This window comes from Oncorhynchus gorbuscha, unplaced genomic scaffold, assembly GCF_021184085.1.
Source record: "Oncorhynchus gorbuscha isolate QuinsamMale2020 ecotype Even-year unplaced genomic scaffold, OgorEven_v1.0 Un_scaffold_141:::fragment_3, whole genome shotgun sequence".
NCBI lineage: Eukaryota > Metazoa > Chordata > Actinopteri > Salmoniformes > Salmonidae > Oncorhynchus > Oncorhynchus gorbuscha.
The window spans coordinates 441,110-512,564 of NW_025744684.1; the positions used below are offsets into that span (position 1 = coordinate 441,110).

At 43.3% G+C, this 71,455-nt stretch overlaps 4 protein-coding genes across 7 annotated transcripts in view; all 4 read right to left on the reverse strand.

The window, feature by feature from the left end:
• Window positions 1-5,369: 5,369 nt before the first annotated feature.
• On the reverse strand, window positions 5,370-25,588 carry LOC124017060 (extracellular matrix protein 1-like). The gene is made up of 6 exons (XM_046332438.1): window positions 25,249-25,588; window positions 24,409-24,474; window positions 23,877-24,193; window positions 23,344-23,531; window positions 6,104-6,389; window positions 5,370-6,021 (listed from the first exon to the last, which is right to left on the reverse strand). The coding sequence occupies exons 1-6, from the start codon at window positions 25,307-25,309 to the stop codon at window positions 5,803-5,805; spliced, it is 1,137 nt and encodes a 378-aa protein (XP_046188394.1). The 5' UTR covers window positions 25,310-25,588; the 3' UTR covers window positions 5,370-5,802.
• Window positions 25,589-28,935: 3,347 nt separating this feature from the next.
• Window positions 28,936-55,159, reverse strand: LOC124017062 (nuclear receptor ROR-gamma-like). 3 transcript variants are annotated; one of them, XM_046332439.1, is made up of 12 exons: window positions 54,560-55,158; window positions 50,942-50,971; window positions 47,717-47,746; window positions 36,146-36,231; window positions 35,881-36,022; window positions 35,394-35,720; window positions 35,054-35,289; window positions 34,363-34,495; window positions 33,365-33,472; window positions 32,600-32,710; window positions 31,903-32,012; window positions 28,936-30,062 (listed from the first exon to the last, which is right to left on the reverse strand). In XM_046332439.1, exons 1-12 carry the CDS (start codon window positions 54,618-54,620, stop codon window positions 29,904-29,906), a joined length of 1,533 nt encoding a protein of 510 aa, XP_046188395.1. In that variant the 5' UTR covers window positions 54,621-55,158; the 3' UTR covers window positions 28,936-29,903. The 3 variants fall into 3 exon arrangements, with proteins under 3 accessions (XP_046188395.1, XP_046188396.1, XP_046188397.1); XM_046332440.1 differs by lacking the exon at window positions 47,717-47,746 and having other exon boundaries at window positions 54,560-55,159; XM_046332441.1 differs by lacking the exons at window positions 50,942-50,971; window positions 54,560-55,158 and adding an exon at window positions 49,711-49,886.
• A 5,199-nt stretch (window positions 55,160-60,358) lies between these two features.
• On the reverse strand, window positions 60,359-63,947 carry LOC124017014 (acyl-coenzyme A thioesterase THEM4-like). Its single transcript, XM_046332347.1, has 7 exons — window positions 63,853-63,947; window positions 63,433-63,581; window positions 62,898-63,087; window positions 62,377-62,539; window positions 62,106-62,216; window positions 61,804-61,928; window positions 60,359-61,468 (listed from the first exon to the last, which is right to left on the reverse strand). Exons 1-7 carry the CDS (start codon window positions 63,881-63,883, stop codon window positions 61,425-61,427), a joined length of 813 nt encoding a protein of 270 aa, XP_046188303.1. The 5' UTR covers window positions 63,884-63,947; the 3' UTR covers window positions 60,359-61,424.
• Window positions 63,948-68,686: 4,739 nt separating this feature from the next.
• Window positions 68,687-71,455, reverse strand: part of LOC124017016 (restin homolog) — an 11,342-nt gene continuing 8,573 nt past the window's right edge. Inside the window, exons 3-5 of one of the 2 annotated variants that reach the window (XM_046332350.1) lie at window positions 71,033-71,087; window positions 70,486-70,603; window positions 68,687-70,293 (exon numbers count right to left, since the gene is read on the reverse strand). In XM_046332350.1, the coding sequence (XP_046188306.1) occupies window positions 70,260-70,293; window positions 70,486-70,603; window positions 71,033-71,087 (207 nt within the window). In that variant the 3' untranslated portion in view covers window positions 68,687-70,259. The remainder of the gene's footprint in view (window positions 70,294-70,485; window positions 70,604-71,032; window positions 71,088-71,455) is intronic. The other variant, XM_046332351.1, reaches the window with a different exon arrangement.

Sequence of the window (71,455 nt, forward strand, 5' to 3'; positions counted from 1 at the left end):
ACACTAGACTATATTATTATGGTGGGAGATTTTAATACGGTCTCAAATATCTCTATGGGACCGGAAAGGAAATCACACCACAAACTATCACCCTCAGGCACTTAAGGAAATCATGAATGTCATGGATATATTGGAATTAGTGGATATATGGACACTTAAATACCCTGACCTAGTGAGATATACATGGCGGAGGCTTAATCAAGCTAGTCGCCTTGACTACTTTCTTATACCATTCTCTCTGGCACCAAAGGTTTAAAAAGTGTTGATAGGGGACAGAATGTGGTCGGATCATCACATAATTGCCATATATATTACTCTTACTTAATTTACACGTGGGCGAGGATATTGGAAATTTAATCAAAGCCTACTAGATTATAAATTGTTTAGAACTAGGACAGAAGAATTTAAAACTGAATTTCAGACATAACATAGGTACAGCAGATCTCCTTATTGTATGGGACACTTTCAAATGTGCCTTTAGAGGCCATGCAATTCAGTATTCATCTATAAAACAAAAGTTGTTTAGATCAAAAGAGTCTATATTAACAAAGGAAATTGAAGGACTAACAGTACAGTTAGATAGCAATAAAAACGGTACCATAGAGTCACAGAATAAGTTAGAGGAAAAACAAAAATAAATGGAGGAACTTATTCAAGAAAGATCCTGTCACGCCCTGGTCTAAGTAGTTTGTGTTTTTCTTCATGTATTGGGTCAGGCCAGGGTGTGGCATGGAGTTTTTGTATTGTGGTGTGTTTTGTCTTGGGGTTTTGGTGTGTATGTATTTGGGATTGTAGCTAGTGGGGTTATCTAGCAAAGTCTATGGCTGTCTGGAGTGGTTCTCAATCAGAGGCAGGTGCTTATCGTTGTGTCAGATTGGGAACCATATTTAGGCAGCCATATTCTTTGGTTGTATTGTGGGTGATTGTCCTGAGTGTCTTGATGCCCTTAGTATGTGTTAGTTTGCACCAGTTAAGGCTGTTTCGGTTTTCACTACGTTTATTGTTTTGAGAGTTTGTGTTTATTCGTGTTTACGTTGTTTAAATAAACATGAATCGCAATCGACACGCTGCAGTTTGGTCCGAATCTCTTTCACCATATGAAAACCGTTACAGAATCACCCAACACCAACGGACCAAGCAGCGTGTTAACAGGCAGGAGCCACAGGAGATGCAGCAGCAGCAGGAGCAGCAGCAGCTGCAGTGGGAGAGGCTGCACCACCTGGAGAAATGGACATGGGAGGAAGAACTGGAAGGTAAAGGACCCTGGGCTCAGCCTGGAGAATATCGCCGCCCCAAGGAAGAACTGGAGGCGTCGAAAGCTGAGAGGCGCAGATATGAGGAGGCAGCACGGCGTAGCGGATAGAAGCCTGAGAATCAGCCCCAAAAATGTATTGGGGGGGGGGGGGGGGGGGCTCAGGGAGAGTGTGGCAGAGTCAGGAGTCAGACCTGAGCCAACTCTCCCTGTTTATTGTGAGGAGCCAAGGAGGAGACCAGAACCAGAGCCGGTGTTGGAGGTGAGCGAAACAGAGAGTGTGAAGGAGTTAATGGGGAAATTGGAGGAGAGAGAAATGAGGAAGTTGCTGTGTTGGTGCTTTTTGCATGGAATTCGCCCGACGGAACGTGTTGGGGATTTGATGGTACCTGAGTTAGCGCTCCATACTCAACCTGAGGTGCGTGTTAGTCGGCTGGTGAAGTTGGTGCCAGCCTCACGCACCAGGCCTCCTGTGCCCATCCCTAGCCTTGCACGTCCTGTGCCAACACTGCTCTCAAGATCTCCAGTACGCCTTCACGGTCTAGCCCATCCTGTGCCACCTCCACACACCAGCCCTCCGGTAGCAGCTCCCCGCACCAGGCTTCCTGTGCGTGTCCTCGATCCAGTACCACCAGTTCCAGCACCACGCACCAGGCCTTCAGTGTGCCTTGCTTGTTCAGCGCAGCCAGCGTTTTTCTCCTCTCCTGCGCTGCTGGAGTCTCCCGCCTGTTTAGAGCAGCCAGAGCCTTCCTCCTCTACAGTGCTGCCGGAGTCTCCCGTCTGCCCAGCGCCGCCAGTCTGCCCAGCGCCGCCAGTCTGCCCAGCGCCGCCAGTCTGCCCAGCGCCGCCAGTCTGCCCAGCGCCGCCAGTCTGCCCAGCGTCGCCAGTCTGTCAGGATCAGTTAGATCCACCAGTCAGCCAGGATCCACCAGTCTGGCAGGATCCGCCAAAAGTGCCAGTCAGCCAGGATCCGCCAGAAGTGTCAGTCGGCCAGGATCCGCCAGTCGGCCAGGATCCGCCAGTCGGCCAGGATCCGCCAGTCGGCCAGGATCCGCCAGTCGACCAGGATCCGCCAGTCGGCCAGGATCCGCCAGTCAGCCAGGAACCGCCAGTCAGCCAGGATCTGCCAGATCTGCTAGTCAGCCAGGATCCGCCAGTCAGCCAGGATCTGCCGGATCTGCTAGTTAGCCAGGATCCGCCAGTCAGCCAGGATCTGCCGGAACCACCAGACAGCCAGGATCTGGTAGATCCATCAACCTGCCTGAGCTTTCTCTCACTCCTGAGCTTTCTCTCACTCCTGAGCTTTCTTTTCTCTCACTCCTGAGCTTTCTTTTCTCTCACTCCTGAGCTTTCTTTTCTCTCACTCCTGAGCTTTCTTTTCTCTCACTCCTGAGCTTTCTTTTCTCTCACTCCTGAGCTTTCTTTTCTCTCACTCCTGAGCTTTCTTTTCTCTCACTCCTGAGCTTTCTTTTCTCTCACTCCTGAGCTTTCTTTTCTCTCACTCCTGAGCTTTCTTTTCTCTCACTCCTGAGCTTTCTTTTCTCTCACTCCTGAGCTTTCTCTCACTCTCGAGCTTTCTCTCACTCTCGAGCTTCCCTTCAGTCCTGAGCTGCCTTCAGTCCCGAGCTGTCCTTCAGTCCCGATCTGCTCCTCAGTCCAGTGGGGTTCTGTGTGAGGACTACTAGGCCATGGTCGGCGGCGAGGGTGGTCTATCCAGGGACGCGAGGAGAGGGGACTAAGACATTGACTGAGTGGGTTCCACGTCCCGCACCGGAGCCGCCACCATGGATAGTTGCCCACCCGGACCCTCCCTATTGTTTTGAGGTGCGTTCGGGAGTCCGCACCTTAGGGGGGGGGTTCTGTCACGCCCTGGTCTAAGTAGTTTGTGTTTTTCTTCATGTATTGGGTCAGGCCAGGGTGTGGCATGGAGTTTTTGTATTGTGGTGTGTTTTGTCTTGGGGTTTTGGTGTGTATGTATTTGGGATTGTAGCTAGTGGGGTTATCTAGCAAAGTCTATGGCTGTCTGGAGTGGTTCTCAATCAGAGGCAGGTGCTTATCGTTGTGTCAGATTGGGAACCATATTTAGGCAGCCATATTCTTTGGTTGTATTGTGGGTGATTGTCCTGAGTGTCTTGATGTCCTTAGTATGTGTTAGTTTGCACCAGTTAAGGCTGTTTCGGTTTTCACTACGTTTATTGTTTTGTAGAGTTTGTGTCTATTCGTGTTTACGTTGTTTAAATAAACATGAATCGCAATCGACACGCTGCAGTTTGGTCCGACTCTCCTTCACCATATGAAAACCGTTACAGATCCAGTGTAATATATTATGTGGTCCTTCTGTAGCTCAGTTGGTAGAGCATGGCGCTTGTAACGCCAGGGTAGTGGGTTCGATTCCCGGGACCACCCATACGTAGAATGTATGCACACATGACTGTAAGTCGCTTTGGATAAAAGCGTCTGCTAAATGACATGTATTATTATAAAAAAATAAAGCGAACTGGGTGGAATATGTGGAAAAATGCACCAAATACTTTTTCAATCTTCAATATAGAAATGCTACAAAAAATGTATTGAAACTTGTTACAAATGATGGAGTCACGCATGATTCACCGAATTATATTTTGAAAGAGGAAGTAATGTACTTTAAGAATATGTTTTCGTTTCAGTCTCCTCCATCTCCACTAACTGAAACTAAGTGTATGGATATTTTTCCTAATAATAATGTAAAAATAACATCTGTACAGAAAGACTCATGTGAAGGCCAAATAATGGAGGAGGAACTTATTGATGCAATTAAAGCCTTTAAGGATGGGAAAACTCCAGGGCTGTATGGCATACCAGTGGAAGTATACAAAACTTGTTTTGATATACTCAGAGGACCATTATTAGCATGTTTTAACCACTCCTATGTAATGGTAGATTATCAGACACGCAACAAGGTCTGATATCATTATTATTGAAACAGGACCCAAGTGGTATATATAAAGATAAAGTCAATTAAAAAAATTGGAGACCTCTTACACTTCAGTGTTGTGATGCAAAACTCCTAACATAATGCTTGGCGCATAGAATTTAAAGTATTGTCAGATATTATTCATCCTAATCAGACAGGTTTTTTACATGGACGATACATTGGAGATAATATAAGACGAAGAAGTATTGGAAACAATAGAATACCATGAAATATCGGGTATACCATGCCTGGTTTTCATAGCTGATTTTGAAAAAGCTTTTGATAAAGTTCAAAGTTCAAAGTTTATATATAAATGTCTAGAATATTTCAATTTTGGAGAATCTCTTATAAAATGGGTTAAAGTTGTGTATAGTAACCCTAGGTTTAAAATAGTTTAAAACTTTCTGAGATATAGACATTATTTAGTATCTAGAGGAGTAAAACAAGATTGTCCACTATCGGCATATCTATGTATTATTGCCATCGAAATGTTAGCTGTTAAAATGAGATCAAACAATAATAGTAAGGGATTAGAAATCCGTGGCTTAAAAACTAAGGTGTCATTCATGTTGATGTATGTTGATGAATCATGTTTTCTTTTAAAACCACAATTAGAATCTCTCCACGGCCTCATTGAGGATCTAGAGACTTTTTCTATCGGAGATTTGGACATACTCGGTATACAAATCCCAAAAGAAAGAAATTATTTGTAAAATTGTATAAATACTGACAGATAATTTGTTCATTTGACATGGTGGGATCTTTTCGTCTGTAAAATGAGTTATGTGAGAAATGGCGATGGAAATTCCTTTATGCGCAACTATTGATATAATAACCATCATATCCACGTAAACTTGCAGTCACTCGATAATATGGTGTGTGGTCCTTCCACTACGACTCAGGAAACTATGCAGTTTATTAGGCTACAGATGAAATAAGTTATGATGAACTTCACAGGGTGGTGAAGATGCACAGTGATGCTCCTTTCCAGTAAATATTTGTGGGTGATTGTTCCTGTCTCTGTGTTTGCACCAGATAGGGCTGTTTTGGTTTTTCACGTTTCTTGTTTTGTTAGTTTGTTCATGTGTAGTTGCTTTCTTAAAGAACCATGAATAGTAACCACGCTGCGTATTCATCCGCCTCTCCATCAACTCAAGAAAACCGTTACAGATCTTTAGATTTTTATTCAGAAAAATGAAGAAAAAAATACATTTTGTGTGTACTACAAAAAAGCACTACAAGTCAGTTTGGTGGAAACACACCACTTGTGGGAAAATGCGCAAATTTAAAATCTGTCGCCAGTCGGATGGAAACATAGCTACAGTCACCATCTACTACAGTGAAATGTACCCTTTCTGAAAAGTCTGGTTCTGTTACCCAGAAAGATAAACAATCGGGCTGGGCAGCATAAAAATGTGACTGAGGAGGAAAAAGGTTCAATTAAACACACACTCACACTCACACACACACACACACACACACACACACACACACACACACACACACACACACACACACACACACACACACACACACACACACACACACACACACACACACACACACACACACACACACAATAAACCTAAACAAACCCTTACTTCTTGATGATCTTGTATGTTTCACAGATGTGTCCGAGGTTGTGGGTCTGTGGTGCGTCAGAAGCAGAGTCAAGCTTTTGTTCATAGTCTGGATGAGGGGCGAGGGAGGAGAAACAGGTATACCTGTCCTCACCTTCTCCCACATCACAACAGGAGGAGTTGTGAGGCCTCTCCTTCTGCTCTTCCTCACAGAACCTGTCAAGCACCTCACGCCACTAAGAGAGAGGTGGAGAGATGTTCTGTAAACACTTGAATTGATCAACACTCGAACTGTACACACACACACACACTCCTTACCTTTCCCTCAGCACAGGGTAGCACGTTCTCCAGTCCCTTACAGCAGTGTGTGAACCCTCTCTCCAGGCGGTGCATGGCCTTTGATTGGCGGGCCAGCCAGCCAAAGCCTGTACGTAGCAGGCACTTGGTGGTGGAGAGGGGTTGGCTGTTGTGTAGGCAGCAGACCAATCCGATGTTGTCGAAAGTGGGGCGTCCAGGGGGGAAGCTGATGTCAGAGTCTCTGGGAGTAGCTTGGGGGCTCTTCTTGTGCTTCTCCCCACTGACAGCACATGGACCAGACTGGGACCTGGGAGGAAATGACACAATACATGTAGTCATTAGTTTCCAGGGCTGTAGCGGTCATGACATTTTGTCAGCCTGTGATTGTCATGCAAATGACTGCCAGTCTCATGGTAATTGACGTTAATTAGCATCAACACGTTTAGCATCTCCTGGCTTCCACACACAGTTTACAAGCCACTGATGCAGACCTTTGGAACATCTACATTTTAAGATGTCTAATAAATCCATTTAATATAGCCTACAACATCACAATAAATCCATTATTTATTTTAGACAGGTTTAAAAAAACATGATATGATGAAAATGGAGTCTATTTCAGAAGAACAGAATAGCATACTCTGAGTTGTCCTTATGTTAGGCCCTGATCAGGCTATGCCAAATGGCTGTGGGATACACGAGTTCATTTAGCAGACAAGATTTGCTTAGAATTCCGTGGCATTGTTTTATAATATGAAGAATACAATTGAACATAGCTGAATAAAATAGAAAGGATATTTTCTCCAAATGATTTGAGGGAGTGAACACATGCTGCTATTCTGTGTTGAGCGGTTAACAAAGAAACAGGTCCTCCTGTATGCTTAATGTTTTGTTGTTAATGCAACTTTAGTTGTGATATACAGTACCAGTCAAAAGTTTGGACACACCTACTCATTCAGGGGTTTTCTTTATTTTTTTTAAAAACTATTTTCTATATTATAGAATAATAATGAAGACAGCAAAACTATGAAATACCACATATGGAATCATGCAGTAACCAAAAAAGTGTTAAGCAAATCAAAATATATTTGATATTCTTCAAAGTAGCCACCCTTTGCCTTGATTACAGCTTTGCACATTCTTAGCATTCTCTCAGCCAGCTTCATGAGGTTGTCATCTGGAATGCATTTCAATTAACAGGTGTGCCTTGTTCATTTATGGAATTTCTTTCCTTCTTAATGCGTTTGAGCCAATCAGTTGTGTTGTGACAAGGTAGGGGTGGTATACAGAAGATAGCCATATTTGGTAAAAGGCCAAGTCCATATTATGACAAGAACAGCTCATATAGGCAAAGAGAAACAACAGTCCATCATTACTTTAAGACATGAAGGCCAGTCAATCTGGAACATTTCAAGAACTTTAAAAGTTTCTTCAAGTGCAGTCGCAAAAGCCATCAAGCGCTATGATGAAACTGGCTCTCATGAAGACCGCCACAGGAAAGGAAGACCCAGAGTTACCTCTGCTGCAGATGATATGCTCATTAGAGTTACCAGCCTCAGAAATTGCAGCCCAAATAAATGCTTCACAGAGTTCTAGTAACAGACACATCTGAACATCAACTGTTCAGTGGAGACTCCCTGAATCAGGTCTTCATGGTCGAATTGCTGCAAATAAACCACTACTAAAGGACACCAATAAGAAGAAGAGACTTGATGGGCCAAGGAACACAAGACATGGACATTAGACCGGTGAAAATCTGTCCTTTGGTCTGATGAGTCCAAATTTGAGATTTTTGGTTCCAACCGCCATGTCGTTGTGAGACACAGAGTAGGTGAACGGATAATCTCTGCATTTGTGGTTCCTACCGTGACGCATGGAGAATGTGGTGTGACGGTGTGGGGGTGCTTTGCTGGTGACACTGTCAGTGATGTTTTTAGAAATCAAGGCACACTTAACCAGCATGGCTACCACAGCATTCTGTGGCGATACGCCATCCCACCTGGACAACCTGGACAATCCCACAGGACAATGACCCAAAACACACCTCCAGGCTGTGTAAGGGCTGTTTGACCAAGAAGGAAATTGATGGAGTGCTGCATTAGATGACCTGGCCTCCACAATCAGCTGACCTCAACCCAACTGAGATGGTTTGAGATGATTTGGACCGCAGAGTGAAGGAAAAGCAGCCAAATAAGTGCTCAGCATATGTGGGAACTCCTTCAAGACTGTTTTAAAAGCGTTCCTCATGAAGCTAGTTGAGAGAATGCCAAGAGTGTGCAAAGCTGTCATCAATGCAAAGGGTGGGTACTTTGAAGAATCTCAAATATAAAATATATTTTGATCTATTTAACACTTTGTTGTTTACTACATGATTCCATATGTGTTATTTCATAGTTTAGATTTTTTTTCTCACTATTATTCTACAATGTAGAAAATAGTCAAATAAAAAATTAAGACACTGGAATGAGTAGGTGTCCAAACCTTTGACTGGCTATATGTTTTGATGTTTAATACATTCTAAGGCTGCATGATGTGACTAATGATGATTTGAATAAGAAAATACATGAAAGTTATGTGCTCTGCTCTGTTTCTTCCACAGGCTGCACACACTTCATCAGTCTCTCATTCACAATTTGACAAGCACTTGATCATATTCTCACCCATCAGACTATTCTCAATTTAATGTGGTGTGTACCAATATGTGTGAAATTACTTTTGATTAGAATGCTCCACAAAACGCATGCATGTCATCCGTAGCCTGCACTTCATTAGTGAATAGCGAATGGAGGTTATGTGCAGTTACTGTATGTGTTATGCAGGTGAATGAGGACCCAAAAGCGACTTGGCGAAAACAGAGTCTTTATTCCAGTAAAGGATAAAAGCAATACTCCTGGACAATCAAAGCAGAAAACAAAACATGAAAAAACTTAAATCCACTCGTAGTGACGAGGACAGACTGGAGACTCGACCATTAACTGCAGGTTGCCTCAGGAAGGCACCGACCGTAGCAGACTCAGACACCTGCTCACACGCAGCATCTGAAGGAGACAAGACAAGACAGGGCGAGACAATGACACAGCACAGCGAACATCATACAAGGATCCGACAGGACAGAAACGGAAAACAAGGGGAGAAATAGGGACTCTAATCAGAGGACAAGATAGGGGACAGGTGTGAAAAGACTAAATGAGTGAGTAGGAGAATGAGGAACAGCTGGGAGCAGGAACGGAACGATAGAGAGAGGAGAGAGAGGGAGGGGGAGAGAGAGGGATAGAAAAAGGGAACAAACCTAATAAGACCAGCAGGGGGAAACGAACAGAAGGGAAAGCATAATGACAAGACAATATAAGACAAAACATGACAGTATGTTTTTAAAATGCAAGCATAGGCAGCGCATCCATAAGGCTAGGATAAGCTTTTGCTAAAGTAAATTGAATTAAATTGGCAAAATTATATAGCCTAATTAGCCTACTCCTGTCTATACAGAAATAAATTAAATCACTCAAAAATAGGCTACTAAAGCATGATTTGGCCACAGAGGATATTTTTTTGGTGGATTGTTTTAAATAGACTTGTCTACAGTTGGAAGGAAAGGCAACGTGCAATTTGGGCAGATTATTGTTGAGTTGCGACTATCTGTGAAAGTAGAGGCCAAGCCAGGCATATCGCAATATTTCAAAATACAATTGGGAAAACATAGTTTGGACAGAAAATGGTTATCGCTGTAAAGAGAAGACAATGAAAGAACTAATCTGTCTTTTAGTTATCAAAATTCTCAATTAAACAAACAACAGAATAGACTATTTTATTGGCACCAGCCGAGAGCAACAGCAATATCCTTGGTGAGTGCACATAGTGCATATTCACAATTTATCAATAATACTGTAAAGTTTGTTTTTGGACAATAATTTCCTCCTCCGACTTATGCCGAAGTTGGTCCCTCTCCTTGTTCGGGTGGCGTTCAGCGGTCGAAGTCACCGACCTTCTAGCCATCGCTGATCCTCTTTTAATTTTCCTTTGGTTTTGTCTTCCATCACACTTGGATTCCAATCCCATCAATTACATGTTGTGTTTCTAACCCTCTGTTCCCCCTCATGTCAGATTGTTTATTAATAGGATAGAAAGGCTGCGAACTGCCAGGGGTTCCTTCTTCAACTTCGGGCCGTGAGAGGGTGTCCGCCCTCGTCTCGTGCCTCACCGGGAAAGCCCTGGAGTGGGCCAATGCCGTGTGGAGAGAGGGAGATGTGGCGTTGGACCAGTTTGAGGAGTTCACCCGCCTGAGGGTGGAGCGGCGGGTGAGCGCCTCTTCCATCTGAGGCAGGGGACGAGGAGCACCCAGGAGTTCGCCCAGGAGTTTAAGACCCTGGCTGCCGGAGCGGGATGGAGCGACAAGGCCCTGATCGACCATTACCACTGTAGTCTGCGCGAGGACGTCCGAGATTTACCCAGACATTATTTCCAGATGTACCCCTATAGAATATTCATCGCCTCGTGATCAATTTGGTCGCTTATTAACGTTTACTAATACCTAAAGTTGCATTACAAAATTATTTCGAAGTGTTTTGTGAAAGTTTATCGTCTACTTTTTTAATTTTAAAAAATGACGTTACATTATAAGACGCTATTTTTTTCTGTTTATCACACAGTCTTCATAGATCGATATCTAGGCTATATATGGACCGATTTAATCGACAAAAAGAGCCAATAGTGATTATGGGACCTCTAGGAGTGCCAACAAAGAAGATGGTCAAAGGTAATGAATGTTTTATATTTTATTTGTGCGGTTTGTGTAGCGCCGACTATGCTAATTATTTTGTTTACGTCCCCTGCGGGTCTTTTGGGGTGTTACATGCTATCAGATAAAAGCTTCTCATGCTTTCGCCGAAAGCATTTTAAAAATCTGACTTGTTGTCTGGATTCACAACGAGTGTAGCTTTAATTCAATACCCTGCATGTGTATTTTAATGAACGTTTGAGTTTTAACTAGTACTATTAGCATTTAGCATAGCGCATTTGCATTTCCAGATGTCTAGTTGGGACGCCTGCGTGTCAGGTAGGAGCAAGAGGTTAAAAAAAGATTTTGATAATGTCTCCATTCATATATAAAGTGTAGTAGAATGGCATGAAGTGTGCTAATACATGGCACCAGCCTTACGCATGGTGTCCCCGGTTTGCCAGCACAGTCCAGTGCGGGCTATTCCACCTCGCCGCACTGGCATGGCTACAGAAAGCATTCAACCAGGTAAGGTTGGGAAGGCTCGGTGCTCAAGAGCTCCAGTGCGCCTGCGCGGTCCGGTCTACCCAGTGCCACCTCCACTCACCAGCCCTCCGGTGGCAGCCCCCCGCACCATGCTGTCTATCTGTCTTCTCCCTACAGGTGCTCCCGCCTGTCCAGCCAGAGCCTTCCCCCTGCCCAGCGCTGTCAAAGTCTCCCGTCTGTGCTGAGCCGCCAGAGTCTCCCGTCTGTCCTGAGCCGCCAGAGTCTCCTGTCTGTCCTGAGCCGCCAGAGTCTCCCGTCTGTCCTGAGCCACCAGTCTCCCATCTGTCCTGAGCCGCCAGAGCCGTCAGCCAGCCAGGAGCCACAAGAGCTGTCAGTCAGCCAGGAACCGCCAGAGCCGTCAGCCAGCCAGGAGACGTAAGAGCCGTCAGTCATCCAGGAGCCGCCAGAGCCGCCAGCCAGGCAGGAGCCGCCAGAGCCGTCAGTCAGCCAGGCGATACCAGAATTGCCCTTCACTCCGGAGCTGCGGGAGTCTCTCGCCTGTCCGGCGCTGCCGGAGTCTCCCGTCCATTCGGGACCCATGGCTAGGGTCCCCAGTCGGAGGTCGGCGGCGAGGGTCACCGCTCATAAGAGGCCACTGGGGCGGTTGAGGAGGCGGACAAAAACCGTGGTGAAGTGGGGTCCATGTCCCGCGCCAGAGCCGCCACCGTGGACAGATGCCCACCCAGACCCTCCCCTATAGGTTCAGGTTTTGCGGCCGGTGTCCGCACCTTTGGGGAGGGGGGTGTACTGTCACGTTCTGACCTTTATTTCCTTTGTTTTGTCTTTATTTGGTATGGTCAGGGCGTGAGTTGGGTTGGGCAGTCTATGTGTGTTTTTCTATGTTAGGGTTTTGAGTTCAGCATAGTATGGTTCTCAATCAGAGGCAGGTGTCGTTAGTTGTCTCTGATTGAGATTCATACTTAGGTATCCTGGGTTTCACTTTTGATTTGTGGGTGTTTGTTTCCGTGTGAGTGTTTGTTGCCTCACGGTACTGTTTCGGTTTTTGTTCATGTTCACATTTATTGTTTTATATTTCATAGTGTTCAGTTTATATCTTAAAATAAACGTTATGGACACTTCCCACACTGCGCATTGGTCCTCCGATCCTTCTCGCTTCTCCTCCCCAGAAGAGGAGGAGGAATGCCGTTACAGTTTCATTGAGTTGTAAGATAGTACTTTTGCACATATAACACACTGTGGCTGAGGTAAGGCACTACTCCCGGTATACACTACTGTTCAAAAGTTTGGGGTCACTTAAATGTCCTTGTTTTTGAAAGAAAGCACATTTCTGTCCATTAAAATAACATAAATGTATCAGAAATAGAGTGTAGACATTGTTATTAGCCTTCATTTATCAGAACAAGAATATACTGATGAGTTTCAGAAGAAAGTTTTGTTTCTGGTCATTTTGAGCCTGTAATCAAACCCACAAATGCTGATGCTCCAGATACTCAAATAGTCTAAAGAATTCCAGTTTTATTGCTTCTTTAATCAGGACAACAGTTTTCAGCTGTGCTAACATAATTTCAAAATGGTTTTCTAATGATCAATTAGCCTTTTTTAATTATACATTTGGATTAGCTAACACAACGTGCCATTGGAACATAGGAGTGATGGTTGCTGATAATGAGCCTCTGTATGCCTATGTAGACATTCCATGAAAGACCAGCCATTTCCAGCGACAATAGTTATTTACAACATTAACAATGTCTGCACCGTATTTCTGAAAATGTTTATGTTATTTCAATTGACAAAACAATGAGATTTTCTTTCAAAACCCAGGATAATTCTAAGTGACCAAAACTTTTTAATGGTAGTGTACGTGAACCCCAAATCAATGTAGTCGTATTTGCACCTCTACGATGGTCCAATGTCCCTGTCTGTTGTTCGGTGCTTTCCTGGGTAAGGGGCAGTAGCTCTTCGGCTGCATCAGATTCACAACTATCAGTGTCCATGCTAGCTGGGCTAACAACAAATGTAGAATTACTGATGCTAGCATTGGATGTGCTCGTGGAAGCTGAACAACTTGTGTCGTCTGTCACGTCCTGACCTTAGTTCCTTTTTTATGTCTCTATTTTAGTTTGGTCAGGGCGTGAGATGGGGTGGGCATTCTATGTTTTGTTCTGTGTGTTAGATTTCTATGTGTTTTGCCTGGTATGGCTCCCAATCAGAGGCACCTGTCAATCGTTGTCTCTGATTTAGAACCATACTTAGGCAGCCTGTTTTCCCACTATGGGTTGTGGGTAGTTGTTTTCTGTTTTGTGTTTCTGCACCTGACAGGACTGTTTAGTTTTCGTTCATTATCTTTGTTATTTTGTTTTGTGTTCAGTTTAAATAAAAATAACATGAACACTTACCACGCTGTGCTGTGGTCCACACCTTCTTCATACGACGACCGTTACATCATCGACAGGTGCAGGTGTAGTACTGTTGGTATGTGTCTCTATGGTCGCGGGCCTTACTTCTTTTGAACCATTAATCCATTTTTGAGCAAACGGAATGAGCAGCAGCTACGTTTGGCTATATACGGACCATTGGTGGAATTCCCGCAAGAGAGTAACGGTTAATGTGATTGGATGTTAATTATTTGACTAGGCTACCTGTATTTGACATTGTGTTATTTCGCTGAACAATAGATGGTTTAATTTTATTTTTGGCAGTGAAACGAGACTACTCAGTAGAGAAAAAAACACGAAAATGTATAGCCTTGTTGAAAATATAATTCGACTGTTTGAAGATGTGGGAAGCTTTTTGGGAAGCTCCATGCTATACACGCTCAGCCATGAGTTATTAGCCTAAATTATGACCATCCAATCTACTCATCACATTTCCAATAGTAGGCTATTTTACATCAGAAACAGCATTATATGCATGTAATGCTTTATTATAAAAGGTGCATTTTTATAGTGAAAAATATCTTCCCGAAATATGAAACTCACACACTGCCTATGTATGCCAGTTAGGCTACACCGGTTGTAAAGCAGATTAATGTGCTTAATTTTAAGAATTGAGACATAAATATATCAGCACAAGAAAGCTGGGATCCTCTTTTATATAATGACCAGTCAAAACTCTGTTTTCACACGCAACTGCGCACTGACTGAGTTTATAAGAACACATGTTTCACTAGGTCTGTAGGCTATGTGCTCTCTTGTGTCCCAGGGGTTCTAGGTCTGTAGGCTATGTGCTCTCTTGTGTCCCAGGGGTTCTAGGTCTGTAGGCTATGTGCTCTCTTGTGTCCCAGGGGTTCTAGGTCTGTAGGCTATGTGCTCTCTTGTGTCCCAGGGGTTCTAGGTCTGTAGGCTATGTGCTCTCTTGTGTCCCAGGGGTTATAGGTCTGTAGGCTATGTGCTCTCTTGTGTCCCAGGGGTTCTAGGTCTGTAGGCTATGTGCTCTCTTGTGTCCCAGGGGTTCTAGGTCTGTAGGCTATGTGCTCTCTTGTGTCCCAGGGGTTATAGGTCTGTAGGCTATGTGCTCTCTTGTGTCCCAGGGGTTCTAGGTCTGTAGGCTATGTGCTCTCTTGTGTCCCATGTGGGGTTCTAGGTCTGTAGGCTATGTGCTCTCTTGTGTCCCAGGGGTTCTAGGTCTGTAGGCTATGTGCTCTCTTGTGTCCCAGGGGTTCTAGGTCTGTAGGCTATGTGCTCTCTTGTGTCCCAGGGGTTCTAGGTCTGTAGGCTATGTGCTCTCTTGTGTCCCAGGGGTTCTAGGTCTGTAGGCTATGTGCTCTCTTGTGTCCCAGGGGTTCTAGGTCTGTAGGCTATGTGCTCTCTTGTGTCCCAGGGGTTCTAGGTCTGTAGGCTATGTGCTCTCTTACCGTGTCCCAGGGGTTCTAGGTCTGTAGGCTATGTGCTCTCTTGTGTCCCAGGGGTTCTAGGTCTGTAGGCTATGTGCTCTCTTGTGTCCCAGGGGTTCTAGGTCTGTAGGCTATGTGGTCTCTTGTGTCCCAGGGGTTCTAGGTCTGTAGGCTATGTGCTCTCTTGTGTCCCAGGGGTTCTAGGTCTGTAGGCTATGTGCTCTCTTACCGTGTCCCAGGGGTTCTAGGTCTGTAGGCTATGTGGTCTCTTACCGTGTCCCAGGGGTTCTAGGTCTGTAGGCTATGTGGTCTCTTACCGTGTCCCAGGGGTTCTAGGTCTGTAGGCTATGTGGTCTCTTACCGTGTCCCAGGGGTTCTAGGTCTGTAGGCTATGTGCTCTCTTGTGTCCCAGGGGTTCTAGGTCTGTAGGCTATGTGGTCTCTTACCGTGTCCCAGGGGTTCTAGGTCTGTAGGCTATGTGGTCTCTTACCGTGTCCCAGGGGTTCTAGGTCTGTAGGCTATGTGGTCTCTTACCGTGTCCCAGGGGTTCTAGGCCTGTAGGCTATGTGGTCTCTTACCGTGTCCCAGGGGTTCTAGGCCTGTAGGCTATGTGGTCTCTTACCGTGTCCCAGGGGTTCTAGGCCTGTAGGCTATGTGGTCTCTTACCGTGTCCCAGGGGTTCTAGGTCTGTAGGCTATGTGCTCTCTTGTGTCCCAGGGGTTCTAGGTCTGTAGGCTATGTGCTCTCTTGTGTCCCAGGGGGGTTCTAGGTCTGTAGGCTAGGTCTGTGCTCTCTTGTGTCCCAGGGGTTCTAGGTCTGTAGGCTATGTGCTCTCTTGTGTCCCAGGGGTTCTAGGTCTGTAGGCTATGTGGTCTCTTGTGTCCCAGGGGTTCTAGGTCTGTAGGCTATGTGCTCTCTTGTGTCCCAGGGGTTCTAGGTCTGTAGGCTATGTGCTCTCTTGTGTCCCAGGGGTTCTAGGTCTGTAGGCTATGTGGTCTCTTACCGTGTCCCAGGGGTTCTAGGTCTGTAGGCTATGTGGTCTCTTACCGTGTCCCAGGGGTTCTAGGTCTGTAGGCTATGTGGTCTCTTACCGTGTCCCAGGGGTTCTAGGTCTGTAGGCTATGTGGTCTCTTACCGTGTCCCAGGGGTTCTAGGTCTGTAGGCTATGTGGTCTCTTGTGTCCCAGGGGTTCTAGGTCTGTAGGCTATGTGCTCTCTTGTGTCCCAGGGGTTCTAGGTCTGTAGGCTATGTGCTCTCTTGTGTCCCAGGGGTTCTAGGTCTGTAGGCTATGTGGTCTCTTACCGTGTCCCAGGGGTTCTAGCTCTGTAGGCTATGTGCTCTCTTACCGTGTCCCAGGGGTTCTAGGTCTGTAGGCTATGTGGTCTCTTACCGTGTCCCAGGGGTTCTATGTCTGTAGGCTATGTGCTCTCTTGTGTCCCAGGGGTTCTAGCTCTGTAGGCTATGTGGTCTCTTACCGTGTCCCAGGGGTTCTAGGTCTGTAGGCTATGTGGTCTCTTACCGTGTCCCAGGGGTTCTAGGCCTGCAGGCTGCGTTTGGAGTTATTTGGCCACGTTATTTATGATACAAACCTTGTCAGAAAATATAGGCCTATGGGCTAGGCTACATAACATGCGCGACTATGATTTGAACAAGTTGCACAAAAAAAAGCATGCGCTGTTTCTTGCCTTATGCACATACTGGGCACCATTAACATATTATAATATTGTCCCCCATTAGACTAGTTTAATCTTGCCTTTACATATACTAAATAGGGATGCTCGATATATTGTGAACATATTGGAATCGGATGATATTAGCTAAAAATGCCCACATCGGTATTAGCCGATGTCTAGTTTAACGCCAAACGTGCAAAACCAATGTCAAAGCAGGCATGCATACCTATTTAACGAAGGTAAATGACATAATGACGCCACCTAAAAGTTTGCACTATTTGTGCAACACATCATTCCTAAACTAGCCCACAATGTCTGCTGTGTGGATCGAGCAGTCAACAAGTAAAAATGTCAGCAAGACAACTCAAAGGTGAAATCCATTAAAGCCAAGATAATGGGATTCATTGCCCTTGACAATCAACCGTTCTCTGTCGTTGGTAATGTTGGCTTTTGCCAACTGGTCGAGCACCAGTTAACACTACCAAGTGCGCTATTTTTCTGACGTTGCCCTACCAGAGTTACACAGTAATCTCATCACTGCTATTATCTTGACAACATACATTCTATGGAACGCTGCTTGAGTCTTTGCGTGTCAAAAAATATATAGTAGCATTGTCAAAGCTGTACAAAAAAGTCTGCAAACAAGCAAACACTGGCCACGAACGATGTGTTTACAATACCGCATTGGTAATAAAGCATAATTTGTTCGACCGCAACGTCTGGGGTAGCTAGCTTTAGCTTGGTACATAGCTAGCACCAATTCAACCAGCCTGAACACAATGACCAGTAAAAACTGCTGTCATTTTCATTATTCTTAGCAATGATTTAGGAATCCTTGTAAGTATTAGCTAGGTTGACACATGTTGTTCGCCTATTGCAATTGAACATTAACATGAATCAAATAAGAACTGTCTTTAACCCCCTTAAATTAGGGTTATTTTAGATGCCACCTAGCTATATAGTTAGCTAGGTATCTATATAGTTAGCTAGGTATCTATATAGTTAGCTAGGTATCTATATAGTTAGCTAGGTATCTTTATAGTTAGCTAGGTATCTATAGCTACTGAAACAGATTATGTTGTGTTATTTGTCACGTCAAATATAGTCATTAGACGTGTATCTTTTTTGACACGCAAAGACCCAAACGGCGTTCCATAGAAATCCTGGTTGAGATTGAAACGACTGAAAAAATTAACAACGAAACAGCACAGCAAATAAGTGAAAGAAATAGGTTTTGATTATGTTTTACTGGTAGTGGGGACAGACATAAATGCCAACAAAATAACAGTTTGGTCAGTGTTGGGTGTGTGTAACCTTTATTTAACTAGGCAAGTCAGTTAAGAAATCATTCTTATTTACAATGACGGCCTGGACAGCGCTGGGCCAATTGTGCGCCGCCCTATGGGACTCCCAATCACGGCCGGATATGATACAGCCTGGATTCGAACTATGGACTGTAGAGACAGTCTTGCACTGAGTTTTTTTTGGGCAAGGAAAATATTGAATATCGGTATCTGCCAAAAATGTAATATCGGTATCGGGTTTTTTTGGGCAAGGAAAATATTGAATATCGGTATCGGCCAAAAATGTCATATCGGTGCATCACTAATACTAAATATTATATGTATGAAATGAGTTTGGATTATTATCATGCAGCTATCAGAATAGGGGCAGAGGGAAGAATAAATGTAATACATACTCTATGAAGATGGCGCCGAAGAACATGGCTGACGTTTTACTTTCTCCCGACCAATTGTGCTTTTTTGTTCGTTTTTTTGCAGTTTGAGTAACTTATTTTTTTACTCATTGTGTACATAATGTTGCTGCTACCATCTCTTATGACCAAAAATAACTTCTGGACAGAACAGCGATTACTCACCACGGACTAGAATAAACTTTTCCTTTAATGAGTCCGACGAGAAGGATATCTTGCTTTCATTGGAACAGGACCAGATCCCCCCCTTTTGTGTGAAGAAAAGACGCGGGAAAAGGTGCTGCAGATCGGGCATCTTTCTGAGAATCAGTAGGCGAGCGAGTAAACTCACACTGCCATCTGTTCTTCTTGCTAACGTGCAATCATTGGAAAATATAATGGATAACCTACAATTAAGATTATCCTACCAAGGGGACATTAAAAGCTGTAACATCTTATGTTTCACGAGACGTGGCTGAACGACAATATGGACAATATAGAGCTAGCGGGATTTTCCATGCACCGGCAGAACAGAGACGCTACCTCTGGTAAGACGAGGGGTGAGGGTGTGTGTCTAATAACAGCTGGTGCGCGATGTCTAATATTAAAGGAGTCTCGAGGTATTGCTCCCCTGAGGTAGAGTACCTAATGATAAGCTGTAGACCACACTATCTACCAAGAGAGTTCTCATCTATATTATACGTAACTGTCTACTTAACACCACAGAACAAAGCTGGCACTAAGACCGCTCTCAACCAACTCTATAAGGCCATAAGCAAAGAAGAAAATGCTCACCCAGAAGCGGTGCTCCTTGTGGCCGGGGACTTTAATGCAGGCAAACTTAAATCAGTTTTACCAAATGTTTAACATGTCACGTGCAACCAGAGAAAAAAAAGTCCTAGACCACCTTTACTTCACACACAGAGATGCATACAAAGCTCTCTTCTACCCTCCATTTGGCAAATCTGACCATAATTCTATCCTCCTGAGTCCTGCTTACAAGCAAAAACTAAAGCAGGAAGTACCAGTGACTCACTCAGGACTGTTTTGCTAGCACAGACTGGAATATGTCCTATGGTCCTTTGCTGTTGATCTGGGATTGACATAATAAACGGATCTCTATCCACCGGATGTGTACCAAACTCACTAAAAGTGGCAGTAATAAAGCCTCTCTTGAAAAAGCCGAACCTTGACCCAGAAAAAATAAAAATAATAATCGGCTTACATCGAATCTTCCATTCCTCTCAAAATGTTTAGAAAACGCTGTTGCGCAGCAACTCACTGCCTTCCTGAAGACAAACAATGTATACGAAATGCTTCAGTCTGGTTTTAGCACTGAGACTGCACTTGTGAAGGTGGTAAATTACCTTTTAATGGCATCAGACCAAAGCTCTGCATCTGTCCTCGTTCTCCTAGACCGTAGTGCTGCTTTTGATACCATCGATCACCACATTCTTTTGGAGAGATTGGGGAAACCCAAATTGGTCTACACGGACAAGTTCTGGCCTGGTTTAGATCTTATCTGTCGGAAAGATATCAGTTTGTCTCTGTGAATGGTTTGTCCTCTGACAAATCAACTGTAAATGTCGGTCTTCCTCAAGGTTCTGTTTTAGGACCACTATTGTTTTCACTATATATTTTACCTCTTGGGGATGTCATTCGAAAACATAATGTTAACTTTCACTGCTATGCGGATGACTCACAGCTTCACATTTCAATGAAACATGGTGAAGTCCCAAAATTGCCCTCGCTAGAAGCCTGTGTTTCAGACATAAGGAAGTGGATGGCTGCAAACTTTCTACTTGGACAAAACAGATATGCTTGTTCTAGGTCCCAAGAAACAAAGAGATCTTCTCTTGAATCTGACAATTCATCTTAATGGTTGTACAGTCGTCTCAAATAAAACTGTGAAGGACCTCGGCGTTACTCTGGACCCTGATCTCTCATTTGACGAACATATCAAGACTGTTTCAAGGACTGCTTTTTTCCATCTACGTAACATTGCAAAAATCTGAAACTTTCTGTCCAAAAATGATGCAGAAAAATGTATCCATGCTTTTGTTACTTCTAGGTTAGACTACTGCAATGCTCTACTTTCCGGCTACCCAGATAAAGCACTAAATAAACTTCAGTTAGTGCTAAATACGGCTGCTAGAATTGGATCATATTACTCCAGTGCTAGCCTCCCTACACTGGCATCCTATCAAGGCAAGGGCTGATTTCAAGGTTTTACTGCTAACCTACAAAGCATTACATGGGCTTGCTCCTACCTATATATCTGATTTGGTCCTGCCGTACATACCTACACGTATGCTACGGTCACAAGACGCAGGCCTCCTAATTGTCCCTAGAATTTCTAAGCAAACAGCTGGAGGCAGGGCTTTCTCCTATAGAGCTCCATTTTTATGGAATGGTCTGCCTACCCATGTGAGAGACGCAAACTCTGTCTCAACCTTTAAGTCTTTACTGAAGACTCATCTCTTCAGTGGGTACTGTTATTGAGTGTAGTCTGGCCCAGGAGTTTGAAGGTGAATGGAAAGGCACTGGAGCAATTAACCGCCCTTGCTGTTTCTGCCTGGCCGGTTTCCCTCTATCCACTGGGATTCTCTGCCTCTAACCCTATTACAGGGGCTGAGTCACTGGCTTACTGGCGCCCCCCCCCCCCCTTGGATTGTGCCGTGGCGGAGATCTTTGTGGGCTATACTCGGCCTTGTTTCAGGATGGTAAGTTGGTGGTTGAATGTATCCCTCTAGTGGTGTGGGGGCTGTGCTTTGGCAAAGTGGGTGGGGTTATATACTTCCTGTTTGGCACTGTCCGGGGGTATCATCGGATGGGGCCACAGTGTCTCCTGACCCCTCCTGTCTCAGCCTCCAGTATTTATGCTGCAGTAGTTTGTGTGTCGGGGGCCTAGGGTCAGTCTGTTATATCTGGAGTACTAATCCTGTCTTATCTGGTGTCCTGTGTGAATTTAAGCATGCTCTCTCTAATTCTCTCTTTCTTTCTCTCTCTCTGTCGGAGAACCTGAGCCCTAGGACCATGCCTCAGGACTACCTGGCATGATGACTCCTTGCTGTCCCCAGTCCACCTGGCCGTGCTGCTGCTCCAGTTTCAACTGTTCTGCCTGCAGCTATAGAATCCTGACCTGTTCACCGGACGTGCTACCTGTCCCAGACCTATTATTTGACCATGTTGGTCATTTATGAACATTTGAACATCTTGGCCATGTTCTGTTATAATCTCCACCCGGCACAGCCAGAAGAGGACTGGCCACCCCTCATAGCCTGGTTCCTCTCTAGGTTTCTTCCTAGGTTTTGGCCTTTCTCGGGAGTTTTCCTAGTCAACGTGCTTCAACACCTGCATTGCTTTCTGTTTGGGGTTTTAGGCTGAATTTCTGTACAGCACTTTGAGATATCAGCTGATGTACGAAGGGCTATATAAATCAATTTGATTTGATTTGCACTTTTTGCACCAAAATACGTGCACCAAAATCTCTAGGAGACAGATCGCGTCTCCTTCCTGAGCAGTATGATGGCTGCGTGGTCCCATGGTGTTTATACTTGCGTACTATTGTTTGTACAGATGAACGTGGTACCTTCAAGTGTTTGGAAATTGCTCTCAAGGATGAACCAGACTTGTGGAGGTCTACATTTTTTTTCTGAGTTCTTGGCTGATTTCTTTGGATTTTCCCATGATGTCAAGCAAAGAGGCACTGAGTTTGAAGGTAGGCCTTGAAATACATCCACAGGTACACCTCCAATTGACTTAAATGATGTCAATTAGCCTATCAGAAGCTTCTAAAGCCATGACATCATTTTCTGGAATTTTCCAAGCTGTTTAAAGGCACAGTCAACTTAGTGTATGTAAACTTCTGACCAACTGGAATTGTGATACAGTGAAATAATCTGTCTGTAAACAATTGTTGGAAAAATTACTTGTGTCATGCACAAAGTAGATGTCCTAACCGACTTGCCAAAACTATAGTTTGTTAACAATACATTTGTGGAGTGGTTGAAAATGAGTTTTAATGACTCCAACCTAAGTGTATGTAAAATTCCGACTTCAACTGTACATGCACAAATTACATCAACTAACCTGTACCCTACACACTGACTCAGTACCGGTGCCCCTGGTACATAACCTCATTATTGTTATTCTTATTGTGTTACCTTTTATTATAACTTTTTATTTTAGTCTACTTGGTAAATATTTTCTTGACTCTTCTTGAACTGCACTGTTGGTTAAGGGCTTGTAAGTAAGCATTTCAAAGTAAAGTCTACACTTGTTGTATTCTGTGCATGTGACAAATATAGTTTGATTTGATGTAAATACACTTAAATAGCAAATAGAGGGCGCATTTCCTATGGTTAATATTCATGCAGCCAAGTAGGCTATACTCCTTTGGAAAGCGAAGCAATGTGCTTAATATTAGGAACGTTGAGAAATAAATATAGTCTGCTTAGCCTATAGAAAGCTCTTTTTAAAAGAGGCCAAAAAAATTCCCACAATTGATTAGCCTATAGAAATGTTGCGCAACATGAGCTCATGGGCACTCATGAAGTGTTTGATTCGATTTTCGATTTACATTTCTATTGATGTCAGAGTGATTAGAGAGACAGTACGGTGCTGAGTAATAGCACATTAGCAACTGACTGTTAGCAAGTTTGGTACTCTACTAATGATCATCAGCACCATCAGAGCGCAGGTTTGGAGAAGCCTAGTTACCGTTAAACAGTCACGTGGAATTTGACTGCGGTCATGACTCGTAACCACCAGTGTGGCGGTAATACCGTCACCATAACAGCCCTGCCCTAAAACTAAAGTAAACCTCTCTCCCTCCCTTACTTGTGACAAGTGTTGGGGTTAAAGGTGAAGCCAGGTTCAGGTATGGGGGTGGTCGGCAGGTAGGTGGGGTCTGGGTTTTCCCTATGGAAACAGCTCAGTCTGGCCTCGCCCTCCTTCAGGCAGCAGGGGTGTTGGAGTATCTTCAATCCGGACTCCTCAGTACAGAATGTGGATAGGGTCTGTTCCCACTGTAAGTGACATATACAAACATCAATTCACACATGAAAAATAGAGATAAAATAAGTCCTAAAATGGTGAAGATACAACTTTAGTGGGCCTGACTCATGAATACCTTCCCCTCTACACAGCTACACAGCTATACAGATAGACTCCAAGGCTAATCTGTTGTGTCTGTATGGGCTTTCCTTCTACTGAGTCTCATCTTCCCTGGGCATCCTCTGTCCTCATCACTACTGCATCTGTGCACCTAGAAGGTGGTTCTGTTGGTACACTAGGAGTTTATGGACCTAAACAGAACTGAACGCAACACAACACGAAAGGACAGAATCCAATGTTGCCGCAGAAACACTCACCGCCTGTGTAACGCAGCACAGCGTCACTTCCTGGACCTGCTGTGCCCCGTTCCCATGGCAACATGCGCTGTACCAGGACTCTACCCGGTTGACTGCTTTAGCTCGACGACTAAAGTGGCCTCCGCCGCTGCGGGGGAGGGAGTAGGAAGGGTACCGCGGACGATGGCTGCTATGGAGACAGATGGCCTGGAGGTTTTTATGGGAGGGCCGGCCGGGGGGGAAGAGGACACTGGGGTAGGATTGCCCAACCGAGCGAGGCACAGCCATTGGCTGAACTCCAGGTGTAAAGTCTGTGTCCGGGTACTCGGTGATCTCCCCTAGAAGACAAATATACACACAGCACTGTGAGGGCATTGAAACACACACACGCACGCACACACACACACACACACACACACACACACACACACACACACACACACACACACACACACACACACACACACACACACACACACACACACACACACACACACACACACACACACACACACACACACACACACACACACCCACTACATGTCACACTAACTTTGCAGGAAATCCTCTATGTCAAAGGAGGCCTGTCTCTGTAACATGTCAGGAAGGGATCTGTTATCTGTGGAAGGGATGAGAGAATGTAAACACACACGCCCACACGTACTAGTTAATAAATAAGCCATAGCACTCTGACCATGTGATGTCAGTACTGTTGTTTTCCACCTAGATTTGTGGAAATCATGAAATCAGAATACTTAAAGCTAATATGTAACTTTTTGGGTGACCCAATTCACATAGAAATGTGACTTATAGATCTGTTATTCTCATTGACAGCAAGTCTAAGAAGTGGAAGATCTGTTATAAGTATACTATTTCAATGGTTCCCATTTCTTAAGTTACATTTTTGCTTCTGGTTTTGTATACCAGCTTCAAACAGCTAAAAATACAAAACAAATTGCCTATTGAAAATGTATTTCATAGCGGTTTAGATGGACAATGATTCTCAACATTGCTTGTTTTGTCACAAACTGAAATGAGGCTAACTATTTGAAATGTATCAAGCAGGAAATTACGGAGCCACTTCTGCATATTGCACCTTTAATTAACATGGTGTGAATTCTCTAGTCTAGATGTTTGTTATACCTAGAATAATAGTTATACTGTTAGTAGACTTGGACAAAGTTATTCCACACTAAACTGGTGGAATGGAATGTATCACATCCAACAAATAATGTTTTTCTTCATGATCTTGATAGGGCATAAAAATGGCCTCTTCTGTGCACTTCTAACAGACCATGCACAAACAGAAGGGGAGCCATAAACACATACCAGGACATAAAACAAGGACAGAAAGAACTGATGACTACATGCAAAAACCTTGTAGGCTACAAACCTTCAGACGAGCACACCAGCACTAATGCACACCAGCACGCTAGAGCCCAAGACCAACCCATTTTGAGTACTGATACGGGAGTTATCCTTGTCCTCTTTCACTGGACTGTTTCAACTCCCTCTGTTTTGCCCTCTTTCACCCCCCACTCTCTTTCCCTGTGTTTAGCAAAGTTGTTCCAAAGCCACGCCAAGTTCAGGAAACGACTTGACAAACGACAGCTGGAATCCCTTCTTTTCAAACCGTTATGTCCTTATGGAGTGGTATGAAACAGAGAATGAGTGTGTGAGAGCTGTGAGAGAGCATAAATACATGTATGGTTGTTCTGTGATTGGAGGGAAAAGAGGGAGATATTTTCCCACCATTAGTCAGCAGTGCTATGTATTCATGGATGGAAGCCAGTCTTTCCCCCCCCAAACTTGGCCAATAACAAAATAAATAATTGTCCTTCATTTCGCAAGAGGTTGAATGTTTCCTCACACTATGGAAAGCAACTGATTGTGCAAAACAGCGCCTCTCTGTATGTGTAATATCGAATGCAAGGGAAGCCAGCAAGCATTTGGTCTCCCTCGATAAAACACTTATAAAATAATAGCCAATCAGTGTTGAACTAAACCTAGTGAGCTCAACTGTGAATGGTCCTGGCACACCCACAAAAGTGTCAAGGAAGCCAGTTTTGTAATCGCGTTCGTCTGTTGAAGAAAGAGAGTCGGACCGAAATGCAGCGTGTAGGTTACTCATGACTTTAATGAAAGAAATACGCGGTACATCAAAATAACTGAAACTAAATACAAAAACAACAGAACGGAACGTGAAACTAATTACAGCCTATCTCGTGACTACAACACAGAGACAGGAACAAACAGCCACGAAATACAAAGCGAACTCAGGCTACCTAAATACGGTTCCCAATCAGAGACAACGATCAGCACCTGACTCTGATTGAGAATCGCCTCAGGCAGCCAAGCCTAACAACACCCCTAATCAGCCGCGATCCCAAATAATACAAACCCCAATACGAATACAACATATAAACCCATGTCACACCCTGGCCTACCCAAACATATAACAAAACACAAAATACAATGACCAAGGCGTGACAAGTTTAGATTTGGCTGCAGTCCAATCACATCACATCATGTCACATCCAGAAACAATTTGAATCTTGTTGTGTTGTTGTCCTCCAGTGACTAGCGAGCTAAAATTGTCCTAAATTAGCCATGGATAAAGATAGGGTTTTGGGCTTGTGGTTTTACAAGAATTTAACAAGAATTTAAGCCTTCTGCCAATATCAGATATGTCTCGCATTAGCCTACGTTAGCTAAACCGGTTCATACACATATACAGTGGGGCAAAAAAGTATTTAGTCAGCCACCAATTGTGCAAGTTCTCCCACTTAAAAAAGATGAGAGAGGCCTGTAATTTTCATCATAGGTACACTTCAACTATGACAGACAAAATTAGAAGAAAAAAAATCCAGAAAATCACATTGTAGGATTTTTTATGAATTTATTTGCTAATTATGGTGGAAAATACGTATTTGGTCAATAACAAAAGTTAATCTCAATACTTTGTTATATACCCTTTATAGGCAATGACAGTCTTCACAAGGTTTTCACATACTGTTGCTGGTATTTTGGCCCATTCCTCCATGCAGATCTCCTCTAGAGCAGTGATGTTTTGGGGCTGTTGCTGGGCAACACAGAATTTCAACTCCCTCCAAAGATTTTCTATGGGGTTGAGATCTGGAGACTGGCTAGGCCACTCCAGGACCTTGAAATGCTTCTTACGAAGCCACTCCTTCGTTGCCCGGGCGGTGTGTTTGGGATCATTGTCATGCTGAAAGACCCAGCCACGTTTCATCTTCAATGCCCTTGCTGATGGAAGGAGGTTTTCACTCAAAATCTCACGATACATGGCCCCATTCATTCTTTCCTTTACACGGATCAGTCGTTTTGGACCCTTTGCAAAAAAAACAGCCCCAAAGCATGATTTTCCCACACCCATGCTTCACAGTAGGTATGGTGTTCTTTGGATGCAACTCAGCATTCTTTGTCCTCCAAACACGACGAGTTGAGTTTTTACCAAAAATGTCTATTTTGGTTTCATCTGACCATATGACATTCACCCAATCTTCTTCTGGATCATCCAAATGCTCTCTAGCAAACTTCAGGCGGGCCTGGACATGTACTGGCTTAAGCAGGGGGACACGTCTGGCACTGCAGGATTTGAGTCCCTGGTGGCGTAGTGTGTTACTGATGGCAGGCTTTGTTACTTTGGTCCCAGCTCTCAACAGGTCATTCACTAGGTACCACCGTGTGGTTCTGGGATTTTTGCTCACCGTTCTTGTGATCATTTTGATCCCATGGGGTGAGATCTTGCGTAGAGCCTCAGATCGAGGGAGATTATCAGTGGTCTTGTATGTCTTCCATTTCCTAATAATTGCTCCCACAGTTGATTTCTTCAAACCGAGCTGCTTACCTATTGCAGATTCAGTCTTCCCAGCCTGGTGCAGATCTACAATTTTGTTTCTGGTGTCCTTTGACAGCTCTTTGGTCTTGGCCATAGTGGAGTTTGGAGTGTGACTGTTTGAGGTTGTGGACAGGTGTCTTTTATACAGGTAACGAGTGGAGGACAGAGGAGCCTCTTAAATAAGAAGTTACAGGTCTGTGAGAGCCAGAAATCCTGTTTGTTTGTTGGTGACCAAATACTTATTTTCCACCATAATTTTCAAATGAATTCATTAAAAATCCTACAATGTGATTTTCTGGATTTCTTTTTCTAATTTTGTCTGTCATAGTTGAAGTGTACCTATGATGAAAATGACAAGCCTCTCTCATCTTTTTAAGTGGGAGAACTTGCACAATTGGTGGCTGACTAAATACTTTTTTGCCCCACTGTACATATGAGATGAGTCATGTAGGGTATGTAAACATTATATTATATTATACCAGACCACGATACTGCCAGTCTGCAGCTGCACGTGTAAAGTGCTTCAAACTCTGACTAAAGTCACAAGGTGAGAAGGAGAAAATCGCATCTCAGACAATCATTGCTGCATCTGAAAATCTGCTCTGAAAACAGCCCATACACGCCAGGACAACTAAGAAGAAGGACATTTTGACCTCTGGTGGACAACCAGAGTCTTACACCAATCAACATCTTCCCTGTAGAAGGATTGATTGGTTTCAACAGAGATAGACGACGAACAAAGGCATCCATACATAAATACATTCATTACTTATTTTCCCAAAACAGGCAGTTTTAGACAGAACAAAAGTCTTCCCATACACACAACGAAGCTCAGCTGAGTGTCAGCCATTGCCACTCTCACACACAGTTAAGAAGTGGTGTCCTGTACCCACATCCAGTTAGGCTACTTTCAGCTACAAGGTACCGAAGGTGAAGTCATACAAGAAAAACAGACATCCGCACACTGCTGATACACACAGATGTCGATAGAACACACTCAGCTCATTGGGTAGTCTATGAATCAAACACACACACTGTTGAGGATGGCTCAAAGCAGGAATGTCTGTGTGTGTTTTATCATAGATGTGTCGTTAAAACATGTACATTCTACCAGTGTGCAGCTGCATGCACTGAGCTCTCTCCCTTCCTGGCATGCAATTAAACATCCTATTTTGTACATTGGGAAAACAGACAATACAGGAACACCACTCATTTTTTAAATCATATCAGCAGTTTATTGGAAGCCTTTTCAATGGGAATCACCATGGTAACACTTAGGAGACAAACTAACAGAGAGAATGTTAAAGCAACAAATCTGACAAGTTTACAATAACAGTCATGCTCAAAGTTAGTCATTCAAATGCCTTCATACTGTAGTACTACAGCAATATTACCCAGCATCTACGTTCTATATGTTCTATAGATGCTCATATTTACATTTCTGCCTGTCTAGGATTTCTGACTCTGTTTTAATGCAACACACAGTCTCTTTTAAAACTCGATAGAGACAGATAGGATTGTTGGTCAAATTCGATCTACACACAGTTCATTGAGAAGACGAGCTATATACTTGACTGTGTGTTTGGCTCCTGAAGCATGGGGCCTATGGGCTATAGCTCAGGTACTCAGTCTGATGGGTAAGCCAACTCTGTAAAGTCACACATTTAAAAACAACTCAGAAAACACCTATTAGATTTCATAGAGATCATCTAAATATGGTCATTTATACCAGCTAGCAACTGGTCTGGATACAGTCACAACAGCCGCTCTGAGTCAAAATAACATCATCTCAAGGACGAAATAACATTCTCAAAAAGGAAAAACAAAACAACAATCTATAAAACATTTTTTTGCATGAAAATCGCTTCAATGTCCAATCACTAATAGGCTCCTGAAATAATCATCAAATCAAATCATTGCTCTCTGAAATGAAAAAAAAAATATTCAACAAGTGAGGCATTCAAAGTAATTTCCTCTCATGTTATCAATGCATTCTTATGTGTCTGTGTCTCTGTGTGTCTAAGTTTGTGTGTCTGTGTCTCTGAGTGTTTGTGTGTCTGTGTGTGTTTGTGTGTCTGTGTGTGTTTGTGTGTCTGTGTGTGTTTGTGTGCGTGTCTGTCTACTTCTGTATGCATGTTTCTTTGTCTAATTATCTGTCAACATGTACAGTGCAGTTCAGAGGGAGTTCACAGGGAGTCCACAGAAGGCAGGTCAGAGGTGAACAGCTCCTTGTATAGAGGAGGGAAGACAGAGTGGACGGTGAGCGGGTAGCGCTGGCTGAACCAGTGCAGCTTCTCCACATGAAGACTGCACAGAGACCGCAACACTGACACCTTCTGGTAGAGCTGGGGACATCACACACACACAGCTTGTCAATGACAGTTCTACACACTGTCCAGTGATGTCATAGAGGGTAAACACCAGTGGTGGAAAAAGTACTCAAATGTCACCCAGTAAAATACTACTTGAGTAAAAGTCCAAAAGTATAATTAAAAATATACCCAAGTATCAAAAGTAAATGGAATTGCTCAAATGTTCTTAGGTATCAAAAGTAAAAGAAGAAACCATTTCAATGTCCTTATATTAAGCAAACCAGATGGCAACATAAAAACCATTTACAGCTAGCCAGGGGCACACTCCAACACTCAGACATCATTTACAGATAGCCAGGGGCACACTCCAACACTCAGACATCATTTACAGATAGCCAGGGGCACACTCCAACACTCAGACATCATTTACAGCTAGTCAGGGGCACACTCCAACACTCAGACATCATTTACAGCTAGTCAGGGGCACACTCCAACACTCAGACACCATTTACAGCTAGTCAGGGACACACTCCAACACTCAGACATCATTTACAGCTAGCCAGGGGCACACTCCAACACTCAGACATCATTTACAGCTAGTCAGGGGCACACTCCAACACTCAGACATCATTTACAGCTAGTCAGGGGCACACTCCAACACTCAGACATCATTTACAGCTAGTCAGGGGCACACTCCAACACTCAGACATCATTTACAGCTAGTCAGGGGCACACTCCAACACTCAGACATCATTTACAGCTAGCCAGGGGCACACTCCAACACTCAGACATCATTTACAGCTAGCCAGGGGCACACTCCAACACTCAGACATCATTTACAGCTAGTCAGGGGCAAACTCCAACACTCAGACATCATTTACAGCTAGCCAGGGGCACACTCCAACACTCAGACATCATTTACAGATAGCCAGGGGCACACTCCAACACTCAGACATCATTTACATTACATCTTACATTTACAGATAGCCAGGGGCACACTCCAACACTCAGACACCATTTACAGCTAGCCAGGGGCACACTCCAACACTCAGACACCATTTACAGCTAGCCAGGGGCACACTCCAACACTCAGACACCATTTACAGCTAGCCAGGGGCACACTCCAACACTCAGACACCATTTACAGCTAGCCAGGGGCACACTCCAACACTCAGACACCATTTACAGCTAGCCAGGGGCACACTCCAACACTCAGACATCATTTACAGCTAGCCAGGGGCACACTCCAACACTCAGACATCATTTACAGCTAGCCAGGGGCACACTCCAACACTCAGACATCATTTACAGCTAGCCAGGGGCACACTCCAACACTCAGACATCATTTACAGATAGCCAGGGGCACACTCCAACACTCAGACATCATTTACAGCTAGCCAGGGGCACACTCCAACACTCAGACATCATTTACAGATAGCCAGGGGCACACTCCAACACTCAGACATCATTTACAAATGGAGCATTTGTGTTTAGGGAGCCCGCCAGATCAAAGGCAATAGGGATGACCAGGGATGTTCTCGTGATAAGTGTGTGAATTGGAACATTTACCTGTCAAAATGTAACGAGTACTTTTGGGTATCAGGGAAAATGTATGGAGTAAAAAGTACATTATTTTCTTTAGGAATGTAGTGAAGTAAAAGTAAAAGTTGACAAAAATAGAAAAGTAAAGTACAGATACCCCAAAAAACTACTTAAGTTGTACTTTAAAGTATTTTTACTTAAGTACTTTACACCACTGGTAATGCTCTCCACTCACTACTCCCTCAAACTTAAATGAATGAGTGTGTGTGCACGTATTTATGTGCAAGTGCTTGTGTGTGTGCGTGTATGTGCAAGTGCCTGTGTATGTTACCTTGTGCTGAAGGCTCTCCTGGTTGTCTCTGCGTAGCATGTGGCTGAGGCATTCCTCCAAGTCTCTTCTCATTCTATGTACTCTGCCTCTATCCTCAAGACAGGGGCGATCTACACATATACAAACAAAAATACACACAAAAAAAGATTAAAAGAGATAAAATATAACATTTTATAACATTAATCAGCTTATTATGTTCTATGACTTTACAGATCTATGACTGTATGGATCTATGACTATGACTCCATGGATCTATGACTATGACTTTATGGATCTATGACTTTATGGATCTATGACTATGACTCCATGGATCTATGACTATGACTTTATGGATCTATGACTATGACTTTATGGATATATGACTACGGATCTATGACTTTATGGATATATGGCTTTACGGATCTATGACTTTATGGATATATGGCTTTACGGATCTATGACTTTATGGATATATGGCTTTACGGATCTATGACTTTATGGATATATGGCTTTACGGATCTATGACTTTATGGATATATGGCTTTACGGATCTATGACTTTATGGATATATGGCTTTACGGATCTATGACTTTATGGATATATGGCTTTACGGATCTGTGACTTTACGGATCTGTGACTTTGCTGATCTATAACTTTATTGTACTAAGATTATCTGCAGTATCATTTTACAGAATGTGTGTACATTTGTGTGTCTTACCGGGGTTAATGAGCACCAGTGAGCTGAAGAGAGCCATCTGCTGCTCAGTCAGTCTCAGGGCACACATTCTGTGAGCGAAGTCAAACACCGCCACCATCAGATCACCACAGCCTGGAACAACACAGTTAGCAGAGTTAGCATCACTAAGACTAGGAACCAATTGGCAAAGTTAATATGAGATTGTGTCCTCCGTAATTATTGGGACAGTGAAGGATTTAAAAAATATATTTTGGCTCTATACTCCAAAAGTTTGTATTTGAAGTTAAAGTTCAGAAGGTTAGACACACAAATATCATACAGCCTCCACATTAACGTAGAAGTGTCAGCAAACATATTCTATTCTTTACAATAAAAGTGACTCCAAAATGACACAAAGCATTATTTACCATTCATTTCTATTGGGCACAAAATAATCTGAAACACAACCAAAACAAACAGCAAATGCATCCAATAAATGTTTTGAGTCACAAGCTTGATGTAATCATTGCGTGCTATGAATATGGGACCAAATACTTAACTTTTTGATATTTCAATACATATATAAGTGAATTCGTCCCAATCATTTTGGTCCCCTAAAATGAGGGTGGTATGTACCCTCAAATTAAAGCTGACCATTTGCACTTTAACCTCAGTCATTGTTTGATTTCAAATCCAAACTTTTGGAGTATAGAGCCATAAGAATAAAAAATCCTTCAATGTCCCAATAATTATGGAGGGCAGTGTAGCATCCATTCAACAGCTAAGACTAGGAACCAATGGACTAACCCAGAGACTTGAAAAGTTCAGTGCTGCCAAACTTCCCATCGAAGAAGACGGTGCTGTTCTCTGTGTTAAAACACCTGCTCATTCTAACCAGAACCACCTCCATCGATCCTGAGAGAGAGAGATGGAGAGAGGGAGTGAGAGAGAGATGGTGGGTAGAGAGAGAGATAGAGGGGAGAGAGACAGAGAGATGGTGGGTAGAGAGAGAGAGAGAGAGAGGAGAGAGAGAGAGAGAGAGAGAGAGAGAGAGAGAGAGAGAGAGAGAGAGAGAGAGAGAGAGAGAGAGAGAGAGAGAGATGGTGGGTAGAGAGAGAGAGATGGAGGGGAGAGAGAGAGATGGAGAGATGGAGAGAGGGAGAGAGAGAGAGAGAGAGATGGTGGGTAGAGAGAGAGATGGAGGGGAGAGAGAGATGGAGAGAGGGAGTGAGAGAGAGAGATGGTGGGTAGAGAGAGAGATGGAGAGATGGAGAGAGGGAGAGAGGGAGCGAGAGAGAGAGATGGTGGGTAGAGAGAGAGATGGAGGGGAGAGAGATGGAGAGATGGAGACAGAGAGAGAGAGATGGTGGGTAGAGAGAGAGATGGAGGGGAGAGAGAGAGATGGAGAGAGAGAGAGAGAGATGGAGAGAGAGAGAGATGGTGGGTAGAGAGAGAGATGGAGGGGAGAGGGAGAGATGGAGAGAGAGAGAGATGGTGGGTAGAGAGAGAGATGGAGGGGAGAGAGAGAGAGGGAGAGAGGGAGCGAGAGAGAGAGATGGTGGGTAGAGAGAGAGATGGAGGGGAGAGAGAGAGATGGAGAGAGAGAGAGATGGAGAGAGAGAGAGATCGTGGGTAGAGAGAGAGATGGAGGGGAGAGAGAGAGAGGAGAGAGAGAGAGAGAGAGAGAGAGAGAGAGAGAGAGGGTGAAGAATGTTTAATAATGGCAATGTGCACTTCTTACAGGAATACTTTTCTTGAGAGAGGACAGTGTAGTAAGTAGTGATTGACAGGTGGATTCGGCTCACCAGTCTTGAGCAGGGTGATCTGGTCGTTCTGTCCAAGCCCACGGAACCCTGGGATGCTTTTGGCAAACTCCACCACGTACTGTACCGCTTCAGTCAGCCTCACGGCACAGTGCTGCCACATCTCATCTACTGACTGGAGACAGGGAGGGAGGGAGGGAGGGAGGGAGGGAGGGAGGGAGGGAGGGAGGGAGGGAGGGAGGGAGGGAGGGAGGGAGGGAGGGAGGGAGGGAGGGAGGGAGGGAGGGAGGGAGGGAGGGAGGGAGGGAGGGAGGGAGGGAGGGAGGGAGGGAGAAACAAGAGAAAAAGAGAAATGTGAGGGGAGCAGGAATACCAAAAAGAGGTGAGAAGGAGAAGAGAGAGACAAGATGCCTTCACATCTGGTGTGGCAGGTAGCCTAGTGGTTAGAGCATTGTACTAGTAACTGAAAGGTTGCAAGATCAAGTCCACGAGCTGACTAGGCAAACATCTGTAGTTCTGCCACTGAACAAGGCAGTTACCCACTGTTCCTAGGCCGTCATTGAAAATCAGAATTTGTTCTTAACTGACTAGTTAAATAAAGGTCAAATAAAAAATAAAATGAAAAACTTGATTTCAGGGGTCAGACTTCTTTTAACTTATTAATGAAACTGTTATTTATTACTGACGACTGACTGATGATTTATAAGAGACCAGTGATGTGATGGTACAGTACCTTGCTCTGGTAGGCATGGATCTCCTCTCTGCTGAACAACTTCCATCTCAGAGCCTGTAGTTCCTCTAGTCTGAACTGACTGGTGTCCCTATGGGACCGCACGATACTGTCACACAGCTCCTCTATGTGTAGCAGGGAGTGGGAGGGGGGGTAAGGGCAGTAAGGGTCTTCTGGGTCATACGATCTAATTCCCATCCCTGTCGTCTGGTCAGGAGACGGCTGACGGGAGTCGAACCCTGAAGAAGACGGAGTGAGAAGGAGGAAGGGGTAATAGATATTAAACAGTGCTGGTCTGATTATGTGTTTCGAGTGTGTGTACAGTATGTATCCACTGCCTTACCTCTTTCGTCTGAGTGCCCACTACCAGGAGACACACAGGAGCCCTGGTAGGCCAGACCTGGAGCCTGGGACTCGCCTGGGGAGCACACCAGGTAGGGGAGCACATCTGTCGGGCAGGGTGGCAGCTCTGGCTCTCCAGGGAAGGAGTAGGCCGGAGCCGGGGCCTGGAGCAGGTGGGGTGTCCGGAAACGGCATGCCTTGCTGGGGTAGGGCAGGGCGAGTTGGGCCTCTGCCTGGAGATGCTGCTGCTGCTGCTGCTGACGGTGTCTCTCCACCTCGGCATTCAGAGACTCCCGCTGACGTTTTGACATCCGACCAAACTTCACCGCTGGGGAAACAAAACAGTTTGTGGTGGAGTTGAGTTGAATTACCCTCATATAAGGTTAAATAAATAAATACAAAATAAGTAAATTGACATGAAAAGTGTGTATTTATTCAACCTTTACTTTACCAGGAGACATCTTTTTTTATGTGTGTGCGTGTCTCACCATCCCGGCTCATGCCCTGGGTCACACACTTCTGCAGTCGGCAGCTTTGGCAGCGGTTGCGGCTGGCTCTGTCTATAGGACAGTTACTCTGTCTGGAACAGGAGTAGGACACGGACGGCAGCTGGCTACGCCGGTAAAAACCCTGAGAGGGAGAGAGGACCATTGACATAACCAATGAAATCACTGGAAATATGTCATCTGACCACACGGTTAGTTATGTCTGCTTGGTCAGAGAGAAATTAGGTGTGTAGTGCTGCAGTCTCACCTTGCAGCCCTCGCAGGTGATGACTCCATAGTGAACTCCTGATGATTTATCACCACAGATCTTACAGGGAATCACCTCAATCTGAGCTACACGCACAATAACACACACATTACAGTTCACACACATTACAGTTAACAGTAACACAATACAGTTAACACACACATTACAGTTAACAGTAACACAATACATTTAACACACACATTACAGTTAACACACACACATTACAGTTCACAGTAACACAAACACATGTGGACTACGTTGGCCAGCAGAGCCAATGTAGCCAATGTCCAAACCCAGATCTTTCAGAACTACAGTGTGAGCCCATTCAGAACTGTCTATCAAGGAGACTTAGGGGGACTTAGGGGGACTTAGGGAGACTTAGGGGGACTTAGGGGGACTTAGGGGGACTTAGACTTGGGGGACTTGGGGAGACTTGGGGAGACTTGGGGAGACTTGGGGAGACTTGGGGAGACTTAGGGGGACTTGGGGAGACTTGGGGAGACTTGGGGAGACTTAGGGAGACTTAGGGAGACTTAGGGAGACTTAGGGAGACTTAGGGGGACTTGGGGAGACTTGGGGAGACTTGGGAGACTTAGGGAAGACTTAGGGAAGACTTAGGGGGAGAAGAGAAAGTGAAATATAGATTATGGTAAAGAGAATTGAGGGCAGGAAGGGGAAAGAGAAACCTAGACTGCAGAGAGGTAACATTAACACAAAATCAGACTGAGAAAGTTGGTTGACCACAAATATGGAGTGGAAAAGGGGTTTTTGGTCTGTGTACGTGACACCTGATTACGTGACACCTGCGTTGTGTGTGTTCAGGTATGTCAGTATATCTATCCCATTGAGGTTTGACCATTCCCCTAACAAATCAACACTTCACATGAACACACACAAACACACATACTGCAACTTTGTTACAATAATACAGGGTTTAAAAAGAGACAATTTGCTTGTTTGTCATAAAACTTTGCAATCAGAGTGAAAGAATGAACACTCTGTTTTCCTCTCATTAGCATTTCTTACATTGTTATAAATGAACCGAATGACATCAAATACACAGCGACAGACAGAAGAGAGACAACAGTAGAGGGGGAATATTTGCGAATGGAGAGAGGAGGAGGAGGTGAAGGTGTCAACCTCAGTCTTTTCAAGTGGTTAACTGGCTTCTCTTTTGCTCTGACTATCCTTCTTTCATCTCACCTCTCGCTCTCTCCATCCCTCTCTCTCTATCTGTCTCATAAAGGATAGTGCTGCCAGTAAGAGTCTTTCATCTTGGTTGACACTGCCAGGAATGTCCATCCCCCCCCCCCCACCCTCTTCCTCCCCCCTCCTCATCACTCAACAAATCATACATTATTACAGTCAGAACATATGAAAATAAATACGCTATTCTGTCGTGATTTTAGAGTTCAGGAAGAGTGTTTGTCTTTCTTTATGTTGTGTGTGTAAGTTAGTTTGTCAAGCGGTGAGACAATCCCTTGTGTTTACAGTACAGTAATTAATTGTGTGAAATGTGTGTGTGTGTGTCAGTGTGTCAAGTGTTTGTGCCCTCTTTTCAGGTGCCACAGGAATCTCCCAGAGGCCGTAAGAGGTCAGTCAGCGGTGAAACTGAGAAACCCCCTGCACATCTGATATAATAAACACACTGATATAATACACACTAAACTGCACATCTGATATAATACATCTGATATAATACACACTAAACTGCACATCTGATATAATACACACTAAACTGCACATCTGATATAATACACACTAAACTGCACATCTGATATAATACACACTAAACTGCACATCTGATATAATACACACTAAACTGCACATCTGATATAAAACACACTAAACTGCACATCTGATATAATACACACTAAACTGCACATCTGATATAATACACACTAAACTGCACATCTGATATAATACATCTGATATAATACACACTATACTGCACACTAAAATCTGATATAATACACACTATACTGATATAATACTGCACACTGATATAATACACAAACTGCACATCTGATATAATACACACTAAACTGCACATCTGATAGAATACACACTAAACTGCACATCTGATATAATACATACTGCACATCTGACTAAACTGCACATCTGATATAATACACACTATACTGCACATCTGATATAATACACACTAAACTGCACATCTGATATAATACACAAACTGCACATCTGATATAAACACACTATACTGCACATCTGATAGAAAACATCACTATACTGCACATCTGATAGAATACACACTAAACTGCACATCTGATAAACACAGGAACTGCACATCTGATATAACCACTAAAGACTGCATGCATGGTATTGTCTATATACAGTAAAACAACTGAACAACACTTCATGAAGACTGGCTAATTGTGTGAGAATGTTAATGGGAAAGTGGATAGACAGAATTGATGGGTGGGTAGATAAAACAAGTAGAGTGACTGCCTGCAAAACTGTATAGAGAGAGAGAGCAAGAGAGAGAGAGAGCTAAAGAGAGAGAGAGCTAAAGAGAGAGAGCAAGAGAGAGAGCGCAAGAGAGAGAGAGAGCTAAAGAGAGAGAAAGCAAGAGACAGAGAGAGCTAAAGAGAGAGAGAGCTAAAGAGAGAGAGAGCTAAAGAGAGAGAGAGCTAAGAGAGAGAGCTAAAGAGAGAGAGAGCTAAAGAGAGAGAGAGCAAGAGAGAGAGCTATAGAGAGAGAGAGCAAGAGAGAGCTAAAGAGAGAGAGAGCTAAAGAGAGAGAGAGCAAGAGAGAGAGAGAGCTAAAGAGAGAGCAAGAGAGAGAGAGAGCTAAAGAGAGAGAGAGCTAAAGAGAGAGAGAGAGCAAGAGAGAGAGCTATAGAGAGAGAGAGCAAGAGAGAGCTAAAGAGAGAGAGCTAAAGAGAGAGAGAGAGCTAAAGAGAGAGAGAGCAAGAGAGAGCTAAAGAGAGAGAGCTAAAGAGAGAGAGAGCTAAAGAGATAGAGCAAGAGAGAGAGAGAGAGCTAAAAGAGAGAGAGAGCTAAAGAGAGAGAGAGCAAGAGAGAGCTAAAGAGAGAGAGCTAAAGAGAGAGAGAGGCAAAGAGAGAGAGAGCAAGAGAGAGCTAAAGAGAGAGAGCTAAAAGAGAGAGAGAGCAAGAGAGAGAGAGAGCAAGAGAGAGAGAGAGAGCTAAAAGAGAGAGAGAGAGTGTCAGTGGTCTCTGTTTTTTTCTCTCTCAGTTCTGATTCTCAACCTCAAACAACAGGAAACCAACCTGACCCACAACCTTTCACTGTTGACGCACATACACACATGTATGTTTCTATCTTTTCCATTCATTTGGGATTGAGGACCAGTATGTACTGCAGGGCTGTATGAGGATCAGCAATACCATAGACAACATATGGTGTGGGATGTGGACTCATCTCCTCATTAGATCATTGATGATTGAAAACACTTAGGAATAATTTGCAACTGCCACAGCAAACTGTGTTTCCATCTCGGTCCCTATCTCTCAAACTCACCCTCTATCGCTCTATTCTCTTTCTTCATCTTATTCTGAAGCCACATTGCTGATATTGATCGATTTCCTCTATGTGTCCTTTATTCTCATATCTCTCCACCTACACAGACCACAGGCCTCTAGATAAATCTCTCTCTCAAATATATCTATAGATCTCCATCACCTAGACCAGTCAGTGATCTTCTGTGATGTGCACAGCAGCCCTATCTTTAACTGTTACAGGCATATCTACCCCAGGCAGCCCTACCCATCTAGTTAAGATCAACAGCTAACCTGGCTAACAGCTCACCTGGCTAACTGCTGACCTGGCTAACTGCTAACCTGGCTAACAGCTCACCTGGCTCCAACTTCATCAGAGCCGTCATTTACCCAGCCTCCTTCACATCTGTTGATAGCACCAGTGGTGGAACGGATGAGGAGCGATGGCAGCTAGCTAATAAAACATGACCTCTTACACTTCTGTCTCCTCTGACTAGTCACCATGGTAGTGTCTGCTACGGCACTATGGGCCTGGGACATCCTACACACTAACAAACAGCAGCTCGTCAAGGGATGGCAGGTGGATCCATGTTACTGTTCTCAACCTTTACTTGACTTTTCAATCTCCCCTCAGTGTAGTAAATGATGATATGGTGTCGACAGTTACTGAAATGATACTATTGACACTGAGTTCTCAGTCCCCCCTCATCCCATCCCTGATCTCTTTATCCGAACCAGCTATAGGCCAGATACAGAAAAGAGAGGGAATTACTGATCTAAATTAAGAAAGAAAAGCGGGAGAGAGAGGAGATAATAGAAGATGAGAGTAACAGTGAGCGAGAGAGAAGTGACTCATAAGGAGAGAGGGAGAGTGGGGATAACGAGGGAGAGCAAGAAATACTGTAGAGAGAGTGAGCGAGATAAATGTTATGCAACACTAGTCCACAGATAAATAATGTATAGATCGGCAGGTAAAGGTGCTCTCGAACGGCTAGATGGTCTTTACCATTCGGCCATCAGATTTGCCACCAATGCTCCTTATAGGACACATCACTGCTATCTATACTCCTCTGTAAACTGGTCATCCCTGTTTACCCGTCGCAAGACCCACTGGTTGATGCTTATTTATAAAACCCTCTTAGGCCTCACTCCCCCCCTACCTGAGATACCTACTGCAGCCCTCATCCTCCACATACAACACCAGTTCTGCCAGTCACATTCTGTTAAAGGTCCCCAAAGCACACACATCCCTGGGTTGCTCCTCTTTTCAGTTTGCTCTAGCTAGCCACTGCAATGAGCTGCAACAAACACTCAAACGGGACAGTTTTATCTCAATCTCTTCATTCAAATACTCAGTCATGGACACTCTTACTGATAGTTGTGACTGCTTTGCGTGATGTATTGTTGGCTCTACCTTCTTGCCCTTTGTGCTGTTGTTTGTGCCCAATAATGGTTGTACCATGTTTTGTGCTGCTACCATGTTATGCTGCTACCATGTTGTTGTCATGTGTTGCTGCCTTGGGTCTCTCTTCATGTAGTGTTGTGTTGTCTCTCTTGTCGTGACGTGTGTTTTGTCCTATATTTATATTATATTTATTTATTATTTTTAATCCCAGCCCCCATCCCCGTAGGAGGCCTTTTGCCGTTTGGTAGGCCATCATTGTAAATAAGAATTTGTTCTTAACCTACTTGCCTCATTAAATAAAGGTTCATTCATAACCCTTGACTTATTCCACATTTGGTTGTGTTACAGCCTAATTCAACACACAATACCCCATGTTGACAACATGTAAATATGTTTTCAGAAATTCTTGCAATTTTGAGGGAAATGCAATAGAGAAATATCTCATTTACATACAGTTGAAGTCAGAAGTTTACATACACCTTAGCCAAATACATTTAAACTCAGTTTTTCAAACTTCATGACATTTAATCCTAATAAAAATTTCCGGTCTTAGGTCAGTTAGGATCACCACTTTATTTAAGAATGTAAAATATCAGAATAATATTAGAGAATTATTTCTTTCAGCTTCTATTTCTTTCATCACATTCCCTGTGGGTCAGACGTTCACATACACTCAATTAGTATTTGGTAGCATTGCCTTTAAATTGCTTAACTTGGGTCAAACGTTTCATGTAGCCTTCCACAAACTTCCCACAATAAGTTGGGTGAATTCTGGCCAATTCCTCCTGACAGAGCTGGTGTAACTGAGTCAGGTTTGTAGGCCTCCTTGCTCGCACACACTTTTTCAGTTCTGCCCACAAATGTTCTATAGGATTGAGGTCAGGGCTTTGTGATGGCCACTCCAATACCTTGACTTTGTTGTCCTTAAGCCATTTTGCCACAACTTTGGAAGTATGCTTGGAGTCATTGTCCATTTGGAAGACCCATTTGTGACCAAGCTTTAACATCCTGACTGATATCTTGAGATGTTGCTTCAATATGTCCTCATCATTTCCCTTGCTCATGATGCCATATATTTTGTGAAGTGCACCAGTCCCTCCTGCAGCAAAGCACCCCCACAACATGAGGCTGCCACCCACGTGCGTGAAGGATGGTGTTCTTCGGCTTGCAAGCCTCCCCCTTTTTCCTCCAAACATAATGATGGTCATTATAGCCAAACAGTACTATTTTTGTTTCATCAGACCAGAGGTCATTTCTCCAAAAAGTACCATCTTTGTCCCCATGTGCAGTTGTAAACCGTAGTCTGGCTTTTTTATGGCAGTTTTGCAGCAGTGGCTTCTTCCTTGCTGAGCGACCTTTCAGGTTATGTCGATATAGGACTCGTTTTTACTGTGGATATAGATACTTTTGTACTTGATTCCTTCAGCATCATCATAAGTGCAAATCAATTCTGGGATTGATTTGCAATTTTTGCACCAAAGTACGTTCATCTCTAGGAGACAGAATGCGTCTCCTTCCTGAGCGGCATGACGGCTGCATGGTCCCATGGTGTTTATACTTGCGTACTATTGTTTGTACAGATGAACGTGGTAACTTCACGCATTTGTAAATTGTTCTCAAGGATGAACCAGACTTGTGGAGGTCTACAATAATTTTCTGAGGTCTTGGCTGATTTCTTTGGATTTTCCCATGAAGTCAAGAGAGGCACTGAGTTTGAAGGTAGGCCTTGAAACACATTCACAGGTACACCTCCAATTGACTCAAATTATGTCAATTAGCCAATCAAAAGCTTCTAAAGCCATGACATCATTTTCTGGAATTTTCCAAGCTGTTTAAAGGCACAGTCAATTTAGTGTATGTAAACTTCTGACCAACTGGAATTATGATACAGTGAATTATAAGTTAAATAATCTGTCTGTAAACAATTGTTGGAAAAATTACTTGTGTCATGCACAAAGTAGATGTCCTAACGGACTTGCCAAAACTATAGTTTGTTAATAAGAAATTTGTGGAGCAGTTGAAAAACTAGTTTTAATGACTGCAACGTAAGTGTATGTAAACTTCCGACTTCAACTGTAAGTATTCACACCCATGAGTCAATACTTGGAAAACCTTCCTGGTCTTTGTGGTGAAATCTGTATTTGAAATTCACTGCTCGGCTGAGGGACCTTACAGATAATTATATGTGAGGGGTACAGAGATGAGGTAGTCATTCAAAAAACATGTTAAACACTATTATTGTACACAGAGTGAGTCGATGCAACTTATTATATGACTTGTTAAGCAAATCATTACTCATGAACTTATTTAGGCTTGTCATAACAAATAGGTTGTATACTTGACTTAAGACACTTCAGATTTTCATTTTAATTCATTTGTAAAAATGTCTTAAACTTTGACTTTATTGGGTATTGTATGTAGGACAGTGAAAAGACATCTTACTTGAATCCATTTTGAATTTAGGCTGTAACACAACAACATGTGGTGTGAATACTTTCTGAAGGCCCTGTATTATACATAAAGAGAGTCAAATCAAATACAGTGAGGTTGTGATGGTTTCCACGACTACGTTCATTGAGCTAATGCAGAAGGGCAGTAGAAAGCCACTATCAGAGGCTATGCAGCCTAACAAAAAATGGCCTTTTATATAAAATGTCCATTGGCTTTCACAAGGGGTTGAATATCTTTGAGCAGCGAGTGCCATTCAGTACCTTTCCATTGGCATCACAAGGGGTTGAATATCTCTGAGCAGCGAGTGCCATTCAGCACCTTTCCATTGGCATCACAAGGGGTTGAATATCTTTGAGCAGCGAGTGCCATTCAGTACCTTTCCATTGGCATCACAAGGGGTTGAATATCTCTGAGCAGCGAGTGACATTCAGCACCTTTCCATTGTCTTTCACAAGGGGTTGAATATCTCTGAGCAGCGAGTGCCATTCAGTACCTTTCCATTGGCCTTCACAAGGGGTTGAATATCTCTGAGCAGCGAGTGCCATTCAGCACCTTTCCATTGTCTTTCACAAGGGGTTGAATATCTCTGAGCAGCGAGTGCCATTCAGCACCTTTCCATTGTCTTTCACAAGGGGTTGAATATCTCTGAGCAGCGAGTGCCTTTCAGCACCTTCCCATTGGCCTTCACAAGGGGTTGAATATCTCTGAGCAGCGAGTGCCATTCAGCACCTTCCCATTGGCCTTCACAAGGGGTTGAATATCTCTGAGCAGCGAGTGCCATTCAGCACCTTCCCATTGTCTTTCAAAAGGGGTTGAATATCTCTGAGCAGCGAGTGCCATTCAGCACCTTCCCATTGGCCTTCACAAGGGGTTGAATATCTCTGAGCAGCGAGTGCCATTCAGCACCTTCCCATTGGCCTTCACAAGGGGTTGAAGCCCGTCTGGTGTTCAACCTTCCCAAGTTCTCTCACGTCACCCCGCTCCTCCGCTCTCTCCACTGGCTTCCAGTTGAAGCTCGCATCCGCTACAAGACCATGGTGCTTGCCTACGGAGCTGTGAGGGGAACGGCACCTCAGTACCTCCAGGCTCTGATCAGGCCCTACACCCAAACAAGGGCACTGCGTTCATCCACCTCTGGCCTGCTCGCCTCCCTACCACTGAGGAAGTACAGTTCCCGCTCAGCCCAGTCAAAACTGTTCGCTGCTCTGGCCCCCCAATGGTGGAACAAACTCCCTCACGACGCCAGGACAGCGGAGTCAATCACCACCTTCCGGAGACACCTGAAACCCCGCCTCTTTAAGGAATACCTAGGATAGGATAAAATAATCCTTCTCACCCCCCCTTAAAAGATTTAGATGCACTATTTTAAAGTGACTGCTCCACTGGATGTCATAAGGTGAACGCACCAATTTGTAAGTCGCTCTGGATAAGAGCGTCTGCTAAATGACTTAAATGTAAATGTGTAAATGAGTGCCATTCAGCACCTTTCCATTGGCCTTCACAAGGGGTTGAATATCTCTGAGCAGCGACTGCCATTCAGCACCTTTCCATTGTCTTTGTATAAAGTCCCCTGTCAGCATTCTGCATTTTGCTCTGTAAACGGACGAAAAACCTCAACTTTCCTCCACCGGAAACACCCTGCTAAATTACACCCTCCAACATACAGATGCATGACAAAGAGAACACGGGGCATACGGTTATCCTTCAAGAGTAAGAGATTTACTTGAGATAACATTGGAACATTGTGTGAATACTTTGAAATAAAATCTCAAATCTAATCGATGGCACACTGACATGTTTCAACCTAAAATAAGGCATCAGGTTTTTCTGTCAAAAAATGTTGGTCTAGATAACAATTACTTGATATGATTTTTATTCATATAAATATGAATAGATTTCTTATTTTTTGACAGGCAGTATTTGGACAAATTTGACTATAAAATGTTACAAAGGGAATAAGAAAAGTTTATTAAATATGATCAAAGAATAAAATAGCTATAAATGTAAATATATTTTGAGTGATTATTGATCCTTAACGTTACTTACTTCTTGGTAGATATTGAACAATTTGCTATAAATGAATCAATTCCACATTTGACAAACCTTAATATGAAATATTACAAAATATAGAAGCAAATGTCATAATTAGAATGAAATTACTTTAAATGAAACATCTGAGACTAAGAAATATATATATTAATATAAAGCTAAATATATAAAGCTCTTAATGCTTTACAATTAAAACATTGTGCTATAACATATTTATAATACTAATATAACTTAATTAGTAAAGGAATCTCTGGAATTTAAGACACATTTAATTTCAGGTATTTTTCAAGGTTTATTGTGCTGTTTGAGACCGATTTAATGTAAGGTATTTGTTATTGGTAGGTTATTGAGCGGTGATAGCTGATGGGGGGACAGTATGCCTCAAAATGGAAGTTGTGCATCACCCAGATGGGTGCTATATTGAAAGTGGATGTGGAAGCTATACAATTGAAAGCGCTTTGAGAGATAGTGTAAAACAACATTTTTATGCAAGATAATCCTAGATAAATAACACTGTTTTTTTACAGTATTGGCATGAGAATTCTCTACATGACAAGCTTGAAGACTATATCTTAAATTAAATGATAACCATCACACTGAATTTGTTTTGAGTGGAGCATCTGAATAGTTATTTTGGAAAGTGTCATTTCTGAGTAATACCATGCTGTCTAGTAAGTAAAATAACTGAAATCTTCACAATCAATAACAAAGGCAGCTTACGTATTTCAACATAAGCATTTTAGAAAGGCTGTTTTGAACCCCAGACTGAATCCAAGGGGAACAATAATGAGTTGTGAGGTAAACCAAGTAATGTTGATGGGTGTGTGACCGTGTGACTGTGTGACTGCTCTCTTTCATTTGTCATGTTTGGGGTGAATGTGTTACTTCAGATTTTGGTATCAACTCTTTGAAGTAAAGTGAGGTGCTTTGGAAGTGTGTATGTGTGTGCAGCTGTCTGTACGCCCAAAAGCGTAAGGAAAGTCTTTTGAAGTAAGAGAACATCAATCTGAACAGGAATCCCCCAGAAGCATCAGCAGACTGTTTGTGAATGGAGAACGCCGCCTGAACCAAGCCTATATGGCTATGGTGGTGGGCCACTCTCAGAGAAAAATGAAAGATTCAAAATGCAGAAATGTTCACTGTTGTATTTAAGTAATGTCATCATTGTAAAACAGTCTACAGTTGTGTTAATTATTCTAACCGGGTTTAGGAGCAAAGGTGAAGCCTCTCCTTCTTTGACATTAAAATTAGAACCCAGTGTGTGTAATATTACAAATGACATCTGCAGCATGTTATATTCAGTGACAAACACACAGGAGATATATACTGAGTGTACAAAACATTCAGAACACCTTCCTAATATTGAGTTGCACCCCCTTTGCCCTCAGAACAGCCTCAATTCGTCGGGGCATGGGCTCTACAAGGTGTCAAATGCATTCCACAGGGATGCTGGCCCATATTGACTCCAATGCTAACTTGTGCCAAGTTGTCTGGATGTCCTTCGGGTGGTGGTCCATTCTTGATACACACGGGAAACTGATGAGTGTGAAAAACCCAGCTGTGATGCAGTTCTTGACACAAACCGGTGCACCAGGCACCTACTACCATACTCCGTTCAAAGGCAATTAAATATTTTAACATGCCCATTCGCCCTCTGAATGACACACACACAATCCATGTCTCAGGGCTTAAGAATCCTTCCTCCCATAAATCTACACTGATAGAGGTGGATTTGACAAGTGACATAAGGGTTGGTAGCTTTCACCTGGTAATGTTTTGTACACTCAGTGTATATCACACTAACACATACACACACTGAGGCACCAACCACAGAGGGGCAGCTGTGCTACGGTGTGTGTGTGTGTGTGTGTGTGTGTGTGTGTGTGTGTGTGTGTGTGTGTGTGTGTGTGTGTGTGTGTGTGTGTGTGTGTGTGTGTGTGTGTGTGTGTGTGTGTGTGTGTGTGTGTGTGTGTGTGTGTGTGTGTGTGTGTGTGTGTGTGTGTGTGTGTGTGTGTGTGTGTGTGTGTGTGTGTGTGTGTTTCAGCACAGGTGCTAACGTGTGCAAATACTAGCGATCCTGGCATAACCACACTGCATGCTCATATATCTAGCACACACATAACACATGGGCATGAACAGACAGGCATGTTGACACATAACCAAACACACACAAACACAAACACTTACTCAAATGAGTCTTCTTGGACACAGTGTCTCCTGTAGTAAAGAAAAGACAAGTTAAATTCTGCTTGAACACAAGAAACACTTCCTCTCTCACATCTTAGTTCAATGCTCTACTGTAGCTTCAGCCCCGTGTCCCTTATCATCCCAACTGGGCTCATTTCTGTCTCTCTGACAGAGGAGGACTGAGTCTATGTTTCTCTGGCAATAACAATAGGGCTCCCGAGAGGCGCAGCCGTTTAAGGCACTGCATCTCAGTGCTTGAGGCGTCACTACAGACACCCTGGTTCGATTCCAGGCTGTATCACAACCGGCCGTGATTGGGAGTTCCATAGGGCGGCGCACAATTGGCCCAGCGTCGTCCGGTCTTGGCCGGTGTAGGCCGCCATTATAAATAATCATTTGTTCTTAACTGACTTGCCTAGTTAAATAAAGGTTACATTTCAAGTAAAAATAACAGAGGAGGACTGAGTCTATATCTCTCTGACACAACAGAGGACTGAGTCTATGTGTCTCTGACACAACAGAGGACTGAGTGTCTACACAGTCCCTATGGCGCCATATGGATGCGTAAATAGAAACTGGTGCAGGGGATGCTCTAAGAGGACCATCTCACAACACAGTACAGTCTCATGCCAAACTCACTATCCCTCTCTCCCCGTCTGCCTACACAGTCCCTGTTCCTCTCTCTTGTGTCACATTACAGACTATGTGAGTGGCAGTTCTCTTGTGTCACATCACAGACTGTGTGAGTGGTAGTTCTCGTGTGTCACATCACATACTGTGTGAGTGGTAGTTCTCGTGTGTCACATCACAGACTGTGTGAGTGGTAGTTCTCGTGTGTCACATCACAGACTGTGTGAGTGGTAGTTCTCGTGTGTCACATCACAGACTGTGTGAGTGGTAGTTCTCACAGACTGTGTGAGTGGTAGTGTGTTACATCACAGACTGTGTGAGTGGTAGTTCTCGTGTGTCACATCACAGACTGTGTGAGTGGTAGTTCTCGTGTGTCACATTACAGACTGTGTGAGTGGTAGTTCTCGTGTGTCACATCACAGACTGTGTGAGTGGTAGTTCTCGTGTGTTACATCACAGACTGTGTGAGTGGTAGTTCTCGTGTTCACATCACAGACTGTGTGAGTGGTAGTTCTCGTGTGTCACATCACAGACTGTGTGAGTGGTAGTTCTCGTGTGTCACATCACAGACTGTGTGAGTGGTAGTTCTCTGTGTGAGTGGTAGTTCTCGTGTGTTACATCACAGACTGTGTGAGTGGTGTGTCACATTACAGACTGTGTGAGTGGTAGTTCTCGTGTGTCACATCACAGACTGTGTGAGTGGTAGTTCTAGTGTGTTACATCACAGACTGTGTGAGTGGTAGTTCTAGTGTGTTACATCACAGACTGTGTGAGTGGTAGTTCTAGTGTGTTACATTACAGACTGTGTGAGTGGTAGTTCTCGTGTGTCACATTACAGACTGTGTGAGTGGTAGTTCTCGTGTGGGTTCTTAACCACTTGTTCAAATCCCCAAGCCGACTCGGTGAACAATCTGTCCCTTGAGCAAGACACTTAACCCTGATTGCTCCTGTAAGTGGCTCTGGATAAGAGCGTCTGCTAAATGACTCAAATGTCAAATGTAAACTTGAAGAGCAGCTACAGAGTCAAGTTGTTGGAGGTTTTGGAAAGAAACAGGACCAGGATCTGGTGAGGATGTTGGACATGCCAACAGGCTGAAACACAGTGCACTATAATCATTCTGGAAAATCTATTTACATGATCATGTTTTGAGTTTAGAAATGAATATGACTGTGAGCGGATACATTGCTGTTGCTGTACTTGAAGAGTTGGAGGAATACGGAAGGAGAATGGGGGACGAAAAAAAGCCAAACAAACATACTTCAAATGTAGGCTACAGTACAGTATACACTCTCTCTCTCTCACACACACAGAGAAACGGTACTGTACCGAGTAACACACATTAAATCAAGGCCATCACTCCTACCTCGCATCATCTTCACTCCACTTCTCAGTCTTCTTGTCCCACTTTCACAAACTCTATTTCTCTCTCTCTTTCTTGTTGTCACCCTCAATTCACAATCACTGTCAAATTGTCACTGTCTTGATCTCTCTCTCTCTCTCTCTCCTCTCTTCTCTCTCTGTCTGTCCTTTCTCTTGCTGAGTGACTATCTTAGTGCGCCTACAGCATGGTTAGGCCTCAGAGTCTCCGCTAGTCACTGCTGAAGCGCTCTGTCAATCACACAGTGCGTGTGAAAGACAGAGGGCCTTTCCCCTTTCGCTCTCTCTCTTTTCATACGGTACTTTTTTCCCATTCTTTGTTGTGCGTAACCGCCTCACCTAGTCACCCTCAAAGCCTTAACCACTCTCTGTACCCACCAGTCTATCTCCCTCAAATATACATTGAAACACAAAAAAGATTTATTGGCATGAAAGGACATATACTGTACTTCTCTAACACGTCGAGAGGATTGGACTGTAGCCACAGCACAGAGTGACAGCCTAACTAGTCAATTGAGTATGGACTGACATCTGAAACAGCCAATAAAGAGAGAGCTTTCTGATGATACACATCCCATCATCGATCTGATTATTATTCAAAGTGAAAACTAGTATCATGAAAACCAACCAGACATTTTTCAATGTTATCCCTACACTCAAAACTAACAGGTGTGTTGTAGTCAGGAGCAGACACAGCCCAAACACCACCACATGTGAAGGAGATGCTATCTGATACCATCTGCATCCAGATGCCAGAATACCAATATAGAGTTTATCTCCAAACCTAAATCCAGCAAACAGGAGAATACTGTCTATACAAAGTACCACAGGTGCATAACAGAGCTATAATGTTGATGTTGGAACCACAGAGAAACCTGTGTGTGTGTGTGTGTGTGTGTGTGTGTGTGTGTGTGTGTGTGTGTGTGTGTGTGTGTGTGTGTGTGTGTGTGTGTGTGTGTGTGTGTGTGTGTGTGTGTGTGTGTGTGTGTGTGTGTGTGTGTGTGTGTGTGTGTGTGTGTGTGTGTGTGTGTGTGTGTGTGTGTGTGTGTGTGTGTGTGTGTGTGTGTTTCAGCACAGGTGCAAACGTGTACAAATACTAGCGATCCTGGCATAACCACACTGCATGCTCATATATCTAGCACACACATAACAGATGGGCATGAACAGACAGGCATGTTGACACATAACCAAACACACACACAAACACAAACACTTACTCAAATGAGTCTTCTTGGACACAGTGTCTCCTGTAGTAAAGAAAAGACAAGTTAAATGCTGCTTAATCACAAGACACACTTCCTCTCTCACATCTTAGTTCAATGCTCTACTGTAGCTTCAGCCCCATGTCCCACATCATCCCAACTGGGCTCATTTCAGTCTCTCTGACAGAGGAGGACTGAGTCTATGTTTCTCTGGCAATAACAATAGGGCTCCCGAGAGGCGCAGCCGTCTAAGGCACTGCATCTCAGTGCTTGAGGCGTCACTACAGACACCCTGGTTCGATTCCAGGCTGTATCACAACCGGCCGTGATTGGGAGTTCCATAGGGTGGCGCACAATTGGCCCAGCGTCGTCCGGTCTTGGCCGGTGTAGGCCGCCATTGTAAATATTAATTTGTTCTTAACTGACTTGCCTAGTTAAATAAAGGTTACATTTCAAGTAAAAATAACAGAGGAGGACTGAGTCTATGTCTCTCTGACACAACAGAGGACTGAGTCTATGTCTCTCTGACACAACAGAGGACTGAGTCTATGTCTCTCTGACACAACAGAGGACTGAGTCTATGTCTCTCTGACACAACAGAGGACTGAGTCTATGTCTCTCTGACACAACAGAGGACTGAGTCTATGCCAGGATGATGCTGGGCCTCTGCGCACATGTGTGTCTGTTGTATTAAATTGTTGTATGAAATTAATTGGTGTGGAAGAGCCTTGAGAAAGAGACAGTTGGGAGAGTAGGAGCTGACACAAGCAGAGTGTGGATGGAGTTTGAACTCTCTCTCAGGCACACGCAGACACACACACAGACACACACACACATATTTATACACACACACCTTGGTGAGTAAAAGACAGACACAGTTATAGTGGAGGAAGGTGGGAGTCTAGCTTTCTGACCACAATTGTGAGAAAGTTCATATTAGACTGGGTGTGTGTATGTGTGTATGTGGGTTGTTTCCAAGCAGAGGTGTGTATTTTTAGTGTGTGTGCGTGTGTGTTGAGAGAGGGCAGGGGAGATAAGCATCACTGGGTGGAGGCAGACAGAGGCAGAGGTAGCCTGGGTCTTTGTGTCTGGGATAGAGAAGGTCTGCTGTGGCTGTCACTGCTTCCCTCTGTTTCCCCTCCTCATCAAATCACATTTGCTTCATAAGCAGAACACAGAGGTCTGGTGAGAGCAGAGCACTTGACACACACACAGAAAACATACACACTTAGAGTCAGAAAACGCGGAGACACACACACACACTGCCGTTTGCGATTGTACACAAAAAGAAAGGATTTGCGTCGCTTTTCAACCTTCAGTGGACTAAGAACGTCAGCCATGCTGTCGGATCATGAGTCAATTTCATGTGATTCCAAACTAAACTAAATCCTAAACCTAAGTGCTAATGATCTGATTCCAGTGAGAACTGCAGTGACACCTGACCCATGCCACTGAGTATCAGCCCAAACCACAGTGTGGGGACTAAGAGGCCATGTTACACAAGACCAACATGAAGGAAATGGAAACCGCTATCTTCTTCTCACTCCTCAATGTGCTCTACTTTTCAGAAAGACTGGTCTGTCAGCATCAATACCAACCCATGTTATCTCTCTCTGTCGCTCTCTTTCTCTCCTTATCTGTCTATCTCCCTTGCTCTCTCAATCGAATCAAACAGCAGCATTCTGTCTTTTTCAATCAATGCTTTATCTGACAATGGAAGTCTTGCTAAGATTTAGGCGGCGCTATTTAATCAAAAGCGGTTTCCAAGGGTTTCCCTTCTCCCCGTCTCTCTATCCTACTCTGTATGGAGATATAGCAGCTGCAGGCTGGAGAGTGACAGAAGAACACACACAGAGATAACCGCTGCATGTTACACACACACTCCACACATAATGTGATGTAATAAGGGAGTGACTGCTGGTGCATTTATGTGTGTGTGAGTGTGTGTGTGTGCGTGTTTGTATGTACACAGTATAGAAGAGAGTAGCTCTCTGGTGCATAACTGTATAGCTATCATGATGTCCTGTCAATGAGTAACGGAGAGAGTAATATGCAGTGTCACGGCACCGTGAGAAAGGGTTTGAATGTGTTCTAAAGCCAGATAAGTATCTAGAGGACAACTGCGGCATCATTGCAGGATATTTGTATCAGTGCACCCTCTCAGCCAGACCTGGTTCAATTTAGGGAATAAAGATGAAAATATCAATCTAAGTCTGTAGCCTATATTTAGCTGAGGTGTCCATCTCACTCCATGGAGAGCCCAGTGTCTGCTGGTTCTTGTTATTGAATTTCAATTTGTGTCCAATTAAGACCTAGAGTAGACAACCAGGTGAGGGGAGCTTCTAACTAATCAGTGACCTTCATTGTTTAATCAAGTACAAGGGAGAAGTTAAAACCCACAGACACTCGGCCCACCATAGAATGAGTCTGACACCTGTGGTTTAGGCCTGTTGGATGACGTCATGTAATGAATGACGTATGGAGTACGTGTGATAGAGACTGAAGGAATCTAAGTTGGAAGCCATGGTTTGATTTTAGACTGTGTAGTGCTGGCAAATGCAGCAGGCCCAAAACAGGCCCACACAGTTAAGAGCTAATCCCTGGTTTTATAGAGGATTACTGCCATGTTTACCCTCAAGGAGAGTTACACCATCAGCTGGACAGCAGAAGAGAGGTGAGTTAATGAGAGAGGGGGAGGGAGAGGGAGGAGGTAGAGAGGAAGGGGAGGAGAGTGAATGGGGTAAGAAGAAAAAGAGAGGGGAATAGGGAAGATGGGAGGAGGGAGAGTGAATGAGGCAGGATGTGAGGGGGAAGGCAGAGAAAGAACTTGGAGGGAGGGAGCCTTGGTGATCTGACAAAGACAGAGTGAGGGGGGTAAGAGAGAGAGAACAAGACAACTAATGTGTAAGAGAGAGACATAGTGACGGGGATAGATAAGAGATAAAAAGAGAGAAGGAGCTAAAGATAGAGAGAAACGGGAGGAGAAAGGGGAGAGATAAGCATTAGAATGAGGCTCTCTTAAAGGAGGGGACAGGGTGATGGGGGAGGAGAGGGAGAAGGGGACAGGGTGATGGGGGAGGAGAGGGAGAAGGGGACAGGGTGATTTGGGAGGAGAGGGAGAAGGGGACAGGGTGATGGGGAGGAGAGGGAGAAGGGGACAGGGTGATGGGGAGGAGAGGGAGAAGGGGACAGTGACTGAATACCAATGTCAATGCTATAGACTGGCAAACACGTGTGTCTGTGTGTGTGTGTGCATACATGTGCATCCACGCACACACACACACACACACACACACACACACACACACACACACACACACACACACACACACACACACACACACACACACACACACACACACACACACACACACACACACACACACACGAGTATATTGCAATGTGCACACATACACATGCATTCACCTTTAAATGTGCATTAATTTATAATGCTAACCTGTGACCTTTTCATTTCACCCAATCCACAATGTATAGCTAAAACACAAATAGTTGCATCTGCAAATAATTTACATTGTGAAATGTAAATGACTGAATAGACTAGGCCTAGCCTACCACGACTACACATGAATACACTAGGCCTAGCCTATCAATAATCAAGATAATATATCTCACCTCTTTTGATTGGTTCTTCTGTAGTGATGTGTTCGGGTGATTCGGGCTCCTCATATTCCATAACTCCCCCGGTCAAAACAAACTGCGTGTGCTTGCACCTGGCTCTGACACACACTACGCCACTTCACACTCCTGGGACAAGCGTGTCTACACACCCCTTTTTATTGTCTATTCTACCGCGCGTTTTGATATGCACTTAGTATGCAATGCAACATAAATAACTTCACAAACTTTGGATCTTTAATTCTAAATATATAGAACTACCTGCTGTCCTAGAGGCAGGGAAGGCGCATGCGCTATAAAACATGCACTACCATCTCTGTTCGAGTCAGTACGCTCATTTACTCTGACAACGTCTTTGTCATTTTCTGTTGTCACTCTCTCTCCATATTCCGTGTTGTCTTCACGTGAGGATAATATCAGCCAACTTCATTTTTTCAACGAACTTCCTTGTACAAGCAGTTCAGGCTACTCCGGTTTCAACCCGCTTGCTCTTTGCGCCCTGGCTGTCGGCCCGAGCTCCGCTCAGAGGTTATGTCACCAGGATTTATGTAATAACTCACGGCCGTTTGTTTGTTGCAGCGGGTCGGTCTTTATTCTGTAGTGCCCGGTTAAAACATAGCCCAACCAACGCATTTGCCTAAATAAATATGAGGGCAGGCAAGCAAACCCCAAAACGTTTAGGCCTATATATTTGTCTGGAGGTTTTTTTCAGTAGCTTGACTTCTGTAATCCCTAGGTGTGCTCCCACTACACAATAGTCAATGCTATAGACTGGCAAACACGTGTGTCTGTGTGTGTGCATACATGTGCATCCACGCATACACGCGCAATACGGCCTCTGGAAATATGAAGAAGAAAGAAAATGTGTAATTATAGACTCATTATCAAACGTTACATTTGATTTTATTGCTTTACTTTTCGGTTTTAATTACGGTCATTAATAGAAGCGCATGTAGTCTCCAGCAGTGTGCATGGTAAAGGGTTACCAAGAACCGGTTTACCCGTTACATAATCTACAACGCACTGAATTATCCGGTGTAAACAAAGTACTGTATTTAACCACTACAGTTACTTAACCTGTTTGTTGTTGATGGTTCTAACTCAGATCATATCAGATCAAGCTGATTTAAGCAATTTAAAAAAAAATGTGTGGGCTGTAAATAGCTACAATATTTGGGAGCAAATTGTAACCAACCGTCCTAAACTAAAGCAACAGTGGTGATCTGAACATGCGCTTTACAACATGCACTATCATCTCTGTTATAGTTACTAAACTCATTTACTCTGAGAACGTCTTTGTCATTTTGTCATTCTCTGTTGTCACTCTCCATATTTCGCCTTGTCTTCAGGTAAATATAACAATCGCCAACTTCATCTTCAGTTCAGTTCAGGCTACTCAGGTTTCACCCGGGATGAACAGTGTGATTCGGTTCATTTTGGTGTGGTCTCAAGAAGATGACCGTGGAAATCTTGACCTCTGCGTTTGAAGCTCTGCGGTAAAGCGACTGTTGCGCTTTTGGAAATTTGATTGCGCAAGAAAGGTGCGTCAGTGCTATCCTTTTTTAATTACAGCTGCGCGGTTCAGCAACTGTCGGTTTCCTTCGGCTGGACCAGAGATATAGGTTTAACTGTCTCAGTGAGGTGATCTGCTTATTATTTAGTCTATATGATATGGCATTTGTGTGAGCAAGGCCATCAATCTGTAAAGAGATAAATCAGATCAATACCTAACTGACAATATGCCAAGGCCACAGATTATGGCAATCAAATATGAGATAAAATATGACAAAAATCTAATCTCTCACAGTGAAAGAAAGCTTTACTGCTCTCTGGACATACAATGTATGTGTGTTTTTGTGGTTTCAACAAAATGAAATGACTGGAAAGTTGTCCACCTCAGTTCCACTGCGCCCTCACTCCTCACAGCCCAATCTGACCACACCTGAGTCTCAGGCTCTCCCTACCACAGCTCTGGCTGTGTCTTCCACACACGCATGGACACATACACGCACACACAGCTGCTCTGCAGCCATCTCTCTCCAATATGAGGACAGAAACTCGAGGGGCCTAAGGGAGGGGGGATGGGGGAGTTCACACCTAACCACACACACGCACACAGCAAAATACTCCAAAACCACACCAGTAAACTGTGTGTATGTATTTCATGAGGAGGGACACTGTAGGGTTCCCATGAAACACTAATTAAATCAGAAACTACAGAGAAATGGGCCACTAGTATCAGTTAGTTACCAGACATATTATTTTCAGTTAGCAATCATGCCTAGTATTATCAGTTAGTTACCATGCCTACTAGTATCAGTTCATTACCATGCCATCTATTATCAGTTCATTTACCATGCCATCTAGTATCAGTTAGTTACCATGCCTAGTATTATCAGTTAGTTACCATGCCTAGTATTATCAGTTAGTTACCATGCCTACAAGTATCAGTTAGTTACCATGCCTAGTATTATCAGTTAGTTACCATGCCTAGTATTATCAGTTAGTTACCATGCCTACTAGTATCAGTTAGTTACCATGCCTACTGGTATCAGTTAGTTACCATGTCTGGTATTATCAGTTAGTTACCATGCCTGGTATTATCAGTTAGTTGCCATGCCTACTAGTATCAGTTAGTTACCATGCCTACTAGTATCAGTTAGTTACCATGCCTACTAGTATCAGTTCATTACCATGCCTAGTAGTATCAGTTAGTTATCATGCCTAGTATTATGAGTTAGTTACCATGCCTGATAGTATCAGTTAGTTACCAGGCCTACGAGTATTCATTCATTGCCATGCCTACTAGTAGTAATTAGTTACCATGCCTAGTGTAATCTGTTAGTTACAATGCCTACTAGTAGTAATTAGTTACCATGCCTAGTGTAATCAGTTAGTTACAATGCCTACTAGTATCAGTTAGTTACCATAACTACTAGTATCAGTTCATTGCCATGCCTAGTATTTTCAGTTAGTTACCATGCCTAGTATTATCAGTTAGTTACCATGCCTACTAGTATCAGTTCATTACCATGCCTAGCAGTATCAGTTAGTTACCATGCCTACTAGTATCAGTTCAATACCATGCCTGCTACTATCAGTTAGTTACCATGCCTACTAGTATCAGTTCATTACCATGCCTAGCAGTATCAGTTAGTTACCATGCCTACTAGTATCAGTTCAATACCATGCCTGCTACTATCAGTTAGTTACCATGCCTACTAGTATCAGTTCATTACCATGCCTAGCAGTATCAGTTAGTTACCATGCCTACTAGTATCAGTTCAATACCATGCCTGCTACTATCAGTTAGTTACCATGCCTACTAGTATCAGTTCATTACCATGCCTAGCAGTATCAGTTAGTTACCATGCCTAACTAGTATCAGTTACTTACCATGCCTAGTATTATCAGTTAGTAGTTACCATGCCTACTAGTATATATGGATACCATGCCTACTAGTATCAGTTAGTTACCATGCCTACTAGTATCAGTTCATTACCATGCCTACTAATATCAGTTAGTTACCATGCCTACTATTATCAGTTAGTTACCATGCCTACTAGTATCAGTTAGTTACCATGCCTACTTGTATCAGTTCATTACCATGCCTACTAGTATCAGTTAGTTACCATGCCTACTAGTATCAGTTCAATACCATGCCTGCTACTATCAGTTAGTTACCATGCCTACTAGTATCAATTAGTTACCATGCCTACTAGTGTCAGTTCATTACCATGCCTACTTGTATCAGTTAGTTACCATGCCTACGAGTATAAGTTAGTTACCATGCTAACTAGTATCAGTTACTTACTATGCCTAGTATTATCAGTTAGTTACCATGCATACTAGTATCATATGGATACCATGCCTACTAGTATCAGTTAGTTACCATGTCTAGTATTATCAGTTCATTACCATGCCTACTAATATCAGTTAGTTACAATGCCTAGTATTATCAGTTAGTTACAATACATACTAGTATCAGTTAGTTACCATGCCTACGAGTGTCAATTAGTTACCATTCCTACTTGTATCAGTTAATTACATTTACATTACATTTAAGTCATTTAGCAGACGCTCTTATCCAGAGCGACTTACAAATTACCATGTATAATAGTATCAGTTACTATGCCTACTAGCATCAGTTAGTTACCATGCCTAGTATTATCAGTTAGTTACAATACATACTAGTATCAGTTAGTTACCATGCCTAGTATTATCAGTTAGTTACAATACATACTAGTATTAGTTAGTTACCATGCCTACTAGCATCAGTTCATTACCATGCCTAGTATTATCAGTTAGTTACAATACATACTAGTTCATTACCATGCCTACTAGTGTCAGTTAGTTACCACGCCTACATAGTATCAGTTAGTTACCATAGTTACCTGCCTAGTATTATCAGTTACCATGCCTACTTGTATCAGTTCATTACCATGCCTACTAGTATCAGTTAGTTACCATGCCTACTAGTATCAGTTAGTTACCATGCCTAGTATTATCAGTTAGTTACCATGCCTACTAGTATCAGTTCATTACCATGCCTACTAGTATCAGTTCATTACCATGCCTACTAGTATCAGTTAGTTACCCTGCCTACTAGTATCAGTTATTACCATGACTACTAGCATATATTTATTACCATGCCTACTCGTATCAGTTCAATACCATGCCTGCTACTATCAGTTAGTTAACATGCCTGCTAGTATCAGTTCATTACCATGCCTAGTGTTATCAGTTAGTTACCATGCTTACTGGTATCAGTTAGTTACCATGCCTACTAGTATCGTTTAGTTACCATGCCTCCTATTATCAGTTAGTTACCATGGTTTTATGCTGACAGAATCCTCTGAACTCTGTGATGTGGTCAACGTGTCAGTTTTTACCATAATGCTGCCTGTCATTCATTTCTTACTGGAAGGGGATCATTCACAAAGAGGGAGGGGTCAGAGACAAGACAGACTGACAAATAAAGAAAGAGAGAGAGGGAGACAGACAGCAACAGAGAGAGAGAGGATGGAAAGAGGGGAGAGAAGGAAGAAGGGGTGAGGGAGACAGACAGCGACAGAGAGGATGGAAAGGAGAGGGGAGAGAAGGAAGAAGGGGTGAGAGGGAGACAGACAGCAACAGAGAGAGAGAGGATGGAAAGAAGAGGGGAGAGAAGGAAGAAGGGGTGAGAGGGAGACAGACAGCAACAGAGACAGAGAGGATGGAAAGGGGAGAGAAGGAAGAAGGGGTGAGAGGGAGACAGACAGTGACAGAGAGAGAGAGGATGGAAAGAAGAGGGGAGAGAAGGAAGAAGGGGTGAGAGGGAGACAGACAGTGACAGAGAGGATGGAAAGAAAAGGGGAAAGAAGGAAGAAGGGGTGAGAGGGAGACAGACAGTGACAGAGAGAGAGAGGAAGGAAAGAAGAGGGGAAAGAAGGAAGAAGGGGTGAGGGGAGACAGACAGTGACAGAGAGGAAGGAATGGAAAGGGGAAAGAAGGAAGAAGGGGTGAGGGGAGACAGACAGTGACAGAGAGAGAGAGGAAGGAAAGAAAAGGGGAAAGAAGGAAGAAGGGGTGAGGGGGAGACAGACAGTGACAGAGAGAGAGAGGAAGGAAAGAAATGGGGAAAGAAGGAAGAAGGGGTGAGGGGGAGATGTAGATTCGTAGAGAGAAGTCGACAGATGAAGAGAAAAGGGTCTGTATGACATCAGTCTGTCTGAAGGTTGTTTATAACACATGGACCAGTGAGAATGGAAAAGTTATCCCACATTGAGCCAGATACCATTGAAAAACAGTCTACAGTACCCAAGAGGTAAAGCTTTATTCAAGAGGTCATAATGGTCACAAAATAACGTATCAGCAATGATTGAAACCTCAAACTGTAAAAGACCTAATAAATTATTCAGAATTATATAAATAAAAAATAAACTACCCATGAAATATATCGGAGTGGCTGTGGATCCAACTTTTCTAGACCCCTCATTCCGACGGCTAACGGTCCCGATGATTCTTTACACACAGTCTCTGTTCTACTTGAGAACAAGCTACTCTGGTGAATGGTGCTCGTTTAATAAAGTTAGATCAAATCTGAATCAATGTCTGCCAGATCACACGCAATGATGGTATTCTACATAACAGAACCCAATATAATAGCGTAGTATAAAATTACTGTAAAACAAAAACACCACCTAATTTCTTATGAGATTTTAGGATGATTGTGCAAATAGGCACATTTTTCTCTCATATGGCCAAAACTCAACAGCACATGCCACTAGGCAAAATATGTCCTATGATTGAAACTAGACACAGGTATGCAGATGCTGCATGGACATTTCACCGGTAAAACATGAAGATTATCAGTCACAATTGACTAAGAAATGTGAAGGGAGGTGCGTAAAGTAGAGAATCTTGCACATGCAGAAGTGTCGGGACCTTTAGCTGTCAGGAAGAAGGGTTCAGGAAAGTTGTATTCACAGCCTCAACCTGAATATAATATACCAGAGGTTATGAGCTTCACTCTGACTGGAGCTGGTTATCCAGGAGTGTGTACCAGTGGAGAAAGAGAGGTACAATATCCACCACCGGTTGTGTCTATAATATATAGTATCTGTAGGCTATGTCAGTGGAGCGCAAGGCATCAGGTGTCTCAGGCAAACTGCTAGAATTAATAAGATTACTGGATCTGACAGTCAGAACACACACACACACACACACACACACACACACTCAAACATACACACTCCCACGCTCAGGTACTGATATACACCCAAACATTTGTGTGCAGACAAACACACCCCCTTGGAAGTCAGTGCTGTTTCTGATGTTGTGTGTTTGTAGCATCTGGTTGGTCGATGAGCTGGCCTATCCATCATTCTCCTAATAGGTGTCCCATCGTGATTGACAGAAACAGCCCTGAGAGAAGGAGAAGGAGATAGAGAGAGAGAGAGAGAGAGAGAGAGAGAGAGAGAGAGAGAGAGAGAGAGAGAGAGAGAGAGAGAGAGAGAGAGAGAGAGAGAGAGAGAAGAAGAGAGAGAGAGAGAGAGAGAGAGAGAGAGAGAGGGAGAAGAAAGAGTAAGAGAGAAGAAGAGAGTGAGGGAAAAGAAGAGAGTAAGAGAAGGAGAGAGAGAGAAGGATGAGGGAAAAGAACCAAACATAATAAGTCTGAGAGAACACTTCAGACTGACTGAAAGTCCAATGACACACGTCTAAAACACAACCAACCAGTGAGGGTGGGTGGGAGGCAGTACCTGTGGCCTCTGTGTGTAGTTTGGAGCTGTCCGTGTTGGTCACTTGACAGGAAACAAAGGTTTTCCGTCCCTCCTTCTTATCCAATGAGCAGGTGAGCAGCATTGTACTACCCAATGAGATGGGGCTTTGGGGAGGAGAGGAGGGATACGGTATGTGTCATAACCAGGAAATGTGGTCAGGAAAAATCTAGAACCTCACTTAGAACCCTACAATAATGACCACAATAACATGAAAACATGTTTTTAGAGCTTAATAAGCCATGAGTGAGTGATGGAGAGAGTGAGAAAGAAAGTGTGTGTACCTGCGGTAGTTGATGTTGAGGTTGGCAGTCATGACAGGCCCAGAGAGGTAGGTGGCGTGGGTCCCCGTTACAGTGTCAATCATGGTAGCTATTGCCCCCCCATGGACGTGCCTGGAATCGCACACATTTATAAACATTACACTTCAGACTAAATATGATGTTTGAATGCTAGCAGTTGATTGTGTCATTTTTACAGAGATACACACACAAGGACAAACATTGTCACAGTATACACATGCCATCAGCACACACACACACACAAACAGCTCACCCCGGGGGTCCCTCCAGTAGGTGGCCAGCCTGGAACACACACACACACTTCTGCTCCTGCTTGTTGACAAACACGACGTACTCGAACCCTGCTCCCTGCTCCCTGATGTTCCGCGTGAACAGACGTGCCTTCGACTGAATGATCTTACTCAGATACACCCCACCTTGGAAGGAGAAACACACATACAGACAACATCTTACTCAGATACACCCAACCTTGGAAGGAGAAACACACATACAGACAACATCTTACTCAGATACACCCCACCTTGGAAGGAGAAACACACATACAGACAACATCTTAGTCAGATACACCCAACCTTGGACGGAGAGACACACAGAGTTACACACATACACACAACATCTTACTCAGACACTATGCCCAGGACATGAGAGACAGGGTCATACAAACACGTTACATTTTAGTCATTTATCTTGTCCAGAGCGACTTACAGTAGTGAGTGCATGCATTTTCATACACACACACCATCCATATGTGGAAGAAACCCTTCCTTACTGTACCTGTGGCGTACTTGAGGGAGCGGTTATAGCTGGGCAGTCTTCTCCAGACCCCCCACTTCTTCTCTCCGTCATCTGTCTCTACCTCACACTGGCTGTTATAGTGCTCATACAAACGCCTCATGTCGGAGCCCCAGGACGAGTTGGGCAGGCTGAAGTCCCGTGGCTGGAAAGAGAAAGGCCAGGGCAGCACCTAGTGGACAAACACTACTATTACACCCTCATCCATACTTTATTACAGTATTATCTGACCGAGTACAGGGTGTCCCACTCTATGACAACAGAACAGCATGACACGGCAGAAACATTCAGAACGAAATACATTACTGCACAGTTGACAATGCACATTGTGGGAAAATAAATACAGTTTCTATCGGCAGTAACTTCGGGAAAAGGGAACCATGACAAATGTTTATGTAAGATGAATCATGGCTCACATGTTCTCACTCATATTGCACTTGACAGTAGGCTACACTAATGTTATGGCTGTTTGTAGCTAGCTAAATATGTGTGGCTGTGTGTGTGTTTCTGGACCTACCGCAATGGTTCGGACACTGTTGATAGAGGACCAGGGAAGCTGGAGAGTCCCTCTTGGAGTCATTTGTCTGATGTTGGTGTTGAAATTTCCCTTTGAGATTTCACGTCCCATTATTTGGCATAGTCCCCTGGCCATCTGCTGCACTCCTCCTGTTCGTATCATGATGACAAGTCTGGGGTAAGTATTCCAAGCCCTATTCTGATGTAACCACAAGTAAATTAGCTAATGTAACCTAGCTAACGTTAGCTACTGTAACGTTACGGTTACTACTATAGCTAGCCCTTTAGCTTTACTGACTAATGGCTGAGGTATGATAGCAATACACATTCAGAATCAAACCTAACATCGCACTATAACGTTCTACTGTAACAAACTAACAACAGGAGGATAAATACGGAGCTTTTGTCAATTTTGTCTCGCCTCTGGTTTTTGCCGGTAGAATGACTTTCATGTGTATCTAACCGCCCCATGTAACCACTTCCTTCACACGGAACGACGACCGGCAACACGCGTCATGCAGGTCATGTGATCTGTATCGTTCAATGTAATTGGCAGCGAAGGAAGGATATTTCCGGCTACATAGGTTAGTTACCATGCCAACGTAGACAGACTCTGCTTCATCCTTTGAGACATTTTTTTAACCATTTATTCGTTTATTGAGCAGTCTTTGTTAAAGCAAGAAACTTGTGACTATTTACTTCAAATAAACTGCCAGCAGGATGTTTGGTTGTGAGGAACGACGTTCCAAAAACAAACTTGTGCAGAGGGCGAGAGACAGAATCAAGGTAAGCATGTCACTGCTAAGCAACACACAGACAAAAAAGTGGTCACATACCTATAGCTAAGTGGCTGGAAATGTGTTATAGTCTGTATTTTCCCTCTTTTATAGAAAGATGGCGAGATGACGAACCGCATTGCAGAGCTGGACAGGTGTGTAAACTATTCAGTTCTGTACTGTTGGGCTAATTGTAACTGCAACGTTTGATACGTTTTCCATGAAATATCTTGAAGTTACAGTCCTTTCACTTCTCAATGTAGTGAACTGTAGTGAAAGGACCCCCCCCCTCTCTCTCTTTCTCTTTCTCAGTATCTGTAGTGAAATGCAAAATGCTGAGTTTGAGGGCTCCACCCAGGCTGGTTCCATGAAGACCCTGAAGCTGAGAGAACTGACCCAGCAGAGAGAGACTGAGCTGGGAAAGACTGCTCTGACGATGGTGAGGGAGTGGAGGGGTGCTGAAACAGGGCCCTGTCTCCTCAGCAACACTAAAAAAGTACTTTCGGGTCACAGAATTTCAGAATGTCAATAGCCTAAATGCCCCCAATGCAAAGCAATGTGTATGGAAGACATATTGGCTTATAGAGCAAATACTATTCTAGGTGCCACAGTAGAAGTGTTGTAGGGAATACTCAGTAGGGTCTGTAGAATGTATATATGGTGTAATTCTATAGGCTCTTAATAATACAGATCAAGATAGCTCAGCATTCAACGCCATAGTACCCTCCAAGCTCATCATTAAGCTTGAGGCCCTGGGTCTGAACCCCACCCTGTGCAACTGGGTCCTGGTCTTCCTGACGGACCGCCCGCAGGTGGTGAATGTACTGTATGAAAAAACACCTCCACTTCGCTGATACTCAACACTGGGGCCCCACAAGGATGCGTGCTCTACTACCACTAACATTGAGTGGCTGCTGCCAACACACTGACACTGACTCAACTCCCGCCACTTTAATAATGGGAATTGATGTGAAATGATGTAAAATATATCACTAGCCACTTTAAACAATGCTACCTAATATAATGTTACATACCCTACATTATTCATCTCATATGCATACGTATATACTGTACTCTATATCATCTACTGCATCCTTATGTAATACATGTATCACTAGCCACTTTAACTATGCCACTTTGTTTACATACTCATCTCATATGTATATACTGTACTCGATACCATCTACTGTATCTTGTCTTTGCTGCTCTGTACCAACACTCATTCATATATCTTTATGTACATATTCTTTTTCCCCTTACACTGTGTATAAGACAGTAGTTTTGGAATTGTTAGTTAGATTACTTGTTGGTTATTACTGCATTGTCGGAACTAGAAGCACAAGCATTTCGCTACACTCGCATTAACATCTGCTAACCATGTGTATGTGACAAATAAGATTTGATTTGATTTGATTGGCTCAGCCCCCTCCTGTACTCCCTGTTCACCCATGACTGCGTGGCCATGCACGCCTCCAACTCAATCATCAAGTCTGCAGATGACACAACAGTAGTAGGCCTGATAACCAACAATAAAGAGACAGCCTACAGGGAGGAGGTGAGGGCCCTGGGAGTGTGGTGCCAGGAAAATAACCTCTCACCAAATGTCAATAAAACAAAGGAGCTGATCGTGGAATTCAGGAAACAGCAGAGGGAAACCCTCACAAACTTGTACAGATGCACAATTGAGAGCATCCTGTCAGGCTGTATCACTGCCTGGTACGGCAAATGCACCGCCCGCAACCACAGGGCTCCAGAGGGTGGTGCGGTCTGCCCAACGCATCACCGGGAGAAACTACCTGCCCTCCAGGACACTTACAGCACCCGATGTCACAGGAAGGGCAAAAATGACAAGGACAACAACCACCCGAGCCACTGCCTGTTCACCCCGCTATCATCCAGAAGGCGAGGTCAGTACAGGTGCATCAAAGCTGGGACTGAGAGACTGAAAAACAGCTTCTATCTCAAGGCCATCAAACTGTTAGATACTGTTAAATAGCCATCACTAGCACATTAGAGGCCACTTTAATAATGGAACACTAGTCACTTTAATAATGTTTACATATTTTTGCATTACTCATCTCATATGTATATACTATATTCTACTGTAACTTAGTCTATGCCGCTCTGACATTGTTCGCCCAAATATTTATTAATTCTTAACTCCTTTACTTTAGATTGTGTGTATTGTTGTGAAATTGTTAGATATTACTCTTAGATATTACTGCACTGTTAGAGCTAGAAATACAAGCATTTCGCTACATCCACAATAACATCTGCTAAACACGTGTATGTGACAAATCATATTTAATTTGATTTAATTTTCACTGTTGTCAAACAGCTTAAAATGGGATGCCTGTACACTATAAGGTACAAATATAGCACTGTTCAGGAAGGAACACTCCGTATTATTCAAAGCTCAATGAAATGACACCATATATACATTCTACTGAGTATTCCCTACAATGCTTCTACTGCAACACCTAGAATAGTTTTTGCTCTATAAGCCAACATGTAGTCCTTATACAGTGATTTGCACCGTGGCCAATGGAATGGGTGGGGTAAAAGGCCAGCAACACTCTGTATTATTCAGTCCCATGAGTCCCATGAAATGACACCATTACATTCTACAGACCCTGAGTACTCCCCACCCCATTTTTACATCTGCACAAATAATTATATTGTGTCCAGGCACCCCAATTTAAGATGTTTGACCACAGTAACAGTACAGCAACTCTTCCTATGACCTATCTTTTTGTTCTAACTCATCTGATTTGTGTTCTAGGAACTCTAGTGAGTAGACTAGGCCCTGGTTTTATGGACACACATTCAATCGCTTTTCCTGTGTGTAATTTGTCTGTGCAATAAAACAAAAATACAGTACTTTTTTCTTAAACATTACATTTCAAATTGCATCCTTAAACAATAGCACCAGTAAAAATATATATATATATTATGTTTAATGTATATTTTTTACCAGTAGGCTATTATTAAGCCCCAACCATTTTCTCAATATGCTCCACCTTATAATATTCTTTATCTTACTGTACATTGACTCTGTAACGGTACCCCCTGTACATAACCTCACTATTGTTATTTTACTGCTGCTCTTTCATAATTTGTTACTTTTATTTGTTATTTGATTTTTAAAATTTTAATTGTATCAATTAATTAACTATTCAACTTTTTTATTTATATATATTAGTTTTTTATTTTAGTTTTTTAAATTAATTTTTTAACTGCATTGTTGGTTATGGCTTGTAAGTAAGCATTTCACTGTACAACACCTGTTGTATTTGGCGCATGTTTGATTTGATTTATATAAAGTACTAATTCTCTTTAGTGTAGATTTTTACCCCACGTAGTTATTATATTTCTCCTAATTGTAACATTATGCACTATGCAAAGCTGCCAAAAAAATATTATTTTGTGGCAGATACAGCATTTTACCAGACACAGCATTTCACTGCAGACTTTTATTTTGAAGGCAAAATCAGGAAACCTGAAGTATAAATTCATGTGGATAGGATCCAGCTAGTGTTGTTGCCATGAAGCTCATCCCTGTCTCCATACCGTTTTAGAGACCTTGTTCTCTTAGGGGACGTTAATAAATAACCTATTATCAGCCCTTTCATGAAGGTTCGTAGCATCATATCTCTAACCTATTCCTCTGACTGAGGAAAATTAATGGTCTTATTCTTGTTAATTTGTGTTGCAGTGTCCTTCACACACGTACACTGTCAAAGCAATCACACATTTGTAACACCAGGCAGGGGTAAAAGTAGGCTACACATTGTCAGGTTTTCCATATAGGACACACCAACTTCTGAATTGCTTGCATTGTCCATATTTGTACCAGAACTTCAACTACGGCTTCCCTTGTATGTACAGTACATGCTCTCCATGATGTCTGCTTTCTGTGTGTGTGCAGGTCCGTAGAGCAGCACTGCAGGCCCTCCTGGAGCATGAGAGACAGCAGTACGTCATAGAGCTCAACAGACTGGGCAAGACCATCTACAAACAGAGAGTCTAGACTCTAGTCTCTACTACACCATAACAACACCAAAGAACATCTACAAACAGAGAGTCTAGACTCTAGTCTCTACTACACCATAACAACACCAAAGACCATCTACAAACAGAGAGTCTAGACTCTAGTCTCTACTACACCATAACAACACCAAAGACCATCTACAAACAGAGAGTCTAGACTCTAGTCTCTACTACACCATAACAACACCAAAGAACATCTACAAACAGAGAGTCTAGACTCTAGTCTCTACTACACCATAACAACACCAAAGACCATCTGAAGTTTATGCTGAAAGCCATCTCGCAGCTAGAATGTGTGAACAAATATAGAATACTTTGAAGTAATAATGTGAAAACATTTACTCACAGCCATCTACAAGCACCTTGTTTACAATTTAATATGTGCTTTTTATTTAGGATTACAGTTTTACATCGTTGTATTTACATAAATAAAAAAAGGTCTGATCTGTACTTCTTCTTCTGCAGAGTGGATAAACTGCTTCTGTAAAAGTAGACTTTTAAGCAATTTTACATTCCAGTAACGAATTACTGGGCCTCATGTCACCTTAACAAAACAGGAATTTGTGTGACAGTCAGAGAGGTAGCACTGCACATAAATAAAACACATATTTCGTTAACAAACAGGTCTCCTTGTCAACAGTAAGCAAGACCAAAAAAATCAACCTATACACAGTCTGGCATTTGTCCATTCAGTAGAACTTTCTACTGGTCATTTGCTTCAGTCTTTGAGGGGTAATTATGCAACATATGAGCTCACTGCGTTTAACATACTGTATCATAGCTCACAATGACAGGTCAAATCTCTCTAGCCATATCTGGTACACTTGGCCATGCAGGGTTGGAGACTGTAACACAGACTGAGAAAGGAACTGGAATTTCCAGATAAACAAAAAGGAGAGCAGTCGTTGATAATATCAATCAGATGGATCCAGTTTAATACAATCATTCAGGGAGACACCTCCAGAACAGAAGCATAGAAAATGTCCAACGGGGCTCTTGGAGACAGAACCTTCCTATTCTAATCAGACAGTACCAAATGTTCTCTAACATATTGCCAGAGAGGCTTGGCGTCAATACAAAGACAGTGACTTTGCCGGCTGCTACAGAATCACTCAGTGTTCATAATGTCATCAATACAATAATAATCCGTGTGTTCTCGGGTCCTTGTACCTTCAGTAGCTCAGGTCTAGTGACCATCAACCCATACAAAAGTGAGTCTCACAAATAGAACATTGGAAATCATGTGTATTATAGAAAGGGAAAACATAAATATGCTAATCATCGTGTTAATTACTGTTAACTGAATATTCACTTTATTCATCTTAAATTTTCCCATTACCCACACAAGGCAATATTATACTCCGATTAACGCACACCACACCCAAATGCAATAAAGGTCCATCATAAATCTATACACTATATAGGTAAATCATACATCTATGCACTATAAAGGCCAATCATACATCTATGCACTATAAAGGTCAATCATAGATCTATGCACTATAATGGTCAATCATACATCTATGCATAATACATATTTAATAGACAATTGAACCAGATGGGCATGCACCTGCACCCTTCTTTAGAACTCTTCTCTAGAACTCTTCTCTAGAACCTTTGCAACATTCAGAAGTCACCTCAGAGACACCTTGCTACATCTCTGACCTCCCCTAACCTCTTTCAGTCGTTCCTACATTAATGTACTGTACCATAGGATGAAACTCACTAATTAAAAAATGTAATGTCTCCCTTCCTTACCTGCATACATAAACTAACAGTGTACTGTATGTAATGAAGACATGACATTCAGACTGGGTTTTCCAAACCATTCTTGTTTTTTATTTTCCTGAGTATTGAAAGGTACAGTGAAGGTGGTTGTAGGTGGGGAATGTTATGAGCTGCACAACGATGATGTGTATGGGTGTGTGTGCATCACTGCAAGCATGAGGGAGGGAAGGAGAGAGGGAGGGAGGGATGGAGGCTGATAGTGTTGCCCAAGTATTCATTTTGGGGCCTCTGTGATTCCACACAGCTTCCTGCAAAACAACAAAGAAAATAACAATAACAACCATTAGTTATCGATAGCATGTGAGCACCCAGTAACCACAGAACTACATGACACACAGTACACCGTGACCATAGAAGTCTTTCATAATGGTGACCACAAGCCTGTGTTACTGGGTGTGTGTGAGTGTGCCTGAATGCCTGTGTGTGTATCTGCTCTTTACCGTCCTTCCTCATTGGTCTGGTCCACAAAGGCACACAGTGCCTTGTCCCGCTCCAGAATCTGCTGTTTCAACGCCTGGATCTCCTCCTGAGCTTTCTTCTTCTGTGCTTCTTGATCATCTAGAGGGGGAGCGAGGAATAATGAGAGAGGGGTGGAAAGCGGGAGAGTAGGAAAAAAGGGTAGATAAGGAGGAAAGGGTATTGAGAGAGAGGTGGTAAGGAGGAGAGAAAGACATGGAGGGAAATGGGGAGGGCAGGAAATAATGTATTTAGAGAGAGAAAGGTTGTGAGGTCTGGGGTCCGCTCAACAACCAAGAATTCACAAAATGGAACAAACACCAAATTGAGACTTTGCATGCAGAATTCTGCAAAAATATCCCCCGTGTAAAATGTAAAACACCAAATAATGCATGCAGAGCAGAATTAGGCTGGTACCCACTAATGATCAAAATCCTGAAAAGAGATGTTAAATTCTACAACCACCTAAAAGGGAGCAATTCATGACTGAGCTGACGGTATCCCATCACTGCAGTAAAATAGCCATCTTACCTTTAACTTTCTGAAGGGCCGCCGACGCCTCAGTCTTCTTTTTCTCCGCATCGGCCTGAAGAGAAAAAAAGAGGGGGGATGAGGAAGATGAGGACCGGTATTTGAAGCACTGTGGGCCTTGTCTAGCTAGGCCTTATTAAGGGCTACATAAGGCATACAATGAGTCCTTCATAATATGCACTTTGTTTAAAGTGTGACTAATAATATTTGTGACTAATAAGTGAGAACAAAATTTAATTGCTGACTGATCACTGCTAAGAGAATACCTGGCAGAATTCCTCTCACATGCCACATAACACAAAACATACCTTCAGAAAGTATTCACACCCCTTGACTTTTTCCAAATTTTGTTGTGATACAAAGTCGGATTCAAATAGGTTTAATTGTATTTTTTTTGCCAACGATCTACACAAAATACTCTGT

What these genes read in the sequence shown, in the direction of transcription:
- LOC124017060 (XM_046332438.1), bottom strand. Translation starts at nt 25,309, where the DNA reads ATGGGTTGGTCTTGGGCTCTAGCGTGCTGGTGTGCATTAGTGCTGGTG. An exon ending in GCTGGTGTGCTCGTCTGAAG is followed by an intron (nt 24,475 to 25,248) that starts GTTTGTAGCCTA and finishes TCCCTTCCACAG; the next exon opens with ATAACAGATCCCTTCCTGAC. An exon ending in TACCCTGTGCTGAGGGAAAG is followed by an intron (nt 6,022 to 6,103) that starts GTAAGGAGTGTG and finishes CCTCTCTCTTAG; the next exon opens with TGGCGTGAGGTGCTTGACAG.
- LOC124017062 (XM_046332439.1), bottom strand. Translation starts at nt 54,620, where the DNA reads ATGGAATATGAGGAGCCCGAATCACCCGAACACATCACTACAGAAGAA. An exon ending in GATCACCCTGCTCAAGACTG is followed by an intron (nt 33,473 to 34,362) that starts GTGAGCCGAATC and finishes TCTCTCTCTCAG; the next exon opens with GATCGATGGAGGTGGTTCTG. An exon ending in TGAACTTTTCAAGTCTCTGG is followed by an intron (nt 32,711 to 33,364) that starts GTTAGTCCATTG and finishes GTGTTGTTCCAG; the next exon opens with GCTGTGGTGATCTGATGGTG.
- LOC124017014 (XM_046332347.1), bottom strand. Translation starts at nt 63,883, where the DNA reads ATGAAAGTCATTCTACCGGCAAAAACCAGAG. An exon ending in TCTACCGGCAAAAACCAGAG is followed by an intron (nt 63,582 to 63,852) that starts GCGAGACAAAAT and finishes TGATACGAACAG; the next exon opens with GAGGAGTGCAGCAGATGGCC. An exon ending in ACTACACACAGAGGCCACAG is followed by an intron (nt 61,469 to 61,803) that starts GTACTGCCTCCC and finishes TCCTTCTCTCAG; the next exon opens with GGCTGTTTCTGTCAATCACG.